At 50.1% G+C, this 72,089-nt stretch overlaps 2 protein-coding genes across 3 annotated transcripts; both read left to right on the top strand.

Annotated features, from left to right (window-relative positions):
• Window positions 1-25,431: 25,431 nt before the first annotated feature.
• On the top strand, window positions 25,432-30,722 carry LOC141073429 (uncharacterized). Its single transcript, XM_073560624.1, has 4 exons — window positions 25,432-25,822; window positions 29,136-29,262; window positions 29,609-29,682; window positions 30,213-30,722. Exons 1-4 carry the CDS (start codon window positions 25,507-25,509, stop codon window positions 30,485-30,487), a joined length of 792 nt encoding a protein of 263 aa, XP_073416725.1. The 5' UTR covers window positions 25,432-25,506; the 3' UTR covers window positions 30,488-30,722.
• An 11,979-nt stretch (window positions 30,723-42,701) lies between these two features.
• On the top strand, window positions 42,702-67,271 carry ABCB10 (ATP binding cassette subfamily B member 10). Of its 2 annotated transcripts, XM_073560621.1 has the most exons (13): window positions 42,702-44,116; window positions 49,200-49,400; window positions 51,359-51,561; window positions 55,243-55,377; window positions 60,172-60,318; window positions 60,421-60,556; window positions 60,788-60,883; window positions 62,796-63,005; window positions 63,280-63,359; window positions 64,516-64,696; window positions 65,205-65,248; window positions 65,717-65,751; window positions 66,732-67,271. In XM_073560621.1, the coding sequence occupies exons 1-13, from the start codon at window positions 43,756-43,758 to the stop codon at window positions 66,988-66,990; spliced, it is 2,088 nt and encodes a 695-aa protein (XP_073416722.1). In that variant the 5' UTR covers window positions 42,702-43,755; the 3' UTR covers window positions 66,991-67,271. The 2 variants fall into 2 exon arrangements, with proteins under 2 accessions (XP_073416722.1, XP_073416724.1); XM_073560623.1 differs by lacking the exon at window positions 55,243-55,377.
• Window positions 67,272-72,089: the final 4,818 nt, after the last annotated feature.

Raw genomic sequence — 72,089 nt, 5'->3', positions numbered from 1 at the left:
AGTGTTGGTTGTTGTGTAGGATGGTATGTATGTTTCCTGATGTATCGCTGTAGTGTTGGTTGTTGTGTAGGATGGTATGTATTTTTCCTAATGTAAGGCTGTAGTGTAGGTGGTTGTGTAGTATGGTATGTATGTTTCCTGATGTATGGTTGTAGTGTTGGTTGTTGTGTAGAATGGTATGTATGTTTCCTGATGTATGGCTGTAGTGTTGGTTGTTGTGTAGAATGGTATGTATGTTTCCTAATGTAAGGCTGTAGTGTTGGTTGTTGTGTAGGATCGTATGTATGTTTCCTAATGTAAGGCTGTAGTGTTGGTTGTTGTGTAGGATGGTATGTATGTTTCCTGATGTATGGCTGTAGTGTTGGTTGTTGTGTAGGATGGTATATATGTTTCCTGTTGTAAGGGCTGTAGTGTTCGTTGTTGTGTTGGATGTTATATGTTTTCTGATGTATGGCTGTCGTGTTGGCTGTTGTGAAGGATGATATGCATGTTTCCTGATGTATGGCTGTAGTGTTGGTTGTTGTGAAGGATGATATGTATGTTTCCTGATGTACGGCTGTTGTGTTGGTTGTTGTGTAGGATGGTATGTATGTTTTCTGATGTAAAGCTGTAGTGTTGGCTGTTGTGTTGGATGTTATATGTTTTCTGATATACGGCTGTAGTGTTGGTTGTTGTGTAAAATGGTATGTATGTTTCCTAATGTAAGGCTGTAGTGTTGGTTGTTGTGTAGGATGGTATGTATGTTTCCTGATGTATCGCTGTAGTGCTGGTTGTTGTGTAGAATGGTATGTGTTTCCTAATGTAAGGCTGTAGTGTTGGTTGTTGTGTAGGATGGTATGTATGTTTCCTAATGTAAGGCTGTAGTGTTGGTTGTTGTGTAGGATGGTATGTATGTTTCCTGATGTATCGCTGTAGTGTTGGTTGTTGTGTAGGATGGTATGTATTTTTCCTAATGTAAGGCTGTAGTGTAGGTGGTTGTGTAGTATGGTATGTATGTTTCCTGATGTATGGTTGTAGTGTTGGTTGTTGTGTAGAATGGTATGTATGTTTCCTGATGTATGGCTGTAGTGTTGGTTGTTGTGTAGAATGGTATGTATGTTTCCTAATGTAAGGCTGTAGTGTTGGTTGTTGTGTAGGATCGTATGTATGTTTCCTAATGTAAGGCTGTAGTGTTGGTTGTTGTGTAGGATGGTATGTATGTTTCCTGATGTATGGCTGTAGTGTTGGTTGTTGTGTAGGATGGTATATATGTTTCCTGTTGTAAGGGCTGTAGTGTTGGTTATTTTGTAGTATGGTATGTATGTTTTCTTATGTATGGCTGTCGTGTTGGTTGTTGTGTAGGATGGTATATATGTTTCCTGTTGTAAGGGCTGTAGTGTTGGTTATTTTGTAGGATGGTATGTATGTTTTCTTATGTATGGCTGTCGTGTTGGTTGTTGTTTAGGATGGTATGTATGTTTCCTGATGCATGGCTGTAGTGTTGGTTGTTGTTTAGGATGGTATGTATGTTTTCTGATGTACAGCTGTGGTGTTGGTTGCTGTGTTGGATGTTATATGTTTTCTGATATATGGCTGTCGTGTTGGTTGTTGTGAAGGATGATATGTAGGTTTCCTGATGTATGGCTGTAGTGTTGGTTGTTGTGAAGGATATGTATTTTTCCTGATGTACGGCTGTAGTTTTGGTTGTTGTGTAGGATGGTATGTATGTTTCCTGATGTATGGCTGTAGTGTTGGTTGCTGTGTTGGATGTTATATGTTTTCTGATGTATGGCTGTCGTGTTGGTTGTTGTGAAGGATGATATGTAGGTTTCCTGATGTATGGCTGTAGTGTTGGTTGTTGTGAAGGATATGTATTTTTCCTGATGTACGGCAGTAGTGTTGGTTGTTGTGTAGGATGGTATGTTTCCTAATGTAAGGCTGTAGTGTTGGTTGTTGTGTAGGATGGTATATATGTTTCCTGATGTACGGCTGTAGTGTTGATTCTTGTGTAGGATGGTATGTACAGTTGTGGCCAAAAGTATTGACACCCCTGCAATTCTGTCAGATAATACTCAGCTTCTTCCTGAAAATGATTGCAAACACAAATTCTTTGTTATTATTATCTTCATTTAATTTGTCTTAAATGAAAAAACAAAAAAAGAATTGTCCTAAAGCCAAATTGGATATAGTTCCACACCAAACATAAAAAAGAGGGTGGACAAAAGTATTGGCACTGTTCGAAAAATCATGTGATGCTTCTCTAATTTGTGTAATTAGCAGCACCTGTAACTTACATGTGGCACCTAACAGGTGTTGGCAATAACTAAATCACACTTGCAGCCAGTTAACATGGATTAAAGTTGACTCAACCTCTGTCCTGTGTCCTTGTGTGTACCACATTGAGCATGGAGAAAAGAAAGAAGACCAAAGAACTGTCTGAGGACTTGAGAAACCAAATTGTGAGAAAGCATGAGCAATCTCAAGGCTACAAGTCCATCTCCAAAGACCTGAATGTTCCTGTGTCTACCGTGCGCAGTGTCATCAAGAAGTTTAAAGCCCATGGCACTGTGGCTAACCTCCCTAGATGTGGACGGAAAAGAAAAATTGACAAGAGATTTCAACGCAAGATTGTGCGGATGTTGGATAAAGAACCTCGACTAACATCCAAACAAGTTCAAGCTGCCCTGCAGTCCGAGGGTACAACAGTGTCAACCCGTACTATCCATCGGCGTCTGAATGAAAAGGGACTGTATGGTAGGAGACCCAGGAAGACCCCACTTCTTACACTGAGACATAAAAAAGCCAGGCTGGAGTTTGCCAAAACTTACCTGAAAAAGCCTAAAACGTTTTGGAAGAATGTTCTCTGGTCAGATGAGACAAAAGTAGAGCTTTTTGGGCAAAGGCATAAACATAGAGTTTACAGGAGAAAAAAAGAGGCATTCAAAGAAAAAAAACACGGTCCCTACAGTCAAACATGGTGGAGGTTCCCTGATGTTTTGTGGTTGCTTTGCTGCCTCTGCCACTGGACTGCTTGACCGTGTGCATGGCATTATGAAGTCAGAAGACTACCAACAAATTTTGAAGCATAATGTAGGGCCCAGTGTGAGAAAGCTGGGTCTCCCTCAGAGGTCATGGGTCTTCCAGCAGGACAATGATCCAAAACACACTTCAAAAAGCACTAGAAAATGGTTTGAGAGAAAGCACTGGAGACTTCTAAGGTGGCCAGCAAAGAGTCCAGACCTGAATCCCATAGAACACCTGTGGAGAAGGCACCCTTCTAATATCAGGGACCTGGAGCAATTTGCCAAAGAATGGTCTAAAATTCCAGCAGAGCATTGTAAGAAACTCATTGATGGTTACCGGAAGCGGTTGGTCGCAGTTATTTTGGCTAAAGGTTGTGCAACCAAGTATTAGGCTGAGGGTGCCAATACTTTTGTCTTGCCCATTTTTGGAGTTTTGTGTGAAATGATCAATGTTTTGCTTTTTGCTTCATTCTCTTTTGTGATTTTTCATTTAAGACAAATTAAATGAAGATAATAATACCAAAGAATTTGTGTTTGCAATCATTTTCAGGAAGAAACTGAGTATTATCTGACAGAATTGCAGGGGTGTCAATACTTTTGGCCACAACTGTATGTTTCATGTGTACGGCTGTAGTGTTGGTTGTTTTGTAGGATGGTATGTATGTTTCCTAATGTAAGTGTAGGAGGGAGAGTCCCCGCTGTGTAACCAGACCAAAACCAAGGAGACTGTCACCAAAATTCCTAGAGAGACTGTTTCCATGGGACATAATTAGGGGACGGACCAGAGACAGTTCTAGAAGGAGAGGGGGCAGAGCAGGTATAAAAGGGGCTGAGAATGCCAGCAGGGGGCACTCGGCAGAGGAGGAGAGAAGGAGCAGGAAGACTAGGGGGCGCCAGAGACCCAGAAGGAGTGAGCAACGACTAGAGGGATTGGAGAGAGACTCACCACGGTCAGGGAGGAGACAGCACCGAGCCACCCAGCAGAGGGACACCGACCCCACGATCGCGCACCTGCGCCCGTCACTCCAGCCCACCGTTGGGGCCTGTCTGCCGCCACCCGTGGCCGCCACTGCCCGACTCCAGCCCGCGGCTGTGGCCTGCCCGCCGCCGCCCGACTCCATTCCGCAGCTGTGGCCTGCCCGCCGCCGCCCGACTCCATCCCGCGGCTACAGCCTGCCCGCCGCCACCCGCGGCCGCCAGTGCCCGACTCCAGACCGTGGTTGAAGTCTGCCCACTACCAACCGCGGCCAGCGCTGCCAGGCCCCAGCCTGCGGCTGGGGCCTATACGCCCCGGCTATCACATCCCATCTCTGCCGGGAGGCGTAACGCAGAGGAACTCTTCAGGCGCCTGTTGTGCCCACTCCACCGGGGCGTAGGAACGTCAGAAGCTTGCGCCAACTCCTCGTCCTCTGGGCCCAGCGGCTGATTCCTCGAAGAGACACCGACCACCACTCTGCCGGACATCAGAGGAGGATAAGTGACACGTTATAATTGATAACTCGTATTTCCTGGACCCGTAGTTGGCCGTACCGCGGCCTCGTAGTTACCGATTCCGACCGGGTAGTCGTTATCGTGTTACCTGTGTATTATTGTTCTGATCCCTGTGAGGATAACTGTTGTTAGCTTAACGGTTACTCGAGATAGCCCTTATCGATACAAATATATATATAAATGTTACAGTCTAAGTTTATTCCGACTCCAGTCTCGTCACTGCATTCCACGTACCTGCAATTACTACATAAGGCTGTAGTGTTGGTTGCTGTGTAGGATGGTATGTATGTTTCCTGATGTACGGCTATAGTGTTGGTTGTTGTGTAGGTGGTATGTATGTTTCCTGTTGTACGGCTGTAGTGTTGGTTGTTGTGTGGGATGGTATGTATGTTTCCTGATGTACGGCTGTAGTGTTGGTTGTTGTGTAGGATGGTATATATGTTTCCAGTTGTATGGCTGTCGTGTTGGTTGTTGTGTAGGATGGTATGTATGTTTCCTGATGTACGGCTGTAGTGTTGGTTGTTGTGTAGGATGGTATGTATGTTTCCTGATGTACGGCTGTCGTGTTGGCTGTTGTGTAGGATGGTATGTATGTTTCCTGATGTACGGCTGTTTTGTTGGCTGTTGTGTAGGATGGTATGTATGTTTCCTGTTGTATGGCTGTAGTGTTCGTTATTGTGTAGGATGGTATGTATGTTTCCTGATGTACAGCTGTAGTATTGGTTGTTGTGTAGGATGGTATGTATGTTTCCTGATGTATGGCTGTAGTGTTGGTTGTTGTGTAGGATGGTATGTATGTTTCCTGATGTATGGCTGTAGTGTTCGTTATTGTGTAGGATGCTATGTGTTTCCTGATGTATGGCTGTAGTGTTGGTTGTTGTGTAGGATGGTATGTATGTTTCCTGATGTATGGCTGTAGTATTGGTTGTTGTGTAGGATGGTATATATGTTTCCTGATGTATGGTTGTAGTGTTGGTTGTTGTGTAGGATGGTATGTATGTTTCCTGCTGTACGGCTGTAGTGTTGGTTGTTGTGTAGGATGGTATATACGTTTTCTGATGTACGGCTATAGTGTTGGTTGTTGTGTAGCATGGTATGTGTTTACTGATGTACGGCTGTCGTGTTGATTGTTGTGTGGGATGGTATGTATGTTTCCTGATGTAAAGCTGTAGTGTTGGTTGTTGTGTAGCATGGTATTTATGTTTCCTGATATACGGCTGTCATGTTGGTTGTTGTGTAGGATGGTGTTTGTTTTCTGATGTATGACTGTAGTGTTGGTGGTTGTGTATAATGGTATGTATGTTTCCTGATGTATGGCTATAGTGTTGGCTGTTGTGTAGGATGGTATGTTTCCTGTTGTACGGCTATAGTGTTGGTTGTTGTGTAGGATGGTATATGTTTCCTGATGTACGGCTGTAGTGCTGGTTGTTGTGTAGGATGGTATGTATGTTTCCTGATGTACGACTGTAGTTGGCTGTGTAGAATGGTATGTTTCCTGATGTACGGCTGTTGTGTTGGTTGCTGTGTAGGATGGTATAGTATGTATGTTTCCTGATGTATGGCTGTAGTGTTGGTTGTGTAGAATGGTATGTATGTTTCCTGTTGTATGGCTGTAGTGTGGGTTGTTTTGTAGAATGGTATGTATGTTTCCTCTTGTATGGCTGTAGTGTGGGTTGTTGTGTAGGATGGTATATATGTTTCCTGATGTACGGCTGTAGTGCTGGTTGTTGTGTAGGATGGTATGTATGTTTCCTGATGTACGACTGTTGTGTTGGTTGTTGTGTAGGATGGTATATGTTTTCTGATGTACGGCTGTAGTGTTGATTGTTGTGTAGGATGGTATATATGTTTCCTGATGTACGGCTGTAGTGCTGGTTGTTGTGTAGGATGGTATGTATGTTTCCTGATGTACGGCTGTTGTGTTGGTTGTTGTGTAGGATGGTACAGTATGTATGTTTCCTGATGTATGGCTGTAGTGTTGGTTGTTGTGTAGAATGGTATGTATGTTTCCTGTTGTATGGCTGTAGTGTGGGCTGTTATGTAGGATGGTATATATGTTTCCTGATGTATGGTTGTAGTGTTGGTTGTTGTGTAGGTGGTATGTATGTTTCCTGTTGTACGGCTGTAGTGTTGGTTGTTGTGTAGGATGGTATATGTTTTCTGATGTACGGCTGTAGTGTTGATTGTTGTGTAGGATGGTATATATGTTTCCTGATGTACGGCTGTAGTGCTGGTTGTTGTGTAGGATGGTATGTATGTTTCCTGATGTACGGCTGTTGTGTTGGTTGTTGTGTAGGATGGTACAGTATGTATGTTTCCTGATGTATGGCTGTAGTGTTGGTTGTTGTGTAGAATGGTATGTATGTTTCCTGTTGTATGGCTGTAGTGTGGGTTGTTTTGTAGGATGGTATGTATGTTTCGTGATGTACGGCTGTAATTCTGGTTGTTGTATAGGATGGTATGTATGTTTCCTGATGTATGGCTGTAGCGTTGGTTGTTGTGTAGGATGGTATGTATGTTTCCTGATGTATGGTTGTAGTTTTGGTTGTTGTATAGGATGGTATGTATGTTTCCTGATGTATGGCTGTAGTGTTGGTTGTTGTGTAGGATGGTATGTATGTTTCCTGATGTATGATTGTAGTGTTGGTTGTTGTGTAGGATGGTATATATTTTTCCTGATGTATGGTTGTAGTGTTGGTTGTTGTGTAGGATGGTATGCATGTTTCCTGATGTACGGCTGTAGTGTTGGTTGTTGTGTAGGATGGTATTTATGTTTCCTGATGTATGGTTGTAGTGTTGGTTGTTGTGTAGGATAGCATGTATGTTTCCTGATATACGGCTGTCGTGTTGGTTGTTGTGTAGGATGGTATGTATGTTTCCTGTGAACGGCTGTAGTGTTGGTTGTTTTGTAGGATGGTATGTATGTTTCCTGATGTATGGTTGTAATGTTGGTTGTTGTGTAGGATGGTATGCATGTTTCCTGATGTATGGTTGTAGTGTTGGTTGTTATGTAGGATGGTATATATATTTCCTGATGTATGGTTGTAGTGTTGGTTGTTGTGTAGGATGGTATGCGTTTCCTGATGTATGGTTGTAATGTTGGTTGTTGTGTAGGATGGTATGCATGTTTCATGATGTACGGCTGTAGTCTTGGTTGTTGTGTAGGATGGTATATATGTTTCCTGATGTATGGTTGTAATGTTGGTTGTTGTGTAGGATGGTATGCATGTTTCATGATGTACGGCTGTAGTCTTGGTTGTTGTGTAGGATGGTATGTATGTTTCCTGATGTATGGTTGTAGTGTTGGTTGTTGTGTAGGATGGTAGGTATGTTTCCTGATGTATGGTTGTAGTGTTGGTTGTTGTGTAGGATGGTATGCATGTTTCATGATGTACGGCTGTAGTCTTGGTTGTTGTGTAGGATGGTATGTATGTTTCCTGATGTATGGTTGTAGTGTTGGTTGTTGTGTAGGATGGTAGGTATGTTTCCTGATATACGGCTGTAGTGTTGGTTGTTGTGTAGGATGGTATGTATGTTTCCTGTGAACGGCTGTAGTGTTGGTTGTTTTGTAGGATGGTATGTATGTTTCTTGGCGTATAGCTGTTGTATCTGATGATTACCTCTCCTTCCTCACTTTAGTGTTATATGATATTCTCCGGCGCTTCGTGCTCAGAGATCTTCTACCTGACTCCACCATTCATTGTTCCCTCTCGGATAAAAACCATATGAGATCTGACTCCTAGTTACACAGGAAACCGTGATAAACCTCCGGACACCGTGGTTTCCTCCCCATCAAGGTTCACGACAGGCGTAATGATTGTACATACCGTCCTCCTCATGCTTCACTCGTCAGGTTCAGGCGAAAATGCTAGAAGACGTGCTCAGGGGGGTCAGACCTGAGTCAGGTGCCGGGGTCGGCTGGTAATCCGGCAGGGCCTGGGTGTAGTGTCCCACCTGCACTGTTGCTTTCTGGTATCAGACTCCAGTTTCTCTTTCAGTTTGCAGATTTCCTCTGATGTAATGTCTCCCTGCATTTGCTGGTTGTTTTGCAGTCGGGGTCCTGGGATCAGATCTGACCAGGGGAACATCTGCATGGAGTTTGTATCTTCTCCCAGAGTTCATTGAAGAGTCTACAGACTGTATTGTGGAGATTAGTACCCCCCTACCTAGTGACAATATCTGCAGGGTGTGAACACTTCTCTGCAGCGAGACCCACAATCAGTCCAGAAGCTGCGCTGTGACTTCATGCTCCATTTCCTGTAGTATTATCTGCATTATTCACTATTGGGCAAAGATAATGAGAAATAACTAAAAAAACAGAAAAGAGGCAGGCGGGGTTCTCAGTTACATCTCACAACTGCAGGTGGCGCCAACAGACAAGTAGAGTTTTCTCAGCAGCTTAGAGTCATCCACCTATTGTCTTCCTATATAGCGCCAACTTATGCTGCAGAGCCGTACAGAGATCACTGTCACCGCTGGAGCTCAGATCTACATTCCCTATCAATTTGTCTCTGGAATTTAGGAGTAAACTTGATGAAACCCACAATCTCCTTGCAGTTGTTTCCTTGGAATTTGAATACAGGGCCCCAGCGTTGCAAAGCACCAGTGCTAACCACTGACCCACCATACCATGCTAACCACTGAGCCACCATACCATGCTAACCACTGAGCCACCATATAGTGCTAACCACTCAGCCACCATATAGTGCTATCCACTGAGCCACCATATAGCGCCTATGATTTAAACACCATATAGTGCTAACCACTCAGATATCATATAGTGCTAACCACTGAGCCACCATATCATGCTAACCACTGAGTCACCATATCGTGCTATCCACTGAGCCACCATATTGTGTTAACCAGCCAGAGCCCTGACCTATACCCAATGGAGCATCTCTGGAGAGACCTGAAAATGGCTGTCCACCAACATTCACCATCCAACCTGACGGAACTGGAGAGGATCTGCAAGGAAGAATGGCCAAGGATCCCCAAATCCAGGGGTGAAAAACTTGTGGCATCATTCCCAAGAAGACTCATGGCTGTACTGGCTCAAAAGGTGCTTCTACTCATGACCCTGGAGAGGTCGATTCCTCATGATTACCTTCCCTGACCACACACCTACCTCCCCAGGAGGTTCCTTCCCCCTTTTCGCCCCAGAAAGCAATGACAAGCAGCAACCGATTTCTTTGGATGTAAACGGCCACAGCAACCAATTTATTGATATTTATTGATAATTAAAAGACACTTGTTGAGGTCCTCGAAGCTACAAAAGTCTGGTGATTTTCCATGGCATTGCCCCTTCCCTCCCCTTACTCCCAGCCGCTTTTTCTTTAACAGTTCGGAAGCACCATGGGACCGAGGGAGAGGTTGCCTCCACACCGTAACCGTGAACCCCGACGTTCCATCGCCGGGTATCACCCAATACTCATGACCATGTGATACCGACATACCATCGCTGAGTATCACCCACATATCTTGTTAATGTGACCCCGACATTCCATCGCCGGGTGTCACCCCAATATCACCAGACCACCACCACATAAACCATCCAATGAAGGGGATTCCTGCCTTTCAAGAATACCCACACCCAATCTTTTACCAACTTCGAGGATCCACCAACGCCTCGATATTAATGGCTCAGAGTAGCAAGACCCTTCGACTCACAAGAAGTCATCCGACAGCACTAAGGAGACGAAAAAAAACCCTGTGGGGGAAAACATCCAGGGAACCATGGCTGATGGATTGCCCTTCCCCTGGGCCTAAAAGGTAAAATGCCAATATAAACTGCCAAATTAATTCTTCACGTCGATAGTATTGTTGACATGGTAACGTCCTGATGATCGCCGCTGTGACCCGGAATTCCTTCTTCTGTTAGGGCGGGTGAGTGGGTCCAGTTGACCGCCGTGAAAGAGGACCCCTCACCCCTCTGTCCGTCCTCGCTGTCCTGCTGCTAGAAGTCAAAGAGGGTCGATCGCCCCCCCCCCCAGACAGCCTTTTGTGTCTCTTCCTAACCCCATTTCTACCTATGTCATTTAACCTTAGGCCACTACCCGTCCCCCCACCCCTCCTCCCAGCTTCACCCATATCATCACTCCCTCCCAGTGTCATGCCAGCCTCCACCTACCACTGTGTTTTCGTGTCTGACTGATACTTGACCCTGGAGAGGTCGATTCCTCATGATTACCTTCCCTGACCACACACCTACCTCCCCAGGAGGTTCCTTCCCCCTTTTCGCCCCAGAAAGCAATGACAAGCGACAACCGATTTCTTTGGATGTAAATGGCCACAGCAGCCAATTTATTGATAATTAAAAAAACTTGGTGAGGTCCTTGAAGCTACAAAAGTCTAGTGATTTTCCATGGCATTGCCCCTTCCCTCCCCTTACTCCCAGCCGCTTTTTCTTTACCAGCTCGGAAGCACCATGGGACTGAGGGAGAGGTTGCCTCCACACCGTAAACGTGAACCCGATGTTCCATCACCGGGTATCACCCAATACTCATGACCATGTGATACTGACATACCATCGCCGAGTATCACCCACATATCTTGTTAATGTGACCCCGACATTCCATCGCCGGGTGTCACCCCAATATCACCAGACCACCACCACATAAACCATCCAATGCAGGGGATTCCTGCCTTTGAAGAATCCCCACACCCAATTTTTTACCAACTTTGAGGACCCACCAACGCCACACTGAGAGCACCTTGACCGCTCAGGTGCTCGAGCCCCACGAACTAGCAATCCTGTGGCCGTCCGTATGCCTTTTTGTAACCCTGTAATCCACAGATCCGATCCTGCTGCATTCAAGTGAACCCCATCTGCCAACCTGAAATCCTTTACAACAATATCCATATGGGGTACCGCCACACCCCCGCTCCACACTACGAACTTGGATATTGTTTTATTGACCTTTATGCGTGCTTTGCTAATCCTTGGCACCGACTGCGTCCCACGCCAAAATCTCCTGGGTACAATGTCAGACCACACAACTTTCAATCCTGTGAACGGCACCCATATGCGCCTCAGGTCCTTTTTAATGTTGCTAGCCAATGCCTTCCCAGAGCGAGCTCCCAAGCCATTCCCCCCCATATGCCAGACTAAAATATCTGGGGCTCTGTGAAGATGAACTGCTCGTTGAAACTCGTAAATTACCCGACTCCATGCCAACCCTCTAAAACGCAGCCATCTAATCACCGCCCTATCCCTTGTGTAACCCAGGTGTCTCCCGTCAGTCCGTCTGTCTGCTTGCAGCGCTCCCCAGTAAACGTATGGGTGGCCCAGAATCCAAACGAGAAGTGGAAATTGCCCTGTAACAAAGCAAACACAAGATAGTGACACATTTAGTTACCCGAAGACTTAGCTCCCTCGCACCCATACGGCCGTACGTAAGACTGGTACCGTTGTGACTGCCACCGGTCAATCCTCCTTACAACTTCAGAGCTCAAGCCTCCTATTGCCGCCCCTGGTGTGGCCCAATCCAAAATAAATGGCCGCAATAGCTCCGTGACTCCACACCGGCAGTGAAACACCTTCATGAACTGATATTTCGATAAGAATGACCCGTCCTCATGACATAACAATGGTCCACCCTGCCGAGGCCTGGCAGCTATAAATATCTCCAAGCATTGTGACGGGCACATAAAGGACTTCCTCACCCTTCCTAACAGGACCCTTTTTCCCTTAAATAATTGATCTGCTTTTGACTTCCTGATCCAGAATTCTACCCCCTTTTCCGTTACCATGATGTCCTCGGCTAAAAGGCCCCAACCTTGTCTCTACTAGGTGCTACTAATTCCCCTATTCTCACCGCCGCGAAAAAAGCCAATGAAAACGCCAACCTAAATAACCCAATTTCCAAAACGCGACCTGCAGACTACACCCAATTGTAAGCCTAACTATTCTAGTAATCCGAATGACACTGGTCGCCTGTTATCCATTTGGCTTCTTCCTTTTTGGAAACCTCTTAAGCCTCTGTCTGACGAAAAGTTCTTTGTCAAATCAGCTCTATTCCGAGGGGAGGTACAAACAGAACGCATACCTGTATAATGACATAATGACAGGTGTCAAGCTTGAAAACTATTATCCTGCCCGTACTGTAGCCAGCTCTCCAATCTCCAGGTTTTGGTTCTAGAAACCCCCATATGCACCATAGCTGAGCAGTAATAATGTTTAAATCCGCTTACTACTATTCCTGGAAAAGGGATGAGTATATATAAAGAGGCAGATATCATAAATAGAGAGTAATTAAAAGCTGTACCCAATGTAATATAAACCTTATAACCGACTATTGAATAACCTTCACAATACCTGGACATAGTAATTGAAATAAACCTATGTCACTTGTTTTTCGTGCACTTGATGACATTCACCGTTATCTGCGCTTGCCGGGCCAAGTCATCGGGGATAGGCATATCGCCCTTCATGTTGATATATATAATTACTCTTAGCTGCTCCCCCTGGCTGACGGGCACTGGGAAGAGGCATATTGCCCTTTGTGTTAATGCACTTGATCACTTCTTTCTTTAGTTGCTCCCCCTGACTGACGGTCCCCCCGATTAGGTTTGCTGCTATTCAGGTTATTGCACCGGATTACTGCTTGTCCAGAGGTCGGCCTTAAAGAAACAAGAGTTGGTCAATATAGCAGTCAATATCCATGCCGCGGCATTCCCAACTCACAACTCACATGAACAACAAGATGGGGTCCACCTTTCTCTGACCATTGGGCCCACCCATAGGGACCACGATAATTATTATGATTTTTTATCCAGGACAAAGCACATTGCCATGTAATAGGAAAAATTACGCCGAGCCCACCACAACATCGGACTATACCCATTAGTCACCAAGCTCTGTGTTGCCTCATTCCTCACCCACCAAATTACTTAAATTCCTGGAATTCATATAGGATAAAGTTGACTGCAGTAAAAGAGGACCCTCACCCCTCTGTCCGTCCTTGCTGTCCTGCTGCTAGGAGTCAAAGAGGGTAAATCGCCCCCCCCCCCCCCCAGCCAGCCCTTTGTGTCTCTTCCTAACTCCACCTCTACCTATGTCATTTAACCTTTACCACCTCTATATAGTCTCTATACCTCTCCCTATAGATATCAGCTCTCCATATAGTCTCTATACCTCTCCCTATAGATATCAGCTCTCCATAGTCTCTATACCTCTCCCTATAGATATCAGCTCTCCATATAGTCTCTATACCTCTCCCTATAGATATCAGCTCTCCATACAGTCTCTATACCTCTCCCTCTAGATATCAGCTCTCCATATAATCTCTACACCTCTCTATAGATATCAGCTCTCCATGTAGTCTCTATACCTCTCCCTCTAGATATCAGCTCTCCATATAGTCTCTATACCTCTCCTAGATATCAGCTCTCCATATAGTCTCTATACCTCTCCCTATAGAAATCAGCTCTCCATACAGTCTCTATACCTCTCCATCTAGATATCAGCTCTCCATATAGTCTCTATGTACCTCTCCCTCTAGATATCAGCTCTCCATATAGTCTCTTTACCTCTCCCTATAGATATCAGCTCTCCATATAGTCTCTATACCTCTCCATCTAGATATCAGCTCTCCATATAGTCTCTATACCTCTCCCTATAGATATCAGCTCTCCATACAGTCTCTACACCTCTCCCTATAGATATCAGCTCTCCATATAGTCTCTATACCTCTCCATCTAGATATCAGCTCTCCATATAGTCTCTATACCTCTCCCTATAGATATCAGCTCTCCATACAGTCTCTACACCTCTCCCTATAGATATCAGCTCTCCATGTAGTCTCTATACCTCTCCTAGATATCAGCTCTCCATATAGTCTCTATACCTCTCCCTATAGATATCAGCTCTCCATACAGTCTCTATACCTCTCCATCTAGATATCAGCTCTCCATATAGTCTCTATACCTCTCCCTCTAGATATCAGCTCTCCATAAAGTCTCTATACCTCTTTATAGATATCAGCTCTCCATATAGTCTCTATACCTCTCCCTATAGATATCAGCTCTTCATGTAGTTTCTATACCTCTCCCTATAGATATCAGCTCTCCATATAGTCTCTATACCTCTCCATCTAGATATCAGCTCTCCATGTAGTCTCTTTACCTCTCGCTATAGATATCAGCTCTCCATATAGTCTCTATACCTCTCCCTATAGATATCAGCTCTCCATATAGTCTCTTTACCTCTCCCTATAGATATCAGCTCTCCATATAGTCTCTATACCTCTCCCTGTAGATATCAGCTCTCCATATAGTCTCTATACCTCTCACTATAGATATCAGCTCTCCATATAGTCTCTATACCTCTCCCTATAGATATCAGCTCTCCATATTGTCTCTATACCTCTCCCTATAGATATTAGCTCTCCATGTAGTCTCTATACCGCTCCCTATAGATATCAAATCTCCCTATAGTCTCTATACCTCTCCTATAGTTATCAGTTCTCCATATAGTCTCTATACCTCTCTATAGATATCAGCTCTCCATATAGTCTCTATACCTCTCCCTATAGATATCAGCTCTCCATATAGTGTCTAAACCTCTCCCTATAGTTATCAGCTCTCCATATAGTCTCTATACCTCTCCCTCTAGATATCAGCTCTCCTTATAGTCTATATACCTCTCCCTATAGATATCAGCTCTCCATATATTTTCTATACCTCCCTCTAGATATCAGCTCTCCATATAGTCTCTATACCTCTCTATAGATATCAGCTCTCCATATAGTCTCTATACCTCTCCCTATAGATATCAGCTCTCCATATAGTGTCTAAACCTGTCCCTATAGATATCAGCTCTCCACATAGTCTCTATGCCCCTCCCCCTATAGATATCAGCTCTCCAGTCTCTATACCTCTCCATATAGATATCAGCTCTCCATGTAGTCTCTATACCGCTCCCTATAGTTATCAGCTCTCCATATAGTCTCTATACCTCTCCCTATAGTTATCAGCTTTCCATATAGTTTATATACCTCTCCCTCTAGATATCAGCTCTCCATAGTCTCTATGCCTCTCGCTATAGATATCAGCTCTCCATGTAGTCTCTATACCTCTCCCTATAGTTATCAGCTCTCCATATAGTCTCTATACCTCTCCCTCTAGATATCAGCTCTTCATATAGTCTCTATACCTCTTCCTATAGTTATCAGCTCTCCATATAGTCTATATACCTCTCACTATAGATATCAGCTCTCCATATAGTTTCTATACCTCTCCTATAGATATCAGCTCTCCATATAGTCTCTATACCTCTCCATCTAGATATCAGCTCTCCATATAGTCTCTATACCTCTCCCTATAGATATCAGCTCTCCATACAGTCTCTACACCTCTCCCTATAGATATCAGCTCTCCATGTAGTCTCTATACCTCTCCTAGATATCAGCTCTCCATATAGTCTCTATACCTCTCCCTATAGATATCAGCTCTCCATACAGTCTCTATACCTCTCCATCTAGATATCAGCTCTCCATATAGTCTCTATACCTCTCACTCTAGATATCAGCTCTCCATAAAGTCTCTATACCTCTTTATAGATATCAGCTCTCCATATAGTCTCTATACCTCTCCCTATAGATATCAGCTCTTCATGTAGTTTCTATACCTCTCCCTATAGATATCAGCTCTCCATATAGTCTCTATACCTCTCCATCTAGATATCAGCTCTCCATATAGTCTCTATACCTCTCCCTGTAGATATCAGCTCTCCATATAGTCTCTATACCTCTCACTATAGATATCAGCTCTCCATATAGTCTCTATACCTCTCCCTATAGATATCAGCTCTCCGTATAGTCTCTATACCTCTCCCGATAGATATCAGCTCTCCATATTGTCTCTATACCTCTCCCTATAGATATTAGCTCTCCATGTAGTCTCTATACCGCTCCCTATAGATATCAAATATCCCTATAGTCTCTATACCTCTCCTATAGTTATCAGTTCTCCATATAGTCTCTATACCTCTCTATAGATATCAGCTCTCCATATAGTCTCTATACCTCTCTATAGATATCAGCTCTCCATATAGTCTCTATACCTCTCCCTATAGATATCAGCTCTCCATATAGTGTCTAAACCTCTCCCTATAGTTATCAGCTCTCCATATAGTCTCTATACCTCTCCCTCTAGATATCAGCTCTCCTTATAGTCTATATACCTCTCCCTATAGATATCAGCTCTCCATATATTTCCTATACCTCCCTCTAGATATCAGCTCTCCATATAGTCTCTATACCTCTCTATAGATATCAGCTCTCCATATAGTCTCTATACCTCTCCCTATAGATATCAGCTCTCCATATAGTGTCTAAACCTGTCCCTATAGATATCAGCTCTCCACATAGTCTCTATGCCCCTCCCCCTATAGATATCAGCTCTCCAGTCTCTATACCTCTCATTATAGATATCAGCTCTCCAGTCTCTATACCTCTCCCTATAGATATCAGCTCTCCATGTAGTCTCTATACCGCTCCCTATAGTTATCAGCTCTCCATATAGTCTCTATACCTCTCCCTATAGTTATCAGCATTCCATATAGTTTATATACCTCTCCCTATAGATATCAGCTCTCCATATAGTGTCTATACCTGTCCCTATAGATATCAGCTTTCTATATAGTCTCTATGCCCCTCCCCCTATAGATATCAGCTCTCCTGTCTCTATACCTCTACTTATAGATATCACCTCTCCATAGTCTCTATACCTCTCCCTCTAGATATCAGCTCTCCATAGTCTCTATGCCTCTCCCTATAGATATCAGCTCTCCATGTAGTCTCTATACCTCTCCCTCTAGATATCAGCTCTCCTTATAGTCTATATACCTCTCCCTATAGATATCAGCTCTCCATATATTTTCTATACCTCCCTCTAGATATCAGCTCTCCATATAGTCTCTATACCTCTTCCTATAGTTATCAGCTCTCCATATAGTCTCTATACCTCTCACTATAGATATCAGCTCTCCATATAGTTTCTATACCTCTCCTATAGATATCAGCTCTCCATATAGTCTCTATACCTGTCCCTATAGATATCAGCTCTCCATATAGTCTCTATGCCCCTCCCCCTATAGAGATCAGCTCTCCAGTCTCTATACCTCTCCTTATAGATATCAGCTCTCCATACAGTCTCTATACCTCTCCCTATAGATATCAGCTCTCCATACAGTCTCTATACCTCTCCCTATAGATATCAGCTCTCCAGTCTCTATACCTCTCCTTATAGATATCAGCTCTCCATATAGTCTCCATAACTCTCCATATAGATATCAGCTCTCCATACAGTATCTATACCTCTCCCTATAGATATCAGCTCTCCATATAGTCTCTATACCTCTCCCTATAGATATTAGCTCTCCATATATTCTCTATACCTCCCTCTAGATACCAGCTCTCCATATAGTCTCTATACCTCTTCCTATAGTTATCAGCTCTCCATATAGTCTCTATACCTCTCTCTATAGATATCAGCTCTCCATATAGTTTCTATACCTCTCCTATAGTTATCAGCTCTCCATATAGTCTATATACCTCTCTATAGATATCAGCTCTCCATATAGTCTATATACCTCTCCCTATAGATATCAGCTCTCCATATAGTGTCTATACCTGTCCCTATAGATATCAGCTCTCCATATAGTCTCTATGCCCCTCACCCTATAGAGATCAGCTCTCCAGTCTCTATACCTCTCCTTATAGATATCAGCTCTCCATAGTCTCTATACCTCTCCCTATAGATATCAGCTCTCCATATAGTCTCTATGCCCCTCACCTTATAGAGATCAGCTCTCCAGTCTCTATAACTCTCCCTATAGATATCAGCTCTCCATACAGTCTCTATACCTCTCCCTATAGATATCAGCTCTCCATATAGTCTCTATACCTCTCTATAGATATCAGCTCTCCAGTCTCTATACCTCTCCTTATAGATATAAGCTCTCCATATAGTCTCTATACCTCTCCCTATAGATATTAGCTCTCCATAGTTTCTATACCTCTCCCTATAGATATCAGCTCTCCATAGTCTCTATACCTCTCCCTATAGATATCAGCTCTCCATAGTCTCTATACCGCTCCCTATAGATATCATCTCTCCAGTCTCTAAACCTCTCCCTATAGATATCAGCTCTCTATATAGTCTCTATACCTCTCCCTATAGATATCAGCTCTCCATACAGTCTCTACACCTCTCCCTATAGATATCAGCTCTCCATGTAGTCTCTATACCTCTCCTATAGTTATCAGCTCTCCATATAGTCTCTATACCTGTCCCTATAGATATCAGCTCTCCATAGTCTCTATGCCCCTCCCCCTATAGCGATCAGCTCTCCAGTCTCTATACCTCTCCTTATAGATATCAGCTCTCCATATGGTCTCCATAACTCTCCATATAGATATCAGCTCTCCATACAGTATCTATACCTCTCCCTATAGATATCAGCTCTCCATATAGTCTCTATACCTCTCCCTATAGATATTAGCTCTCCATATATTCTCTATACCTCCCTCTAGATACCAGCTCTCCATATAGTCTCTATACCTCTTCCTATAGTTATCAGCTCTCCATATAGTCTCTATACCTCTCTCTATAGATATCAGCTCTCCATATAGTTTCTATACCTCTCCTAAAGTTATCAGCTCTCCATATAGTCTCTATACCTCTCTATAGATATCAGCTCTCCATATAGTCTCTATACCTCTCCCTATAGATATCAGCTCTCCATATAGTGTCTATACCTGTCCCTATAGATATCAGCTCTCCATATAGTCTCTATGCCCCTCACCCTATAGAGATCAGCTCTCCAGTCTCTATACCTCTCCTTATAGATATCAGCTCTCCATACAGTCTCTATACCTCTCCCTATAGATATCAGCTCTCCATATAGTCTCTATGCCCCTCACCCTATAGAGATCAGCTCTCCAGTCTCTATAACTCTCCCTATAGATATCAGCTCTCCATACAGTCTCTATACCTCTCCCTATAGATATCAGCTCTCTATATAGTCTCTATACCTCTCCCTATAGATATCAGCTCTCCATACAGTCTCTACACCTCTCCCTATAGATATCAGCTCTCCATGTAGTCTCTATACCTCTCCTAGATATCAGCTCTCCAAATAGTCTCTATACCTCTCCCTATAGATATCAGCTCTCCATAGTCTCTATACCTCTCCATCTAGATATCAGCTCTCCATATAGTCTCTATACCTCTCCCTCTAGATATCAGCTCTCCATATAGTCTCTATACCTCTCTATAGATATTAGCTCTCCATGTAGTCTCTATACCGCTCCCTATAGATATCAACTCTCCCTATAGTCTCTTTACCTCTCCATATAGTCTCTATTCCTCTCTCTATAGATATCAGCTCTCCATAGTTTCTATACCTCTCCTATAGTTATCAGCTCTCCATATAGTCTCTATACCTCTCTATAGATATCAGCTCTCCATGTAGTCTCTATACCTCTCCCTATAGATATCAGCTCTCCATATAGTGTCTATACCTGTCCCTATAGATATCAGCTCTCCATATAGTCTCTATGCCCCTCACCCTATAGAGATCAGCTCTCCAGTCTCTATACCTCTCCTTATAGATATCAGCTCTCCATACAGTCTCTATACCTCTCCCTATAGATATCAGCTCTCCATATAGTCTCTATGCCCCTCACCCTATAGAGATCAGCTCTCCAGTCTCTATAACTCTCCCTATAGATATCAGCTCTCCATACAGTCTCTATACCTCTCCCTATAGATATCAGCTCTCCATATAGTCTCTATACCTCTCTCTATAGATATCAGCTCTCCAGTCTCTATACCTCTCCTTATAGATATCAGCTCTCCATATAGTCTCTATACCTCTCCCTATAGATATTAGCTCTCCATAGTTTCTATACCTCTCCCTATAGATATCAGCTCTCCATAGTCTCTATACCTCTCCCTATAGATATCAGCTCTCCATAGTCTCTATACCGCTCCCTATAGATATCATCTCTCCAGTCTCTAAACCTCTCCCTATAGATATCAGCTCTCTATATAGTCTCTATACCTCTCCCTATAGATATAAGCTCTCCATACAGTCTCTACACCTCTCCCTATAGATATCAGCTCTCCATGTAGTCTCTATACCTCTCCTATAGTTATCAGCTCTCCATATAGTCTCTATACCTGTCCCTATAGATATCAGCTCTCCATATAGTCTCTATGCCCCTCCCCCTATAGAGATCAGCTCTCCAGTCTCTATACCTCTCCTTATAGATATCAGCTCTCCATATGGTCTCCATAACTCTCCATATAGATATCAGCTCTCCATACAGTATCTATACCTCTCCCTATAGATATCAGCTCTCCATATAGTCTCTATACCTCTCCCTATAGATATTAGCTCTCCATATATTCTCTATACCTCCCTCTAGATACCAGCTCTCCATATAGTCTCTATACCTCTTCCTATAGTTATCAGCTCTCCATATAGTCTCTATACCTCTCTCTATAGATATCAGCTCTCCATATAGTTTCTATACCTCTCCTATAGTTATCAGCTCTCCATATAGTCTCTATACCTCTCTATAGATATCAGCTCTCCATATAGTCTCTATACCTCTCCCTATAGATATCAGCTCTCCATATAGTGTCTATACCTGTCCCTATAGATATCAGCTCTCCATATAGTCTCTATGCCCCTCACCCTATAGAGATCAGCTCTCCAGTCTCTATACCTCTCCTTATAGATATCAGCTCTCCATACAGTCTCTATACCTCTCCCTATAGATATCAGCTCTCCATATAGTCTCTATGCCCCTCACCCTATAGAGATCAGCTCTCCAGTCTCTATAACTCTCCCTATAGATATCAGCTCTCCATACAGTCTCTATACCTCTCCCTATAGATATCAGCTCTCCATATAGTCTCTATACCTCTCTCTATAGATATCAGCTCTCCAGTCTCTATACCTCTCCTTATAGATATCAGCTCTCCATATAGTCTCTATACCTCTCCCTATAGATATTAGCTCTCCATAGTCTCTATACCTCTCCCTATAGATATCAGCTCTCCATACAGTCTCTACACCTCTCCCTATAGATATCAGCTCTCCATGTAGTCTCTATACCTCTCCTAGATATCAGCTCTCCAAATAGTCTCTATACCTCTCCCTATAGATATCAGCTCTCCATAGTCTCTATACCTCTCCATCTAGATATCAGCTCTCCATATAGTCTCTATACCTCTCCCTCTAGATATCAGCTCTCCATATAGTCTCTATACCTCTCCCTATAGATATTAGCTCTCCATAGTTTCTATACCTCTCCCTATAGTTATCAGCTTTCCATATAGTCTCTATACCTCTCCCTATAGATATCAGCTCTCCATATAGTCTCTATACCTCTCCCTATAGATATCAGCTCTCCATAGTCTTTATACCGCTCCCTATAGATATCAGCTCTCCATAGTCTCTATACCTCTCCCTATAGATATCATCTCTCCATATAGTGTCTATACCTGTCCCTATAGATATCAGCTCTCCATATAGTCTCTATGCCCCTCCCCTATAGAGATCAGCTCTCCAGTCTCTATACCGCTCCCTATAGATATCAGCTCTCCATAGTCTCTATACCTCTCCCTATAGATATCAGCTCTCCATATAGTCTCTAAACCTCTCCCTATAGATATCAGCTCTCTATATAGTCACTATACCTCTCCCTGTAAATATCAGCTCTCCACACAGTCTCTACACTTCTCCCTATAGATATCAGCTCTCCATGTAGTCTCTATACCTCTCCTAGATATCAGCTCTCCATATAGTCTCTATACCTCTCCCTATAGATATCAGCTCTCCATACAGTCTCTATACCTCTCCATCTAGATATCAGCTCTCCATATAGTCTCTATACCTCTCCGTCTAGATAACAGCTCTCCATATAGTCTCTATACCTCTCTATAGATATCAGCTCTCCATATAGTCTCTATACCTCTCTCTATAGATATCAGCTCTTCATGTAGTTTCCATACCTCTCCCTATAGATATCAGCTCTCCATATAGTCTCTATACCTCTCCCTCTAGATATCAGCTCTCCATGTAGTCTCTATACCTCTCGCTATAGATATCAGCTCTCCATATAGTCTCTATACCTCTCCCTATAGATATCAGCTCTCCATATAGTCTCTTTACTCTCCCTATAGATATCAGCTGTCCATATAGTCTCTATACCTCTCCCAATAGATATCAGCTCTCCATATAGTCTCTATACCTCTCCCTGTAGATATCAGCTCTCCATATAGTCTCTATACCTCTCACTATAGATATCAGCTCTCCATATAGTCTCTTTACCTCTCCCTATAGATATCAGCTCTCCATATAGTCTCTATACCTCTCCCGATAGATATCAGCTCTCCATATAGTCTCTATACCTCTCCCTATAGATATTAGCTATCCATGTAGTCTCTATACCGCTCCCTATAGATATCAACTCTCCCTATAGTCTCTTTACCTCTCCATATAGATATCAGCTCTCCATATAGTCTCTATACCTCTCACTATAGATATCAGCTCTCCATAGTCTCTTTACCTCTCCCTATAGATATCAGCTCTCCATATAGTCTCTATACCTCTCCCTATAGATATTAGCTCTCCATGTAGTCTCTTTACCTCTCCATATAGATATCAGCTCTCCATATAGTCTCTATACGTTTCCCTATAGTTATCAGCTCTCCATATAGTCTCTATACCTCTCCCTATAGATATCAGCTCTCCATAGTCTCTATACCTCTCCCTATAGATATCAGCTCTCCATAGTCTCTATACCTCTCCCTATAGATATCAGCTCTCCATATAGTCTCTATACCTCTCCCTATAGATATTAGCTCTCCATAGTTTCTATACCTCTCCCTATAGTTATCAGCTTTCCATACAGTCTCTATACCTCTCCCTATAGATATCAGCTCTCCATATAGTCTCTATACCTCTCCCTATAGATATCAGCTCTCCATAGTCTCTATACCTCTCCCTATAGATATCAGCTCTCCATAGTCTTTATACCGCTCCCTATAGATATCAGCTCTCCATAGTCTCTATACCTCTCCCTATAGATATCAGCTCTCCATATAGTCTCTAAACCTCTCCCTATAGATATCAGCTCTCTATATAGTCACTATACCTCTCCCTGTAAATATCAGCTCTCCACACAGTCTCTACACTTCTCCCTATAGATATCAGCTCTCCATGTAGTCTCTATACCTCTCCTAGATATCAGCTCTCCATATAGTCTCTATACCTCTCCCTATAGATATCAGCTCTCCATACAGTCTCTATACCTCTCCATCTAGATATCAGCTCTCCATATAGTCTCTATACCTCTCCGTCTAGATAACAGCTCTCCATATAGTCTCTATACCTCTCTATAGATATCAGCTCTCCATATAGTCTCTATACCTCTCTCCATAGATATCAGCTCTTCATGTAGTTTCCATACCTCTCCCTATAGATATCAGCTCTCCATATAGTCTCTATACCTCTCCCTCTAGATATCAGCTCTCCATGTAGTCTCTATACCTCTCGCTATAGATATCAGCTCTCCATATAGTCTCTATACCTCTCCCTATAGATATCAGCTCTCCATATAGTCTCTTTACTCTCCCTATAGATATCAGCTGTCCATATAGTCTCTATACTTCTCCCAATAGATATCAGCTCTCCATATAGTCTCTATACCTCTCCCTGTAGATATCAGCTCTCCATATAGTCTCTATACCTCTCACTATAGATATCAGCTCTCCATATAGTCTCTTTACCTCTCCCTATAGATATCAGCTCTCCATATAGTCTCTATACCTCTCCCGATAGATATCAGCTCTCCATATAGTCTCTATACCTCTCCCTATAGATATTAGCTATCCATGTAGTCTCTATACCGCTCCCTATAGATATCAACTCTCCCTATAGTCTCTTTACCTCTCCATATAGATATCAGCTCTCCATATAGTCTCTATACCTCTCACTATAGATATCAGCTCTCCATAGTCTCTTTACCTCTCCCTATAGATATCAGCTCTCCATATAGTCTCTATACCTCTCCCTATAGATATCAGCTCTCCATATAGTCTCTATACCTCTCCCTATAGATATTAGCTCTCCATGTAGTCTCTATACCTCTCCCTATAGATATAAGCTCTCCATATAGTCTCTTTACCTCTCCATATAGATATCAGCTCTCCATATAGTCTCTATACGTTTCCCTATAGTTATCAGCTCTCCATATAGTCTCTATACCTCTCCCTATAGATATCAGATCTCCATACAGTCTCTATACCTCTCCCTATAGATATCAGCTATCCATATAGTCTCTATACCACTCCTATAGTTATCAGCTCTCCATACAGTCTCTAAACCTCTCCCTATAGATATCAGATCTCCATACAGTCTCTATACCACTCCTATAGTTATCAGCTCTCCATACAGTCTCTAAACCTCTCCCTATAGATATCAGATCTCCATACAGTCTCTATACCTCTCCCTATAGATATCAGCTCTCCATATAGTCTCTTTACCTCTCCATATAGTTATCAGCTCTCCATATAGTCTCTATACCTCACCCTATAGATATCAGATCTCCATACAGTCTCTATACCTCTCCCTATAGATATCAGCTGTGGGGGATACACATGGACCCCGTGTTCTCTGTCATCCTGCCTGAGCTGATAATGAGATGACGGTGGAGATGTGATCACTACAGAGCACCACGTACCAGCCCAATGTTCTTCTTAGTGACCAGACCTCAAACTAATATTTCTACTACAGATGGAGACACCGAAAAAATAATAATGAAAAAAAATCAAGTGTCGGATTTTTCCAGCAGGACAAGTCAGACGGTGTCATTACTACATTCCCCCTCTCCTTCCTGTCCTCACATTGAGCCTCCTCCTCCTCTTCTTGGAAATTCATTTACTTTCACTTCTGCTATTGTTTTGCCTCTTGTGATCGCTCGGACCTAGGTCAGACATGGATATTGGCCTGCTGAAGGAATATATTGTATCTTACACCCTGAATACCTGCCCTCTGGGAAACCAGGGCTACAATCAGGTCCTCATCCAGCTGATGGGCTTCCTGGGACATGGGAAATCCTCCCTGATCAACTCCTGTAAATATGCCCTCCATGATAAGGAGTTCACAGCCCACGCGGAGTCCGGCTCGGCCGACGGCGGCCTCACCACGGTCAGGAGGACCTACCCACTCACCAACATGATCACCATGGTGGACAACCGAGGCTGCGCCACGCTGAACCCCTTTGAGGCCGGGGAGTTTTACACCCAACTGGGTAAGTCCCATTCATTAGGGGGATAAATACAGAAAACCCAAATTTAGTATCAGGCCAAAGTCCGGTACGGGAAAAACGGGACCCACGTCAGACCCTAATGGATACGTCTCCTGATTATCCCCTCCGTCCCCCTAGAAGTTCCTATAAATATAGTTCCGTCATATGAAAGCTAAACATGTGACAGAAGGATGATCCTGAAGAGGATTTGCCGAGCGATCCCAACACCCGTGACTGGCAGAACCGTTCACCCCTTCCTGTCTCTGACAATTTCACATTGATTTTTCCTCCTCTTCCCGAAAGAGACATCACTTTTCTATTTTCCCCTCTCTATAGCCGGATGGGGCCTGATTTTTGTAGGAAGATTAATTTTACCTTATAATGTCGGGGAAAACAGGGAAGAAAAATACAAAGTAGAAAACAATGCAATTCTACCATTGTCTCTGGAAATTGTACTTTCAGGGTTCATTGCTCATCGAGACCCATAACTTTATTTTTCCTCGGAGCCGTATGAGGGAAGTTTTTTTTCATGGGGGGAATGGAATTTGTATTAACACTATTTTGCAGTAGATTTTAAATTTAATAGATTGGACTTTTATGGACACAAAAATTCCAAATAAGTTTATTTTGTATTTATTTTCTGTATTTTTTTAAATTGGGAGCAAGAGTGTGAACTTTTATTTTATATTTTTAATTGATAAAACTTTTTTTTAACTTTCATAATATAAAGTTTATCTCATGATGAATGATGGAATAAGAAGAGTACATAACCTTAAATGACAAAGATCACAGAGAAGGCGTCACGTCCATGTAACAATAATAAAAGGACCATAAACCCAAAGTATCAAAGGTCACTGCTGGTTCTCCACCACAAGTTTCGCAATGCTTCCTCAGGGAGTGGTATTCATTTATGTTATCTCCTCTGTTTTATCCTTTATTCTTTTAGTTAATGTGTCTTGTCCCCTGGAGTCTAAAACCTGTGACCATTTGATTACTTGTACTTTACACTGATGTACTTGGCAATAGAGTTTGGCCTTTGCTAGGCCGCTGGCTGCCTCCAGGATCTCAATGGGCGCACAGAAAGATTGCAGCAATCTAAATTCTGATGTCAGAGATTAGCAACTACATCTAAATGGTTGAATAACTGCTCAGTCGCTGCTGTTAGAGGCAGGTGATGGCGGTATAATGAAGCCTGCACCCACTCGAGAGCGGGCTCAGATCCTCCGTGCACCTGCGCCCAATAAATATCATGTGCTAGTACATCCTATGTCACGAAAGGGTTCACATATAATTCAGTCATGATCAACTAAAACCTTACTAAAAACACAGCCTTAATAATTGATAAGTGTCCGAACGTCAAAAAGACGAAATCACCGAGAACCAGAATCCCACCGGGCAGACAGCAAGAGCTAAACATGTGTGTTGTGTGAATGAGGAATTTCGCATAAATAATATCGTGGTCAGTATCCAATGCTCCTCTTGTTTTCATACATACTGTACCCTCATGCTCCCAAACTTATCAGAGGACTCCTTGTTCCTCCACTTTCTTTACAGGTTATCCCCATGTCGCTCTTGTCCTCACGCAGTCTGTTCCCTGCGCCACCATCTTATCCACACAGATTTCTCCCCATGCGGCCACTTTCTCACACAATTTTCCTTTGCTGTCTGCTTTGTCAGGTTCACTGCTCCCTGTGTTACACTTTCTTCGTCCATGCTGCCCCCTTTAGTACACATATTGCTCCTCCATGCCCCCCAGGGCCCACTTTATCATACCAATTACTCCTTATGGCCCAAGTTTGTCCGTCATCCCGTCCTTTTCTCACACAGACTTCTCCTGATGCTCCTTTTCGCAAACACACTTCTTGTGTCTCCTTCACACACAAACTGCTTATTGTGTCCTTCTTTGCCTGGCAGACTTCTCCCCATGCTTGCCTTTTCTTAGACTTCGCCGTGCTCTTTTAACCCCCGTAGACTTCTTCCCTTTTCTCAGACTTCTGTGTCCTTCTTTGCCATGCAGACTTCTCCGTGTCCTCTCTCACACAGACGTCTCCATATGTTGGCCTTTTCTCAGCCTTCTCCGTGTCCTTCTTTCCTCCACTGACTTCTCCGTGTCCTTCTTTGCCCCACAGAATTCTCCCCATGCTGGTCTTTTCTCAGCCTTCTCCGTGTCCTTCTTTGCCCCACAGACGTCTCCCCATGCTGGTCTTTTCTCAGTCTTCTCCGTTTCCTTCTTTGCACCGCAGACTTCTTCCCATGCTGCCCTTTTCTCAGACTTCTCCATGTCCTTCTTTGACCTGCAAACTTCTCCCCATGCTTCTTTTTTCTCAGCTTTCTACGTCTCCTTCTTTGTCCCACAGACTTCTCCCCATGCTTCCGTTTTCTTAGGCCTTCTCCGTGTCCTTCTTTGCCCCACAGACTTCTCCACATGCTGGTCTTTTCTCAGCTTTCTCTGTGTCCTTCTTTGCTCCACAGACTTCTCCCCATGCTGCCGTTTTCTCAGCCTTCTCCGTCTCCTTCTTTGTCCCACAGACTTCTCCCCATGCTTCCCTTTTCTTAGGCCTTCTCCGTGTCCTTCTTTGCCCCACAGACGTCTCCCCATGCTGGTCTTTTCTCAGCTTTCTCCGTGTCCTTCTTTGCTCCACAGACTTCTCCCCATGCTGCCCTTTTCTCATCCTTCTCCGTGTCCTTCTTTGCCCCACAGACGTCTCCCCATGCTGGTCTTTTCTCAGCTTTCTCCGTGTCCTTCTTTGCCCCACAGACTTCTCCCCATGCTGGTCTTTTCTCAGCTTTCTCCGTGTCCTTCTTTGCTCCACAGACTTCTCCCCATGCTGCCCTTTTCTCATCCTTCTCCGTCTCCTTCTTTGTCCCGCAGACTTCTCCCCATGCTTCCCTTTTCTTAGTCCTTCTCCGTCTCCTTCTTTGTCCCACAGACTTCTCCCCATGCTTCCCTTTTCTTAGTCCTTCTCCGTGTCCTTCTTTGCCCCACAGACGTCTCCCCATGCTGGTCTTTTCTCAGCTTTCTCCATGTCCTTCTTTGCTCCACAGACTTCTCCCCATGCTGCCCTTTTCTCAGACTTCTCCATGCTCTTTTTTCCCCCTGCAGACTTCTCCCCATGCTTCCCTTTTCTCAGCCTTCTCCGTGTCCTTCTTTGTCCCGCAGACTTCTCCTCATCCTGCCCCTTTCTCACATGGATTGCTTCTAGTGCCCCTCTCTTCCCCATTGTCTAGATTATTTTGGGATGTGATATTTTCTTTTCAGCATCACAGTTATCTGTATGAATCTATTTTCTTCTGTTTCTATTTTCTAATTCTCCAGCGAATTTTGTCCCACTGAACGAAGGAGTGGAATGGACAAAGGAGTTTGATGAAGTGTTGAATCGCTTGGAAGATGCCGAAATCGAGCCAAACTTCAGCAATGTTATTGTGCCAGTGTTCGTTTACAGGTAGGAGAATGTCTGGGGATTGTGTTGGGTGCAGGGCCACCTGAATGGGGTCAATGGCACCATGATGAATCTTCATCTTAGTGAAGGCCAAGCACGAGACCTCTCATGTACAGTGCCCATTACTATCGGGTTCTGCTATCTCCAGCAGATCTAGTCTATAGATGAGGGAATGTATACTGTAAATGTCAGTAATAACCAGGGCATCGAAGACTCGGTCAGATGGCGACCGCATGCACCATCATCAAACATGGACGCTATGAGGATGGAGGGGCAAACACTGCTGAACAGCAGACATATCAGGGTGACCAGAGACACATGGGAAACCATAAAATTACTGTTGTTACAGCGTGAAGAGGGACATTGCCGCTAATGAGCTGGAAGAAATCAAGACGTTCCTTAAAATCTGTCGAGACCTAACAGGTAAGAAGTGGGCGCAGCATTATATTTGACTGACACATATATAATAATGGCCCCCCAGTATCGAGAGAGGCTGAAGGTCCTTATAGATCCCAGTATAGAGGCAGAAGCTACATAGACCCCCAATATAAAGAGAAGCTACACAGAGACCCCCAATGTAGAGGTAGAGGGTTCATAGAGACCCCATTATAGAGAGATACCAGGTACATAGAGGCCCCCAATATAGAGAGATACAAGGTACATATAGATACCAGTATAGAGGCCCCCAATATAGATACAAGGTACATATAGACCCCATTATAGAGAGGAATATTGTGTAAATAAGCCCCCACTATAGAAAGGTTGAAGATGCCCTTAGGCCCCTCGTATAGAGAAGTGTATGGCCAATATTGGGCCCCCGTAGGTCCAGGCAGTACATGGCCGCTGGGCAGGTAGATCTCCCGTCTTGGCTTGTGTCGCTGGTTGGCTGCACTACGGTTATTGTGGGGTCGTTCACTTCTCATTATTGTAATGGTTTTTCGTCCACCACACAGGAATCTTTCCCATCATCGTCCTCACCCACAAGACCAGCGGCCCCTTCTCCAAATTCCGTGACCTGTTCGAAGGCATGGGGGCTGAAGACATCTTCTCGGTAGAGAACTACACAAGTGAGGACAATCTGAAGACCCTGGGGAGACATCTGCAGTTCCTGAACCTGATCCACAAAGTCTTACTGAACGTCAACTTCAGGATGTCGGAGGAACGCAATCCCCGGAAAGAGAGAGTGGAGCGCAAGAAGTTTCTACACAAGTTCTTCCATAAGAGATAATGTCAGAAAAGAAAGACGAGGGAGGTGATGGAGTGTGGACGGGGCAGAAAAGCTTCATGTGGAGGAACATCTTATCACAGAGGAACCAAAAACACAAAATATTATTCACTGGACCAAAAATATTTGGTTATGACTCAATAGGTCAAATATAGGGAGGTCGGAAGATCTGCGGTGGGAAAAGTCATTAATATCGCGGACATCTGTAGGCACAATAAATGTGACTTTGCTGATTTTACGCCTTTGTCAACATTTTTGTAAAATGTATTTGGGGCTTCATGTAGATATATTGTAACCAAATTAATGAAGCGGCTCGTAACAATGGCACAGACACAATAAGGGTCAGACCTAGGGACCAGGATCCGACCAGCTCCCCTAACACGGGAACCATGGAGAATGAGCGCTCAGGAACCATCGCTGGCAGAAAAAGTACCAGAGTCAAAGCTCCGTGAGTCCCTGCAGTGATGCTGGAGGGGACTGTACTGTATAGAAAGCATCCAGAAACAGATGTAACAGGGAGGTCATACACTCCACACAGAGGATACAATGTATACAGTGGCATGGAAAAGTTTGTGCACCCCTGGTCAAAATTACGTTATTGTGAACAGTTAACTCGCAGATGAAATGATCTCTAAAAGGCCTAAAGTTACAGATGACACATTTCTTTTGTATTTTATCTATATCTATAATTTTTTTTCATTTGAAAAATTACAAAATGGAAAATGGACCAATACAAGAGTTTTGGGCACCCTTGGAGATTCGTGTGGTCAGATATCTTTGATCAAGGTTTCAGACCATATTTAGCCTGTTAGGGTTGGGGTTTGTTCACTATCATCATTAGGAAAGGCCACGTGATGTAAATGTCCTAGCTCTATAAAAACTCCACCTCCTCTAACCTTGTGCCAAAACCCAGCAGCAGCCATGGGCTCTTCTAAGCAGCTGCCGAGCACTCTGAAAATGAAAATGGTGGTGGCCACAAAGCAGGAGAAGGCTATGAGAAGAAAGCAAAGCGTTTTCAAGTTGCCATTTCCTCAGTTCCAAACATAATTAAGAAATATCCATTACCAGTAACAGTGGAGGTCAAGATAAGGTCTGGAAGAACAAGCAAAATTTCAATGAGAGCTGCTTGTAAGATTGCTAGAGGGGCAAATCAGAACTGTCGCTGACTGCAAAAGACCTTCAGACTTAGTAGACCCTGGAGTTGTGATACATTGTTTTACTGTTCAGAGACACCTGCAAAAATATGGCCTTCATAGAAGAGTCATCAGAAGAAAAACTCTCCTGCACCCTCTCCATAAAATTCAGAGTCAGAAGTCTGCAGAAGAACATCTAAACAAGCCTGATGCATTTTGGAAACAAGTCCTGTGGACTGATGAGGTAAAATAGAACTATGGCCACAATGATCAAAGGTATGTGTGGAGCACAGAATTTCAGAAAAAGAACATCTCGCCAACCATTAAAGGGGTTGTCTACTACTAGGACAAGCCCTTCTTGAACTAAATATTTTGTCCTGATAAAATAACAAAACTTATACTCGCCTCCCATGCTGGCGCCTTTTCCACAGTGTCAGCATTTGCGGTCCTGGAGCTTTCGTGCGGTGTTGTGACAAGTGGTGCCCGGTGCCCAATCAGTGCTGGCGTCACTGTCTCCACCTTTGTACAGATTGAACATGAAGAATTCAGAGCGGCAGCTGCTCTCTGACATTTCATCTTCAACTTGCTTAGCTGTTCATAGTTAATAGTAATTACAACCCCTTTCCGACCTTAGAAGTTACGTCATAAGTCGCATTCCCGTTTGCTGCTGGCTCTGGCGATAAACCCACAATTTTTCCGGCACATGTCAGCTGATTTCATCAGCTGACATGTGCCCCTAACAGCGGCTGATGGAATTGTGATCCACCCGTGGCTATTAACATGTTAAATGCCGCTGTCAATCTCAGACAGCGGCATTTAACACGCTCACGCCGGAAGTGCGTCACTAATCCCGCCCAATGGCACCACATGAAATGACTGTGGGTAGGTCACCGATGGGTTGTCATGACAACCCGGGGTCTGCAGCAGACCCTTGTGGTTGTCATTTCCGGATAGCTATGAGTGCCGCCCGGTGGTCAACGCTCATAGCAAGTATTTCTGCTAAACATAGCAAAACTATTGAAGCAGGTAAAAAGTAAAAAAATATGCAGAGCATTCCAGAGGATTGGCGCAGCGCGGGAGAAGTCTTGGAGTCGGGATTCTGATAAAAAAAAAAAAATGAATTATGTTTTTTTTGTCACCGCAACATTACATTAAAATGCAATAACGGGCGATCAAAAGATTGTTTGTACACCAAAATGGTATCGATAAAAAAAAAAGCCTTCACCCAACCCCAGAACATGAAAAATGGAGACGCAACGGGAATCAGAAAATGGCGACTTTTTTATTTTTTTTAGAAACTTTGGATTTTTTTCACCGAGATAAATGAGAACCTAGCCATGTTTGGTGTCTATGAACTCGTAATGACCGGGAGAACGGTATATACTGTGCAGGAGACAGGATACAATGCATACGTCTTGCAGAAGTCTTCACACCCCGTTAAATTTTCCACATTGCTTCCTGTTCCTCCCACAAATGTGACGCAAGTTTTGAAGGAGAGAAAAGGAGACGTGCCAGTACGAAACGGTGGTTGTCCGCCATGTCGGCCGTTTCCTTCTGAAATCCCGGCACCTGTCAGCGTTACCGCACTATATGAGGTGACAACGGGCTGACCCTCCTTCAGATCGGGGAGTGCCGGCATTTCTCCTTTCTTCTCCTTGAAGGTTTGACACGTCTTTGATTTCGCACCACAGGGAAGAGGTTTGTGTAGGAGGCTGAGAATTCGCAATTCGGGGCAACTGACAGCGAGAAAAGGCTCCAGAATTGGTGCCGGACACTCTCATGATACAGCAACGAGGATCTGATGCTGGGATTGTCCTTATCTTACTACTGAAAACCATAAATCTGCCAGTTGTGACATTGTGCATTAGTATTCAGCCCCCTGTAGTCTGATGACCCAAAATAAAACCCTGAGTGACCGATCGCCCGCAGAAGTCACATAATTGGTACACGGCGTCCCCCTGGGTGTGCTCTCTCCTCCGTATAACTACTGCTGCTCTGTGGAGGCCTCAGAGGTTTGTGTGAGAACATCAGGGATCAAACAGCGTCATGGAAACCAAGGAGCCCACCAGACAGGTCAGGGATAAAGGTGTAGAGAAGAGGAAAGCAGGGTTAGGTTATAGAAAATAGCCCAAGCTCTGAACATCTCATGGAGCACTAATCAATGCATCACCCAAACATGGAAGAAGTACAAAACCTTCAAACCTACCAAGACATGGCCGTCCACCTAACCTGACAGCCCAAGGATGAAGAACAATAATTACAGAAGCAGCAGAGAGGCCCATGGTCACAGAAGGAGCCGCAGATGCACAGGTCAAGGGGAGAACCTACTGTCCACAGGACGACTGTCAGGGCTCACACCGGCGAGGAGCCAGCGTATAACTCATGCTGATTAATGATGAGCGAGCGTGCTCAAGTCTCTGAGGGTGCACGACAGCTACAACGCAAGCAGGGACGGTCTAACAAACAGGCAATCACCACATGTGGTGTCTGTCTATAGGCTGCGAATCACGCAGCAGCAAATCAAATATGCAGCCGCAGAGACTCACACTTATACTACGAGCACACCCGAGACACTCTGATGACACCGCAGACACTCCGATCACACCGCACACGCTCCGATCACACCGCACACGCTCCGATCACACCGCACACGCTCCGATCACACCGCAGACGCTCCGATCACACCGCAGACGCTCCGATCACACCGCAGACGCTTCGATCACACCGCAGACGCTTCGATCACACCGCAGACGCTTCCATCACACCGCAGACGCTCCCATCACACCGCAGACGCTCCCATCACACCGCAGACACTCCGATCACACCGTACACGCTCCGATCACACCGCAGACGCTCCGATCACACCGCAGACGCTCCGATCACACCGCAGACGCTCCGATCACACCGCACACGATCCGATCACACCGCCGACGCTCCGATCACACCGCAGACGCTCCGATCACACCGCAGACGCTCCCATCACACCGCAGACGCTCCCATCACACCGTACACGCTCCCATCACACCGCAGACGCTCCCATCACACCGCAGACGCTCCGATCACACCGCAGACGCTCCAATCACATCGCAGACGCTCCAATCACACCGCAGACGCTCCGATCACACCGCAGATGCTCCGATCACACCGCAGACGCTTCGATCACACCGCAGACGCTCCCATCACACCGCAGACACTCCGATCACACCGCGGACGCTCCGATCACACCGCGGACGCTCCGATCACACCCAGGATACTCTGATAACACCGCAGACGCCCCGATCGCACCGCAGACACTCCGATCACACCGTACACGCCCCGATCACACCGCGGACGCTCCGATCACACCGCAGACGCTCCGATCACACCGCAGACGCTCCGATCACACCGCAGACGCTCCTATCACACCGCAGACGCTCCTATCACACCGCAGACGCTCCAATCACACCGCAGACGCTCCGATCACACTGCAGACGCTTCGATCACACCGCAGACGCTCCCATCATACCGCAGACGCTCCGATCACACCGCGGACGCTCACACCGCAGACGCTCCAATCACACCGCAGACGCTCCCATCATACCGCAGACGCTCCGATCACACTGCGGACGCTCACACCGCAGACGCTCCAATCACACCGCAGACGCTTCGATCACACCGCAGACGCTCCCATCATACCGCAGACGCTCCAATCACACCGCAGACGCTCCAATCACACCGCAGACGCTTTGATCACACCGCAGACGCTTTGATCACACCGCAGACGCTCCCATCGCACCGCAGACGCTCCCATCGCACCGCAGACGCTCCCATCGCACTGCGGACGCTCCGATCACACGGCAGACGCTCCGATCACACCCAGGATACTCTGATAACACCGCGGACGCTCCGATCACACCACAGACGCCCCAATCACACCGCGAACGCTCCGATCACACCGCAGACGCTCCCATCGCACCGCGGACGCTCCCATCGCACTGCGGACGCTCGGATCACACCCAGGATACTCTGATAACACCGCGGACGCTCCGATCACACCGCAGACGCCCCGATCACACCGCGGACGCTCCGATCGCACCGCAGACGCCCCGATCACACCGCGGACGCTCCGATCACACCGCAGGCGCTCCGATCACACCGCAGACGCTCCGATCACACCGCGGACGCTCCGATCACACCGCGGACGCCCCGATCACACCGCGGACGCTCCGATCACACCCAGGATACTCTGATGACACCGCGGACGCTCCGATCTCACCGCAGACACTCCGATCACACCGCAGACGCTCCGATCACACCGCGAACGCTCAGATCACACCGCGGACGCTCCGATCACACCGCGGACGCTCCGATCACACCGCGGACGCTCCGATCACACCGCGGACGCTCCCATCACACCGCGGACGCCCCGATCACACCGCAGACGCTCCGATCACACCGCAGACGCTCCCATCGCACAGCGGACGCTCCGATCACACCGCAGACACTCCGATCACACCGTACACGCCCCGATCACACCGCGGACGCTCCGATCACACCGCAGACGCTCCGATCACACCGCGGACGCTCCCATCACACCGCGGACGCTCCCATCACACCGCAGACGCTCCCATCACACCGCAGACGCTCCCATCACACCGCAGACGCTTCCATCACACCGCAGACGCTCCCATCACACCGCAGACGCCCCGTTCACACCGCGGACGCCCCGATCACACCGCGGACGCCCCGATCACACCGCGGACGCCCCGATCACACCCAGGATACTCTGATAACACCGCGGACGCTCCGATCTCACCGCAGACGCTCCCATCACACCGCACACGCTCCCATCACACCGCAGACGCTCCCATCACACCGCAGACGCTACCATCACACCGCGGACGCTCCAATCACACCGCGGACGCTCCCATCACACCGCGGACGCTCCCATCACACCGCGGACGCTCCCATCACACCGCAGACGCTCCCATCACACCGCAGACGCTCCCATCACACCGCAGACGCCCCGATCACACCGCGGACGCCCCGATCACACCGCGGACGCCCCGATCACACCGCAGACGCTCCGATCACACCCAGGATACTCTGATGACACCGCGGACGCTCCGATCTCACCGCAGACGCTCCCATCACACCGCAGACGCTCCCATCACACCGCAGACGCTACCATCACACCGCGGACGCTCCAATCACACCGCGGACGCTCCAATCACACCGCGGACGCTCCCATCACACCGCGGACGCTCCCATCACACCGCGGACGCTCCCATCACACCGCGGACGCTCCCATCACACCACAGACGCTCCCATCACACCGCAGACGCTCCCATCACACCGCAGACGCTCCCATCAAACCGCAGACGCTCCCATCACACCGCAGACGCCCCGATCACACCGCAGACGCCCCGATCACACCGCAGATGCTCCGATCACACCCAGGATACTCTGATGACACCGCGGACGCTCCGATCTCACCGCAGACGCTCCCATCACACCGCAGATGCTCCCATCACACCGCAGACGCTCCCATCACACCGCAGACGCTACCATCACACCGCGGACGCTACCATCACACCACGGACGCTACCATCACACCGCGGACGCTACCATCACACCGCGGACGCTCCCATCACACCGCGGACGCTCCCATCACACCGCGGACGCTCCCATCACACCGCAGACGCTCCCATCACACCGCAGACGCTCCCATCACACCGCGGATGCCCCGATCACACCGCTGACGCTCCGATCACACCGCAGACGCTCCCATCACACCGCGGACGCTCCCATCACACCGCGGACGCTCCCATCACACCCAGGATACTCTGATGACACCGCAGACACTCCGATCACAACGTGGACTCCCCGATCACACCGCAGATGCCCCGATCACACCGCAGACGCTCCGATCACACCCAGGATACTCTGATGACACCGCGGACGCTCCGATCTCACCGCAGACGCTCCCATCACACCGCAGACGCTCCCATCACACCGCAGACGCTACCATCACACCGCGGACGCTCCAATCACACCGCGGACGCTCCCATCACACCGTGGACGCTCCCATCACACCGCGGACGCTCCCATCACACCGCGGACGCTCCCATCACACCGCGGACGCTCCCATCACACCGCGGACGCTCCCATCACACCGCGGACGCTCCCATCACACCGCAGACGCTCCCATCACACCGCAGACGCTCCGATCACACCGCGGACGCCCCGATCACACCGCGGACGCCCCGATCACACCGCGGACGCCCCGATCACACCGCAGATGCTCCGATCACACCCAGGATACTCTGATGACACCGCGGACGCTCCGATCTCACCGCGGACGCTCCCATCACACCGCGGACGCTCCCATCACACCGCGGACGCTCCCATCACACCGCGGACGCTCCCATCACACCGCAGACGCTCCCATCACACCGCGGATGCCCCTGATCACACCGCTGACGCTCCGATCACACCGCAGACGCTCCCATCACACCGCGGACGCTCCCATCACACCGCGGACGCTCCGATCACACCCAGGATACTCTGATGACACCGCAGACACTCCGATCACACCGTGGACTCCCCGATCACACCGCAGATGCCCCGATCACACCGCGGACGCTCCGATCACACCGCGGACTCCCCGATCACACCGCGGACTCCCCGATCACACCGCAGACTCCCCGATCACACGGCAGACGCTCCCATCACACCGCGGACGCTCCCATCACACCGCGGACACCCCGATCACACCCAGGATACTCTGATCACACCGCAGACGCCCCGATCACACCGCGGACTCCCCGATCACACCGCGGACTCCCCGATCACACCGCGGACTCCCCGATCACACCGCAGACGCTCCCATCACACCGCGGACGCTCCCATCACACCGCAGACGCTCCCATCACACCCAGGATACTCTGATGACACCGCAGACACTCCGATCACACCGTGGACTCCCCGATCACACCGCAGATGCCCCGATCACACCGCGGACGCCCTGATCACACCGCGGACGCTCCGATCACACCGCGGACTCCCCGATCACACGGCAGACGCTCCCATCACACCGCGGACACCCTGATCACACCCAGGATACTCTGATCACACCGCAGACGCCCCGATCACACAGCGGACTCCTCGATCACACCGCGGACTCCCCGATCACACCGCGGACTCCCCGATCACACCGCAGACGCCCCGATCACACCGCAGACGCCCCGATCACACCGCAGACGCCCCGATCACACCGCAGACGCCCCGATCACACCGCAAACGCCCCGATCACACCGCGGACGCTCCGATCACACCGCGGACGCCCCGATCACACCGCAGACGCCCCGATCACACCGCGGATGCCCCGATCACACCGCGGACGCTCCGATCACACCGCGGACACCCCGATCACACCGCGGACACCCCGATCACACCGCGGACGCCCCGATCACACCGCGGACGCTCTGATCACACCGCGGACGCTCTGATGACACCGCGGACGCCCCGATCACACCGCGGACGCTCTGATCACACCGCGGACGCTCTGATCACACCGCAGACACTCTGATCACACCGCGGACACTCTGATCACACCGCGGACACTCTGATCACACCGCAGACGCCCCGATCACACCGCAGACGCCCCGATCACACCGCGGACACTCTGATCACACCGCAGACGCCCCGATCACACCGCAGACGCCCCGATCACACCGCAGACGCCCCGATCACACCGCAGACGCCCCGATCACACCGCAGACGCCCCGATCACACCGCAGACGCCCCGATCACACCGCAGATGCCCCGATCACACCGCGGATGCCCCGATCACACCGCGGACGCTCCGATCACACCGCAGACGCCCCGATCACACCGCGGACGCTCTGATGACACCGCGGACGCCCCGATCACACCGCGGACGCTCTGATCACACCGCGGACGCTCTGATCACACCGCAGACGCTCCGATCACACCGCAGACGCTCTGATCACACCGCGGACACTCTGATCACACCGCGGACACTCTGATCACACCGCAGACGCCCCGATCACACCGCAGACGCCCCGATCACACCGCGGACACTCTGATCACACCGCAGACGCCCCGATCACACCGCAGACGCCCCGATCACACCGCGGACGCCCCGATCACACCGCGGACGCCCCGATCACACCGCGGACGCCCCGATCACACCGCGGACGCTCTGATCACACCGCGGACGCTCCGATCACACCGCAGACGCTCCGATCACACCGCGGACACTCTGATCACACCGCAGACGCCCCGATCACACCGCAGATGCCCCGATCACACCGCGGACACTCTGATCACACCGCAGACGCCCCGATCACACCGCAGATGCCCCGATCACACCGCGGACACTCTGATCACACCGCAGACGCCCCGATCACACCGCAGATGCCCCGATCACACCGCGGACACTCTGATCACACCGCAGACGCCCCAATCACACCGCAGACGCCCCGATCACACCGCAGATGCCCCGATCACACCGCGGACACTCTGATCACACCGCAGACGCCCCGATCACACCGCAGATGCCCCGATCACACCGCGGACACTCTGATCACACCGCAGATGCCCCGATCACACCGCGGACACTCTGATCACACCGCAGATGCCCCGATCACACCGCGGACACTCTGATCACACCGCGGACGCTCTGATCACACCGCGGACACTCTGATCACACCGCGGACACTCTGATCACACCGCAGACGCCCCGATCACACCGCGGACACTCTGATCACACCGCGGACGCCCCGATCACACCGCGGACACTCTGATCACACCGCGGACGCTCTGATCACACCGCGGACACTCTGATCACACCGCGGACACTCTGATCACACCGCAGACGCCCCGATCACACCGCGGACACTCTGATCACACCGCGGACGCCCCGATCACACCGCGGACACTCTGATCACACCGCGGACTCCCCGATCACACCGCGGACTCCCCGATCACACCGCAGACGCCCCGATCACACCGCAGACGCCCCGATCACACCGCAGACGCCCCGATCACACCGCAGACGCCCCGATCACACCGCAAACGCCCCGATCACACCGCGGACGCTCCGATCACACCGCGGACGCCCCGATCACACCGCAGACGCCCCGATCACACCGCGGATGCCCCGATCACACCGCGGACGCTCCGATCACACCGCGGACACCCCGATCACACCGCGGACACCCCGATCACACCGCGGACGCCCCGATCACACCGCGGACGCTCTGATCACACCGCGGACGCTCTGATGACACCGCGGACGCCCCGATCACACCGCGGACGCTCTGATCACACCGCGGACGCTCTGATCACACCGCAGACACTCTGATCACACCGCGGACACTCTGATCACACCGCGGACACTCTGATCACACCGCAGACGCCCCGATCACACCGCAGACGCCCCGATCACACCGCGGACACTCTGATCACACCGCAGACGCCCCGATCACACCGCAGACGCCCCGATCACACCGCAGACGCCCCGATCACACCGCAGACGCCCCGATCACACCGCAGACGCCCCGATCACACCGCAGACGCCCCGATCACACCGCAGACGCCCCGATCACACCGCAGATGCCCCGATCACACCGCGGATGCCCCGATCACACCGCGGACGCTCCGATCACACCGCAGACGCCCCGATCACACCGCGGACGCTCTGATGACACCGCGGACGCCCCGATCACACCGCGGACGCTCTGATCACACCGCGGACGCTCTGATCACACCGCAGACGCTCCGATCACACCGCAGACGCTCTGATCACACCGCGGACACTCTGATCACACCGCGGACACTCTGATCACACCGCAGACGCCCCGATCACACCGCAGACGCCCCGATCACACCGCGGACACTCTGATCACACCGCAGACGCCCCGATCACACCGCAGACGCCCCGATCACACCGCGGACGCCCCGATCACACCGCGGACGCCCCGATCACACCGCGGACGCCCCGATCACACCGCGGACGCTCTGATCACACCGCGGACGCTCCGATCACACCGCAGACGCTCCGATCACACCGCGGACACTCTGATCACACCGCAGACGCCCCGATCACACCGCAGATGCCCCGATCACACCGCGGACACTCTGATCACACCGCAGACGCCCCGATCACACCGCAGATGCCCCGATCACACCGCGGACACTCTGATCACACCGCAGACGCCCCGATCACACCGCAGATGCCCCGATCACACCGCGGACACTCTGATCACACCGCAGACGCCCCGATCACACCGCAGATGCCCCGATCACACCGCGGACACTCTGATCACACCGCAGACGCCCCGATCACACCGCAGATGCCCCGATCACACCGCGGACACTCTGATCACACCGCAGACGCCCCAATCACACCGCAGACGCCCCGATCACACCGCAGATGCCCCGATCACACCGCGGACACTCTGATCACACCGCAGACGCCCCGATCACACCGCAGATGCCCCGATCACACCGCGGACACTCTGATCACACCGCAGATGCCCCGATCACACCGCGGACACTCTGATCACACCGCAGATGCCCCGATCACACCGCGGACACTCTGATCACACCGCAGATGCCCCGATCACACCGCGGACACTCTGATCACACCGCGGACGCTCTGATCACACCGCGGACACTCTGATCACACCGCGGACACTCTGATCACACCGCAGACGCCCCGATCACACCGCGGACACTCTGATCACACCGCAGACGCCCCGATCACACCGCGGACACTCTGATCGTACACTGTCCGGCGCTCTGTGCTGTGACTGGCAGTGGAGACATCGGTGGTCCTCTCTCTCTGGTGAAGATCAGGACTCCAGACTGCACTCAGTGTCTCCACAGCCCGGGACACAGGACGGAGACACCGGCTTCTCCTCACCTCCTCTGCTCCTGTGCAGGAGGAGACTGAGCGCCATTCACACGGAGCGTCACACTCAGTGCGGGACCGGGCCCTTCCCGGGTGACGTATATACACGGCTGCTCCCCGCACACATCACGTGACTGAGCGCTCTGCTCCGGGGGCGTGGCGTGCGGTGGGGGCGGGGCCGGTTGCGGAAGTCGCTGTGATCCGGCAACAGTGACCTGAGGCTCGGGGGCTCCGATGACGGCGCAGATATGAGGCGCCCCCCCCGGGGAGGAGGAGGAGGAGGCCGCAGCGTTATCGCAGCCGCACACACTGGGCCTGACAGATACCGGCCCCACTGACAACACATGGAGCGCGGCGCCCGGAGGAGACACCAGCACCTGACCGGAGCTGTCCGTGTGCTGCCGCCTACCTGAGGGAGAGCTGCTCTGTACTGTCACCTGCCTGAGGGAGAGCTGTCTGTGTGCTGCCGCCTGCCTGAGGGAGAGCTGTCTGTGTGCTGCCGCCTGCCTGAGGGAGAGCTGTCTGTGTGCTGCCGCCTGCCTGAGGGAGAGCTGTCTGTGTGCTGCCGCCTGCCTGAGGGAGAGCTGCCACCTGCCTGAGAGAGAGCTGCTCTGTACTGTCATCTGCCTGAGGGAGACCTGTCGGTGTGCTGCCACCTGCCTGAGGGAGAGCTGCTCTGTGCTGCCACCTGCCTGAGGGAGAGCTGTCAGTGTGCTGCCACCTGCCTGAGGGAGACCTGTCGGTGTGCTGCCACCTGCCTGAGGGAGAGCTGCTCTGTGCTGCCACCTGCCTGAGGGAGAGCTGCTCTGTGCTGCCGCCTGCCTGAGGGAGAGTTGTCGGTGTGCTGCCGCCTGCCTGAGGGAGAGCTGTCGGTGTGCTGCCGCCTGCCTGAGGGAGAGCTGTCGGTGTGCTGCCGCCTGCCTGAGGGAGAGCTGTCGGTGTGCTGCCGCCTGCCTGAGGGAGAGCTGTCGGTGTGCTGCCGCCTGCCTGAGGGAGAGCTGTCGGTGTGCTGCCGCCTGCCTGAGGGAGAGCTGTCGGTGTGCTGCCGCCTGCCTGAGGGAGAGCTGTCGGTGTGCTGCCGCCTGCCTGAGGGAGAGCTGTCTGTGTGCTGCCGCCTGCCTGAGGGAGAGCTGTCTGTGTGCTGCCGCCTGCCTGAGGGAGAGCTGCTCTGTGCTGCCACCTGCCTGAGGGAGAGCTGCTCTGTGCTGTCACCAGCCATGCTGGGCAGCTGCCTCCCTCTGGTCGGGGGCCGGCTGTGGCTGCTCTCCAGGCTTCCTCTCTATACCACCTCCTGTTCCTATAGAACTTGCTGCAGAGACCTCCAGAGACCCTTCACCAGGACAAGACCCCCGCGCGCTGCCCCCCGTACGACCCCCACAGCCTGCAGCCTGGGCAGCGCATGGTCCTGTCAGTCAGCCGCTGCCACCAGGGGCCACAGCAGTGCGCCCAGCAACCAGGGAGAGGGGGCAGCTGTGCAGGACCCCCGGAGGGAAGAGACCGGACCACAGAAGAGGCCGGCCTCCCAGGACGTCAGGAGGCTGCTGGCCCTGGCCCAACCGGAGAGATGGAGGCTGACAGGTCAGTGACTGATGGCGCCGGCGTATCCGAGGGGGCGGAGACTAAAGGAAATCAACTGATCCCGCAACATAACCAACTCCTCACAGCCTGCCACATACTACCCCGCCGTACGTCCTGCCCCCCCCGCCGTACGTCCTGCCCCCCCCCGCCGTGCGTCCTGCCCCCCCCGCCGTACGTCCTGCCCCCCCCGCCGTACGTCCTGCCCCCCCGCCGTACGTCCTGCCCCCCCCGCCGTACGTCCTGCCCCCCCCTCCGTACGTCCTGCCCCCCCCGCCGTACGTCCTGCCCCCCCGCCGTACGTCCTGCCCCCCCCCGCCGTACGTCCTGCCCCCCCCCGCCGTACGTCCTGCCCCCCCTCCGTACGTCCTGCCCCCCCTCCGTACGTCCTGCCCCCCCTCCGTACGTCCTGCCCCCCCCTCCGTACGTCCTGCCCCCCCCTCCGTACGTCCTGCCCCCCCTCCGTACGTCCTGCCCCCCCTCCGTACGTCCTGCCCCCCCTCCGTACGTCCTGCCCCCCCTCCGTACGTCCTGCCCCCCCCCTCCGTACGTCCTGCCCCCCCTCCGTACGTCCTGCCCCCCTCCGTACGTCCTGCCCCCCCCTCCGTACGTCCTGCCCCCCCCTCCGTACGTCCTGCCCCCCCCTCCGTACGTCCTGCCCCCCCCTCCGTACGTCCTGCCCCCCCCTCCGTACGTCCTGCCCCCCCCTCCGTACGTCCTGCCCCCCCCTCCGTACGTCCTGCCCCCCCCTCCGTACGCCCTGCCCCCCCTCCGTACGCCCTGCCCTGCCCCCCGTACGCCCTGCCTTGCCCCCCCACCGTACACCCTGCCCAGTACCACTCCTGTATATATGCACTGCACAGTACCACTCCTCCTGTATATATGCACTGCACAGTACCACTCCTCCTGTATATATACACTGCACAGCACCACTCCTCCTGTATATAGACACTGCACAGTACCACTCCTCCTGTATATATACACTGCACAGTACCGCTCCTCCTGTATATAGACACTGCACAGTACCGCTTCTCCTGTATATATACACTGCACAGTACCGCTCCTCCTGTATATATATACACTGCACAGTACCGCTCCTCCTGTATATATATACACTGCACAGTACCGCTCCTCCTGTATATATATACACTGCACAGTACCGCTCCTCCTGTATATATATACACTGCACAGTACCGCTCCTCCTGTATATATACACTGCACAGTACCACTCCTCCTGTATATATACACTGCACAGTACCGCTCCTCCTGTATATATATACACTGCACAGTATCGCTCCTCCTGTATATATACACACTGCACAGTATCGCTCCTCCTGTATATATACACACTGCACAGTATCGCTCCTCCTGTATATATACACACTGCACAGTACCGCTCCTCCTGTATATATATACACTGCACAGTACCGCTCCTCCTGTATATATACACTGCACAGTACCGCTCCTCCTGTATATATACACTGCACAGCACCGCTCCTCCTGTATATATACACTGCACAGCACCGCTCCTCCTGTATATACACACTGCACAGTACCACTCCTGTACTGTATATATACCCTGCACAGTACCGCTCCTCCTGTATATATACACTGCACAGTACCGCTCCTCCTGTATATATACACTGCACAGTACCGCTCCTCCTGTATATATACACTGCACAGTACCGCTCCTCCTGTATATATACACTGCACAGTACCGCTCCTCCTGTATATATACACTGCACAGTACCGCTCCTCCTGTATATATACACTGCACAGTACCGCTCCTCCTGTATATATACACTGCACAGTACCGCTCCTCCTGTATATAGACACTGCACAGTACCGCTCCTCCTGTATATAGACACTGCACAGTACCGCTCCTCCTGTATATAGACACTGCACAGTACCGCTCCTCCTGTATATAGACACTGCACAGTACCGCTCCTCCTGTATATATACACTGCACAGTACCGCTCCTCCTGTATATATACACTGCACAGTACCGCTCCTCCTGTATATATACACTGCACAGTACCACTCCTCCTGTATATATACACTGCACAGTACCACTCCTCCTGTATATATACACTGCACAGTACCACTCCTCCTGTATATATACACTGCACAGTACCACTCCTCCTGTATATATACACTGCACAGTACCACTCCTCCTGTATATATACACTGCACAGTACCACTCCTCCTGTATATATACACTGCACAGTACCACTCCTCCTGTATATATACACTGCACAGTACCGCTCCTCCTGTATATATACACTGCACAGTACAGCTCCTCCTGTATATATACACTGCACAGTACCACTCCTCCTGTATATATACACTGCACAGTACCACTCCTCCTGTATATATACACTGCACAGTACCACTCCTCCTGTATATATACACTGCACAGTACCGCTCCTCCTGTATATATACACTGCACAGTACCGCTCCTCCTGTATATATATACTGCACAGTACCGCTCCTCCTGTATATATACACTGCACAGTACCACTCCTCCTGTATATATACACTGCACAGTACCGCTCCTCCTGTATATATACACTGCACAGTACCGCTCCTCCTGTATATATACCCTGCACAGTACCACTCCTCCTGTATATATACACTGCACAGTACCGCTCCTCCTGTATATATACACTGCACAGTACAGCTCCTCCTGTATATATACACTGCACAGTACCGCTGTGGTTGTTATGTATTGTGACATATCTGTTATATCTGAAGCTTCAGATCCCCCCTCCCCCTCCAGTGTATGGTACACGCTCATTCAGGGAGGTGACATGGGTCTGAGCATTGATTTCCTCGTATTGTCAGACCGAGGGAGCTGGGTCCATTACAGCTGCACAGAAGGTTTTGTGACCCATCCATCATTTGTTACACCCAGAGCCTGACCGAGTATCCGGACACAGCACCACCATGGCACACAGGTCCACTCTGGTATTGCACTATTTGAACTAGTAATGAGCTGCAGTACCAGACATAACCTGTGCACAGCAGTGGCGCTGTGTCCATAGTAGTCACCCCCGTATTCACAATCCTGTGTGAAATGCTGTGGATCCGTCTCTCGCTCTCCATCATTTTTTTGCATTTTCCTTCCTCTGTGAAGTGTCTGGAATATTGTACGGACCCCCGGCCTGATGGACGGCGCTGCCCCATGGGGTCCTCCAGTGGAATCTCCGTCCATGGCTGGATGTGCCGTCCCGCAGGGCCTCTGTGTCTGCAGATGGGGGGCAAAAGGAGAAAAGCAGAAATGATGACACAAAACCAAATATTTACTGGTGCAAGAGAGCAAATAACGCAAAGTGTCCAGATGTAAAGGAGGTAAAGCAATGGAGGCTGCCGACACCGCGGAGATCCACCGAGCAATGAGTTTGACCCCCGTACAGCCGGGACAAGACCCCACTCATCGTACAGAGCCGTCATAGACGCCGTGTAATGGCTCGGATCAGAGCGGCCGACCCCGTGTTCTGTGTCCAAGGGGGAACGCAAGGAAATTACACAAATATGGGAAATAGAACCAAGATAATAACCACCGGGGTAATAATAAAGGCTGCATGCAGGATGTAAGTATCGGCCGCACACCGGACCGTGTGATAATAGTGATGTTACATACACTACCGTCAGTGAGCAGTGCTGCCGAAGATGGAGGTGGAAATGTTCCTGCGCGTTTCGCTGGTCATCCTGTCTTCATCAGGGGAGAAAAAACATAAAACCTGCAAAGATAAATTGGTGAAACCGGCCTGAGCAGCGATGTACGTGGGGAATGTTTGTGTCTTTTGGTCTTATGCTTTACTTGCCTTCCCATGTTGCCTCTCTCCCTAGGATTTATATAACGTGGATTACTATTATCCCAGGTCTGTGTCGTAGATCACTGCTTGTTATGTCAGATTTTGCATTTGTCCTATTCTTGATTATTGCCTCATTGGGTGTAATTGTGGTTCCATTTTCCATATTTGTGTATTCTGTATGAATTTCCCCCTTGGACACAATACGGGGTCGGCTCACTCATCCGATCTATATGACCGCTCTGTATGATTAGTGGGGTCTTGTCCCGGCTGTATCCACATGTTTGGGATTCACGCCTTTCTTTACCTGTGGATGTCTATTATAAAAGGTTCTATGAGTTTCCACTGTGTATTGATTACATCTATCGTCTCTGTTGCTTTTTAACCTTTACATTTTGATATTTTTAGATTTTTTTTTTTTTGTCTCTCTGTATTGGTCTACCAGTGAATATTTCTTTTTCTACACTTAAGATGCACATTTTTCCTTCCAGCTTTTTCTTTTTGTCCAGTATTTTTGTCATTTATTAGGCTGTGCATCTGGTTTGTGGGTTTGTGCCTGGCTCTGGCGATAAGGGTGGTCTGATATTCCTGGCTCTGGCGATAAGGGTGGTCTGATATTCCTGGCTCTGGCGATAAGGGTGGTCTGCAGCTTCTGCATGGAGCAGATCTTTGTTCCTCCCTGATAGCTTCAGCTTTGAAAAGAGTTGAAAGAACTTCTGTTTGCTCAGTGTTCACACTCAGTTTTGTGACGAGATCAGCAATAATAAGAAGACCCCCTTAGCCTGATGTCCCCCACAGAGCAGCTTCCCTCACAGTATACAGGCGCCTGTCGTCTTCTGACCTTCACATGGACATCAGATATGGAGCACGGGCAGATCGGATCTCATGGCTGATGACTTTCATGAAGGATCGATCACTGTCCATGTAAATATCATCAGCGATTGACTCCATTATCCCTGATTGTGTCCCAATCTGGGAAAGGGCTGCTGACGGTGTGGGGGCGAGAGCTTGGGTTCCTGTCCTTGAAGTGGAGGGTCCCTGTAGAGGTAGATTTGTAGAAAAGGTTTACAGCATTAAACGTCGGACGATCCACGAAGACGAGACGATCCCCCAATAGTGACAGCCCCCAATGTACAATGCAAAGACAATCCCCCCAGTAGCCACAGTCCACCATGGAAAGACGATCAACGGGTGACGAGATGATCCTCTATGGAGAGTCCCCGATGACTGGAGGTGTCTGATGATCCCATTCTCTGCCTTTCCTCCTGCAGCCGCGGTCGGCTTCCTCACCGTCTCCAGTGTCATCACCATGTCGGCTCCATTTTTCCTGGGTAAAGTGATCGATGTGATCTACTCAAATCCTGCGCAGGACCTGACGTCCAACCTTACATCACTGTGTGCCTTACTGAGCGGGGTGTTCCTGTTAGGAGCAGCGGCCAACAGCACCCGCGTCTACCTCATGCAAATCTCAGGTAGGAAGTACAGCGCCGAGTATATGACCGTACAGTGAGGTGGCGCCCGGTGTGTGACCGTATGATGAGACTGCGCCCAATGTATGACCGTACGATGAGACGGCTCCCGGTGTATGACTGTATGATAAGACTGCACCTGGTGTGTGACCGTACAATGATACGGAGCCCATTGTGTGACCTCATGATGAGAAGGCGCCCGGTGTGTGACTGTATGATGAGACTGCGCCCAATGTGTGACCGTATGATGAGACTGCGCCCAATGTGTGACCGTATGATGAGACTGCGCCCAATGTGTGACTGTATGATGAGACGGCGCCCAGTGTGTGACCGTACAATGATACGGAGCCCGTTGTGTGACCTCATGATGAGAAGGCGCCCAGTGTGTGACCGTACGATGAGACGGCACCCGGTTTGTGACCACGTGATGAGACGGCGGCCCGGTATGTGACCGTACAATGAGACAGCGCCCGATGTGTGACCGTACGATGAGACGGCGCCCGGTGTGTGACCGTACGATGAGACGGCGGCCCAGTATGTGACTACGATGAGACGACGCCCGATGTGTGACCATACGATGAGACGGTGCCCGGTGTGTGACTGTACGATGAGACGGCGCCCGATGTGTGACCGTACGATGAGACAGCGCCCGATGTGTGACCGTACGATGAGATGGCGCCCGGTGTGTGACCGTACGATGAGACGGCGCCCGGTGTGTGACCATACGATGAGACGGCGGCCCGGTATGTGACCGTACGATGAGACAGCGCCCGATGTGTGACCGTACGATGAGACGGCGCCCGGTGTGTGACCGTACGATGAGACGGCGGCCCAGTATGTGACTACGATGAGACGACGCCCGATGTGTGACCATACGATGAGACGGTGCCCGGTGTGTGACCGTACGATGAGACGGCGCCCGATGTGTGACCGTACGATGAGACAGCGCCCGATGTGTGACCGTACGATGAGATGGCGCCCGGTGTGTGACCGTACGATGAGACGGCGCCCGGTGTGTGACCATACGATGAGACGGCGGCCCGGTATGTGACCGTACGATGAGACAGCGCCCGATGTGTGACCGTACGATGAGACGGCGCCCGGTGTGTGACCGTACGATGAGACGGCGGCCCAGTATGTGACTGTACGATGAGACGACGCCCGATGTGTGACCATACGATGAGACGGTGCCCGGTGTGTGACTGTACGATGAGACGGCGCCCGATGTGTGACCGTACGATGAGACAGCGCCCGATGTGTGACCGTACGATGAGACGGCGCCCGGTGTGTGACCATACGATGAGACGGCGGCCCAGTATGTGACTACGATGAGACGACGCCCGATGTGTGACCATACGATGAGACGGTGCCCGGTGTGTGACCGTACGATGAGACGGCGCCCGATGTGTGACCGTACGATGAGACAGCGCCCGATGTGTGACCGTACGATGAGATGGCGCCCGGTGTGTGACCGTACGATGAGACGGCGCCCGGTGTGTGACCATACGATGAGACGGCGGCCCGGTATGTGACCGTACGATGAGACAGCGCCCGATGTGTGACCGTACGATGAGACGGCGCCCGGTGTGTGACCGTACGATGAGACGGCGGCCCAGTATGTGACTGTACGATGAGACGACGCCCGATGTGTGACCATACGATGAGACGGTGCCCGGTGTGTGACCGTACGATGAGACGGCGCCCGATGTGTGACCGTACGATGAGACAGCGCCCGATGTGTGACCGTACGATGAGACGGCGCCCGGTGTGTGACCATACGATGAGACGGCGGCCCGGTATGTGACCGTACGATGAGACGACGCCCGATGTGTGACCGTACGATGAGACAGTGCCCGGTGTGTGACCATACGATGAGACAGCCCTCGGTGTGTGACTATACGATGAATCACGTATCATAATTTGTTACATTGTCTCCATAATGGACACGTTTCTGCCCCCAGGACAGCGGATCGTCCGCAGACTGCGCTCCTCGCTCTTCTCCTCACTTCTCAGGCAGGAGGTCGGATTCTTTGATAAGACCCGTACTGGAGAGCTGATCAATCGATTGTCTGCAGACACAGTTTTAATTGGCAGATCGATCACAGAGAATCTATCGGATGGGCTGAGAGCCGTGGCGCAGGCTTCTGTCGGAGTGGGGATGATGGTAATGGCCGCACGTAGTGCATGTGTATAATATGTGTATAGTGTGCAGTATATGTATCACCGCTCACCATAGACCTCACTCCTGCCCCTTATCCTCCACACTCCTGCCCCTTATCCTCCACACTCCTGCCCCTTATCCTCCACACTCCTGCCCCTTATTCTTCACACTCCTGCCCCTTATTCTTCACACTCCTGCCCCTTATCCTCCACACTCCTGCCCCTTATCCTCCACACTCCTGCCCCTTATCCTCCACACTCCTGCCCCTTATTCTTCACACTCCTGCCCCTTATTCTTCACACTCCTGCCCCTTATTCTCCACACTCCTGCCTCTTATCCTCCACACTCCTGCCCCTTATCCTCCACACTCCTGCCCCTTATCCTCCACACTCCTGCCCCTTATTCTCCACACTCCTGCTCCTTATTCTCCACACTCCTGCCCCTTATCCTCCACACTCCTGCCCCTTATTCTCCACACTCCTGCCCCTTATTCTCCACACTCCTGCCCCTTATTCTCCACACTCCTGCCCCTTATTCTCCACACTCCTGCCCCTTATTCTCCACACTCCTGCCTCTTATCCTCCACACTCCTGCCCCTTATCCTCCACACTCCTGCCCCTTATCCTCCACACTCCTGCCCCTTATTCTCCACACTCCTGCTCCTTATTCTCCACACTCCTGCCCCTTATCCTCCACACTCCTGCCCCTTATTCTCCACACTCCTGCCCCTTATTCTCCACACTCCTGCCCCTTATTCTCCACACTCCTGCCCCTTATTCTCCACACTCCTGCCCCTTATCCTCCACACTCCTGCCCCTTATTCTCCACACTCCTGCCCCTTATTCTCCACACTCCTGCCCCTTATTCTCCACACTCCTGCCCCTTATTCTCCACACTCCTGCCTCTTATCCTCCACACTCCTGCCCCTTATTCTCCACACTCCTGCCCCTTATCCTCCACACTCCTGCCCCTTATCCTCCACACTCCTGCCCCTTATCTTCCACACTCCTGCCCCTTATCCTCCACACTCCTGCCCCTCCCCTGGCAACTGGATATCAACGCAGGTCCTGATTGATGGCCGCCCTTTCTCTCATCAGAGCCCGGAGATATCACAAGTTCTCTGACTATTGACTGCAGGTTCTCAATGGAACAGAGATTTCTTGTTTCCCTGCCTCGGACTCAAAATAATAATGCTTGTTCCCCAAGTCACTTAGTTTTCGGTGAAGAAGCATCATCACCACATTGTCTTAGATGTAATAGTGACCCCCTCCATGGATGAGAAGCCCCCACACATTGTGAGTGACCCCCTCCATGGCTGAGAAGCCCCCCACACATTGTGAGTCATCCCCTCCATGGACGAGAAGCCCCCACACATTGTGAGTGACCCCTCCATGGATGAGAAGCCCCCACACATTGTGAGTGATCCCCTCCATGGATGAGAAGCCCCCACACATTCTGAGTGATCCCCTCCATGGCTGAGAAGCCCCCACACATTGTGAGTGATTCCCTCCATGGATGAGAAGCCCCCACACATTGTGAGTGATCCCCTCCATGGATGAGAAGCCCCCACACATTGTGAGTGATCCCCTCCATGGATGAGAAGCCCCCGCACATTGTGAGTGACCCCCTCCATGGATGAGAAGCCCCCACACATTGTGAGTGATCCCCTCCATGGATGAGAAGCCCCCACACATTGTGAGTGATCCCCTCCATGGATGAGAAGCCCCCGCACATTGTGAGTGACCCCCTCCATGGATGAGAAGCCTCCGCACATTGTGAGTGATCCCCTCCATGGCTGAGAAGCCCCCACACATTGTGAGCGATCCCCTCCATGGATGAGAAGCCCCCGCACATTGTGAGTGATCCCCTCCATGGATGAGAAGCCCCCACACATTGTGAGTGATCCCCTCCATGGCTGAGAAGCCCCCACACATTGTGAGCGATCCCCTCCATGGATGAGAAGCCCCCGCACATTGTGAGTGATCCCCTCCATGGATGAGAAGCCCCCACACATTGTGAGTGATCCCCTCCATGGCTGAGAAGCCCCCACACATTGTGAGTGATCCCCTCCATGGATGAGAAGCCTCCACACATTGTGAGTGATCCCCTCCATGGCTGAGAAGCCCCCGCACATTGTGAGTGATCCCCTCCATGGATGAGAAGCCCCCGCACATTGTGAGTGATCCCCTCCATGGATGAGAAGCCCCCGCACATTGTGAGTGATCCCCTCCATGGATTAGAAGCCCCCACACATTGTGAATGACCCCCTCCATGGATTAGAAGCCCCCACACATTGTGAGTGACCCCCTCCATGGATGAGAAGCCTCCACACATTGTGAGTGACCCCCTCCATGGGTGACAAGCCCCCGCACATTGTGAGTGACCCCCTCCATGGGTGAGAAACCCTCACACATTGTGAGTGACCCCCTCCATGGGTGACAAGCCCCCGCACATTGTGAGTGACCCCCTCCATGGATGAAAAGCCCCCACACATTGTGAGTGACCCCCTCCATGGATGAGAAGCCCCCACACATTGTGAGTGAGCCCCTCCATGGATGAGAAGCCCCCGCACATTGTGAGTGATCCCCTCCATGGATGAGAAGCCCCCGCACATTGTGAGTGATCCCCTCCATGGATGAGAAGCCCCCACACATTGTGAGTGATCCCCTCCATGGGTGAGAAGCCCCCGCACATTGTGAGTGACCCCATCCATGGATGAGAAGCCCCCGTACATTGTGTGTGACCCCCTTCATGATGAGAAGCCCCCGTACATTGTGTGTGACCCCCTCCATGGATGAGAAGCCCCCACACATTGTGAGTGACCCCCTCCATGGATGAGAAGCCTCCACACATTGTGAGTGAGCCCCTCCATGGATGAGAAGCCCCCGTACATTGTGTGTGACCCCCTCCATGGATGAGAAGCCCCCGTACATTGTGTGTGACCCCCTCCATGGATGAGAAGCCCCCACACATTGTGAGTGACCCCCTCCATGGGTGAGAAGCCCCCACACATTGTGAGTGACCCCCTCCATGGATGAGAAGCCCCCGCACATTGTGTGTGACCCCCTCCATGGATGAGAAGCCCCCGCACATTGTGAGTGACCCCCTCCATGGATGAGAAGCCCCCGTACATTGTGTGTGACCCCCTCCATGGATGAGAAGCCCCCGCACATTGTGAGTGACCCCTTTCATGATGAGAAGCCCCCACACATTGTGAGTGACCCCCTCCATGGGTGAGAAGCCCCCGCACATTGTGAGTGACCCCCTCCATGGGTGAGAAGCCCCCGTACATTGTGTGTGACCCCCTTCATGATGTGAAGCCCCTTATCCATATTTAAAACACTCAGTCTACACTTAATAGTTCAAGTTGGCCTGACTGTGATATCAGCTGCCTTGTCCCTGTTCACACTTCCTCCTGAGCAGTCACAGGTCACAGAAATGGTATCATCAGGTCATTTTGTGGCAGGGCTGAAATTCATCAGATCGCTCTTGATAACAAATTAGAGTTCATGCAAAATTGTCGCTATAAAAGGCGGCAAATAGTGAAAATCAAATTTTGCCATTTTCAAATCTTTTGGATACAACTTTAGATGATTCCTCTCCTGTCACTCCTCACAGGTTCACAGTCAGACACTGATATTGCACCTTTGTTCCTCCTCATGATTTTCTTTTCCTCCTGTGCAGTTTTTCGTCTCTCCACAATTGGCCATGTTTGTCCTGAGCATCGTCCCTCCGCTCGCTGTTGTCGCTGTGATTTATGGGAGATATTTACGGAAAGTTTCTATGCTGACCCAGGACTCGCTTGCTGCAGCCACTCAGGTAATCTCCGCTGTGTACGTGGCTCCACCGCTCGCCTCTGACTGGTCCCACTAGTGACCTTTTGATAAAGGAGTTGTCTGGTGCCACTCTTGTCAGCTGATGACGTAGTGTCGACACCTTCCCGGTACTGCCGCGCGGGTCTGGTGCCACTCATGTCAGCTGATGACGTAGTGTCGACACGTTCCCGGTACTGCCTTGTGGGTCTGGTGCCACTCATGTCAGCTGATGACGTAGTGTCAGCACGTTCCTGGTGGTGTTGCGCGGGTCTGGTGCCGCTCATGTCAGCTGGTGACGTAGTGTCAGCACGTTCCTGGTGGTGCTGCGCAGGTCTGGTGCCGCTTATGTCAGCTGGTGACGTAGTGTCAGCACGTTCCTGGAGGTGCTGCGCAGGTCTGGTGCCGCTCATGTCAGCTGGTGACGTAGTGTCAGCACGTTCCTGGTGGTGCTGCGTGGGTCTGGTGCTGCTTATGTCAGCTGGTGACGTTGTGTCAGCACGTTCCTGGTGGTGCTGCGCGGGTCTGGTGCCACTTATGTCAGCTGGTGACGTAGTGTCAGCATGTTCCTGGTACTGCCTTGCGGGTCTGGTGCCACTCATGTCAGCTGATGACGTAGTGTCAACACGTTCCCGGTACTGCCTTGCGGGTCTGGTGCCACTCATGTCAGCTGATGACGTAGTGTCGACACGTTCTCGGTGCTGCCGCGCGGGTCTGGTGCCGCTCATGTCAGCTGGTGACATAGTGTCAGCACGTTCCTGGTGGTGGTGCGCAGGTCTGGTGCCGCTTATGTCAGCTGGTGACGTAGTGTCAGCACGTTCCTGGTACTGCCGCGCGGGTCTGGTGCCGCTCATGTCAGCTGATGACGTAGTGTCGACACGTTCCCGGTACTGCCGCGCGGGTCTGGTGCCGCTCATGTCAGCTGGTGACGTAGTGTCAGCACGTTCCTGGTGGTGCTGCGCAGGTCTGGTGCCGCTTATGTCAGCTGGTGATGTAGTGTCAGCACGTTCCTGGTACTGCCGCGCGGGTCTGGTGCCACTCATGTCAGCTGATGACGTAGTGTCGACACGTTCCCGGTACTGCCTTGCGGGTCTGGTGCCGCTCATGTCAGCGGATGACGTAGTGTCAGCACGTTCCTGGTGGTGCTGCGCGGGTCTGGTGCCGCTCATGTCAGCTGGTGACGTAGTGTCAGCACGTTCCTGGTGGTGCTGCTTGGGTCTGGTGCCGCTCATGTCAGCTGATGACGTAGTGTCGACACGTTCCCGGTACTGCCGCGCGGGTCTGGTGCCGCTCATGTCAGCTGGTGACGTAGTGTCAGCACGTTCCTGGTGGTGCTGCGCGGGTCTGGTGCCGCTCATGTCAGCTGGTGACGTAGTGTCAGCACGTTCCTGGTGGTGCTGCGCGGGTCTGGTGCCGCTCATGTCAGCTGATGACGTAGTGTCGCCACGTTCCCGGTACTGCCGTACGGGTCTGGTGCCGCTCATGTCAGCTGGTGACGTAGTGTCAGCACGTTCCTGGTGGTGCTGCGCGGGTCTGGTGCCGCTCATGTCAGCTGATGATGTAGTGTCGCCACGTTCCCGGTACTGCCGCGCGGGTCTGGTGCCGCTCATGTCAGCTGATGACGTAGTGTCAGCACGTTCCTGGTGATGCTGCGCAGGTCTGGTGCCGCTTATGTCAGCTGGTGACGTAGTGTCAGCACGTTCCTGGTGGTGCTGTTTGGGTCTGGTGCCGCTCATGTCAGCTGGTGACGGTAGTGTCAGCACGTTCTTGGTGGTGCTGCGCGGGTCTGGTGCCACTCATGTCAGCTGGTGACGTAGTGTCAGCACGTTCCTGGTGGTGCTGCGCGGGTCTGGTGCCGCTCATGTCAGCTGGTGACGTAGTGTCAGCACGTTCCTGGTGGTGCTGCGCGGGTCTGGTGCCGCTCATGTCAGCTGATGACGTAGTGTCGCCACGTTCCCGGTACTGCCGTGCGGGTCTGGTGCCGCTCATGTCAGCTGGTGACGTAGTGTCAGCACGTTCCTGGTGGTGCTGCTTGGGTCTGGTGCCGCTCATGTCAGCTGATGACGTAGTGTCGACACGTTCCCGGTACTGCCGCGCGGGTCTGGTGCCGCTCATGTCAGCTGGTGACGTAGTGTCAGCACGTTCCTGGTGGTGCTGCGCAGGTCTGGTGCCGCTTATGTCAGCTGGTGACGTAGTGTCAGCACGTTCCTGGTGGTGCTGCGCGGGTCTGGTGCCACTCATGTCAGCTGATGATGTAGTGTCGCCACGTTCCCGGTACTGCCGCGCGGGTCTGGTGCCACTCATGTCAGCTGATGACGTAGTGTCGACACGTTCCCGGTACTGCCTTGCGGGTCTGGTGCCGCTCATGTCAGCGGATGACGTAGTGTCAGCACGTTCCTGGTGGTGCTGCGCGGGTCTGGTGCCGCTCATGTCAGCTGAGTATTTGTTATTTTCTACGTCAGTCTTAGTAACGGGAGTCCTGCAGTAAGAGGCGCCAAGTTCAGGGGCCGGCACACGTTTGTCGCCATTTATGACACGTAAGTCACATGGTAGCAGTAAAACTCGGTGGGACACGTGGCAATAGATCTGACATTTACTTACAACTTAACCGGTCCAGAGCTCTCTGCCTCTCTTCTCATAAAATCCTAAGTGGGAGGAGAAGTAGGGAGCTGTAGAGAGCAGAGCGCAGGCTTTGTCTTCAGTCACTGCCTATGCAGAGTGCTGCAGCCGATGAAAAATCATGTGACTGCTACGCTTTACATAGAAACTTGCAGCACAGTAGCACCAACCAAGATGTCAATTCAGTTTCTGTCTTCGCCACTCATCTATCTCACCGGCAGCTGAGTGACGCCTCACTGCGCCCCCATCACCGCTCCAGAAAGAAAAGAGCAAAATATTGCCCCAATAGAGTTTGGTGCATCGGGTATTCGCTTCTATGTTATCACCTACTCACTACAGCACTAGCTCATGAGCATGCGTGCTCAATCATGCATGCGTCCTAGCGGCTCAACGTCATCACCTCCTTTTTATGCTCTAATTTATATAATCCCATTGGCTGAGGAATTTATTTTTTCTAGACAATATGTTGGTGACCTTTGTGCTGACGATCTATCCTTCACCCTTCATTGTTGACCCTTGTGCTGTTTTTTATTCCTTTATTGGTGACTCTTTCTTGGTGACCCTCGTCCTGTCCTTCTATCGCTGTCCCTTTCTTGGTGACCCTTATCCTGTCCTTCTATCGCTGTCCCTTTCTTAGTGACCCTCGTCCTGTCCTTCTATCGCTGTCCCTTTCTTGGTGACCCTCGTCCTGTCCTATTGCTGTCCCTTTCTTGGTGACCCTTGTCCTGTCCTTCTATCGCTGTCCCTTTCTTGGTGACCCTTGTCCTGTCCTTCTATCGCTGTCCCTTTCTTGGTGACCCTCGTCCTGTCCTTTTATCGCTGTCCCTCTCTTGGTGACCCTTGTCCTGTCCTTTTATCGCTGTCCCTTTCTTGGTGACCCTTGTCCTGTCCTTTTATCGCTGTCCCTTTCTTGGTGACCCTTGTCCTGTCCTGTCCTATCGCTGTCCCTTTCTTGGTGACCCTTGTCCTGTCCTTCTATCTTTGTCCCTTTCTTGATGACCCTTGTCCTGTCCTTCTATCGCTGTCCCTTTCTTGGTGACCCTTGTCCTGTCCTTCTATCGCTGTCCCTTTCTTAGTGACCCTCGTCCTGTCCTTTTATCGCTGTCCCTTTCTTGATGACCCTTGTCCTGTCCTTCTATCGCTGTCCCTTTCTTGGTGACCCTTGTCCTGTCCTTCTATCGCTGTCCCTTTCTTGGTGACCCTCGTCCTGTCCTTTTATCACTGTCCCTTTCTTAGTGACCCTTGTCCTGTCCTTCTATCGCTGTCCCTTTCTTGGTGACCCTTGTGCAATCCTTCTATCGCTGTCCCTTTCTTAGTGACCCTTGTGCAATCCTTCTATCGCTGTCCCTTTCTTGATGACCCTCATCCTGTCGTATCGCTGTCCTTTTCTTGGTGACCCTTGTCCTGTCCTTCTATCGCTGTCCCTTTCTTGGTGACCCTTGTCCTGTCCTATCGCTGTCCCTTTCTTAGTGACCTTTGTGCAATCGTTCTATCGCTGTCCCTTTCTTGGTGACCCTTGTCCTGTCCTTCTATCGCTGTCCCTTTCTTGGTGACCCTTGTCCTGTCCTATCGCTGTCCCTTTCTTAGTGACCTTTGTGCAATCGTTCTATCGCTGTCCCTTTCTTGGTGACCCTTGTCCTGTCCTGCTATCGCTGTCCCTTTCTTGGTGACCCTTGTCCTGTCCTTCTATCGCTGTCCCTTTCTTGGTGACCCTTGTCCTGTCCTTCTATCGCTGTCCCTTTCTTGGTGACCCTTGTCCTGTCCTTCTATCGCTGTCCCTTTCTTAGTGACCCTTGTGCAATCCTTCTATCGCTGTCCCTTTCTTGGTGACCCTCTTCCTGTCATTCTATCGCTGTCCCTTTCTTGGTGACCCTCGTCCTGTCCTATCGCTGTCCCTTTCTTGGTGACCCTTGTTCTGTCCTTCTATCGCTGTCCCTTTCTTAGTGACCTTTGTGCAATCCTTCTATCGCTGTCCCTTTCTTGGTGACCCTTGTCCTGTCCTTCTATCGCTGTCCCTTTCTTGGTGACCCTTGTCTTGTCCTTCTATCGCTGTCCTTTTATTGATGACTCTTTTTTGCTGCCCTCTGTGCCTGTCTCCCATTAGTGAGCCTTTTGTGCTGACCTTTCGTCCGTGACCCTAGTTTTGCACCCTCTCCTCTGATCTTTGCTCTCCCGTCCTCAGCTGTCAGAGGAACGTATTGGGAACATCCGGACCGTGCGAGCCTTTGGAAAAGAGATGCTGGAGATGGAGAAATATGATGGTAAAGTGGACTACGTGCTGGACTTGGCCTATAAGGAGGCCTTTGCCCGAGCTGGATTCTTTGGCCTTGTGAGTAGTGACCCGATGTCCACACTGTGCCCCGTTTTCTTTTGTGACCCATGAGTGTGACATCTCTGGTTGTCTTCCATCTCCTCTTCTTCTATTCTGCAGACCGGCCTGTCAGGAAACCTGATTGTGTTGGCGGTGTTGTATAAAGGCGGCCTCCTGACCGGGGCGGCACACATGACCGTGGGCGAGCTGTCCTCCTTCCTGATGTACGCCTTTTGGGTGGGGATCAGCATTGGAGGTACTCACAACATTGGACATTACCCCTTTTGTTCGGCGTCTTGCTGCCCTCATGGTCCAGGTTGTCCTCGGAGACTCCATATTTGATGAGCGCAGTGTTAACTACCTTCATTAGAACGATCTCCCTGGAGATTAATCTGACCCATAGATACAGAACATACCGTGGTCACATATCTCCAGCGCCCGTAATTACCTGAACATCCTGTATTTATGGCCGCACTTTATGTTCCAGGGCTCAGCTCTTTCTATTCGGAACTGATGAAGGGATTCGGTGCCGGGTCTCGTATCTGGGAACTGCTGGACCGGAAACCTCTGATGCCTTTTGATGGTGAGAACAAAGTACAGAAGATAAGAAGGAGACAGTAATATGGTGGCAGCCGTGTGTGAGGAGCCGGGAGGACGAGGCAGATGAGGGCTGAACCCTCAGATACCACTACCTGAGGGATGGATGATCACGGGCTGGATGATGGGGGACGATTTATGGATCATGGATGATAACTGACTTGTGATTAATGTGGATCAGTCTCCAGATTTCATAATGCAGAATGGCTGGATAGCGCTTTATGGAATTTTAACTTGATCTCCGCACCCCTGGCCTGAGTGACAGCTCCTCAGTGTCCCTCCTCCCTGCTGCTGAATCTCTGCCCACCTAGCCTGAGTGACATCTCCTCAGTGTCCCTCCTCACTGCTGCCGAATCTCTGCCCACCTAGCCTGAGTGACAGCTTCTCAGTGTCCCTCTTCTATGCTGCTGAATCTCCACCCACCTACCGAAGTAACAGCTCCTCAGTGTCCCTCTCCCTGCTGCTGAATCTCTGCCCACCTAGCCTGAGTTACAGCTCCTCAGTGTCCCTCTTCTATGCTGCTGAATCTCCACCCACCTACCGAAGTGACTTCTCCTCAGTGTCCCCCTCCCTGTTGCTGACTCTCCCCACCTAGTCTGATTGACAGCTTCTCAGTGTCCCTCCTCCCTGCTGCTGAATCTCTGCTCACCTAGCCTGAGTGACAGCTCCTCAGTGTCCCTCCTCCCTGCTGCCGAATCTCTGCCCACTTAGCCTGAGTGACAGCTTCTCAGTGTCCCTCTTCTATGCTGCTGAATCTCCACCCACCTACCGAAATGACAGCTGCTCAGTGTCCCCCTCCCTGCTGCTGAATCTCTGCCCACCTAGCCTGAGTTACAGCTCCTCAGTGTCCATCTTCTATGCTGCTGAATCTCCACCCACCTACCGAAGTGACAGCTCCTCAGTGTCCCCCTCCCTGCTGCTGAATCTGCCCACCTAGCCTGAGTGACAGCTCTTCAGTGCCCCTCCTCCCTGCTGCCGAATCTCTGCCCACCTAGCCTGAGTGACAGCTTCTCAGTGTCCCTCCTCCCTGCTGCTGAATCTCTGCTCACCTAGCCTGAGTGACAGCTCCTCAGTGTCCCTCCTCCCTGCTGCCGAATCTGTGCCCACCTAGCCTGAGTGACAGCTTCTCAGTGTCCCTCTTCTATGCTGCTGAATCTCCACCCACCTACCAAAGTGACAGCTCCTCAGTGTCCCCCTCTCTGCTGCTGAATCTCTGCCCACCTATCCTGAGTTACAGCTCCTCAGTGTCCCTCCTCCCTGCTGTTGACGCTCCACCCACTTAACCTAAGTGACAGCTCCTCAGTGCCCTTCCTCTCTGCTGTTAAATCTCTACCCACCTTGCCTGAGTGACAGCTTCCCAGTGTCGCTCCTCCCTGCTACTGCTGCTGAGATCTTATACTGCTCAGTACAAGCTGCAGCTGTCAGTGAGGTTGGATGGGTGGATATTGAATTGCTGTCAGTCAGACTGGGCGGACAGAGAATACCTCCTCAGACTTGTGAGTTCTCTCATTTTCTGACTGGACTCATAAAATGCTTGTCTTCATATCTGGATTTTACAACCATTCAAATATGGATTTTCACACAGGTAAGTACAGCAGCCTCCTCAGGTCTGTGTTGTAAAAACAATGGCGTCTGATGGTGAATAATGAACAATCATGATTGTGGGAGATGATTCATGCAGGATGACAACTGGATGAAGGTGATGATGAAGGCATGAAGATCACCCGAGTGCAGGGATGATGAGTCGGATGTCATTGAGGATGATGATGCACAGATGATTCTGGATGAGGAGTGATGGAAGATGATGGATGAAGATGGTTGTATAATGATCTGTGACTGGTGATGATGACTGATGTGTGACAATCCTGGTGATGAGTCATGTTTCTCTTTTATTCCAGAGGGATTAGTGATTCCACCAGAAAAGTTTAGAGGTGCCCTGGAGTTCCGAGATGTTGGCTTCATGTACCCCAGCCGGCCCGATGCTCCTATTTTCCAAGGACTGAACCTCTCTGTGCCGTCTGGGTCTGTGATGGCCGTGGTGGGACCAAGTGGTTCGGGAAAATCCACTCTGGTTTCGCTGCTGCTGAGGCTGTATGATCCCAGTTCAGGTAAGATGTTGGACACGTCACGAATCACGACCTGCTGGGGCTGGTAATGGTCCATCCAGGAATGGTCATCCTGTAATAACTGACTGCAAAACTGACAGGACCGGATGGCTGGGTAGTGCCTGGGTGAGCAGTCACTATGGGTCTAGTTGTGTTATTCCACCAAACCGGGATGGACGCAATGTCCGGTATAGTTGTCGTCTTTCACTACACGCGCTTCACGGCTGTACCATAATCTCCTGCAAGCAGTGATATTATCCACCATCTGTTTTCCCAGGATCCATCCACATTGATGACCACAACATGCAAAACCTCAACCCGCTCTGGTTACGGTCGAAGATCGGCACCGTCAGTCAGGTAACCCGTCTGTCCTTTATTTTGACGCTTCTCAGCCATTGTCCTTTCCATGAGTTTCTATATGTCACTCTAAGAACAGAAGTAGAGCATGGAAATGCTGATAATACTGAGGATAACCCACCCACACACAGCTGAATCTCCACTGACCTCCTGCCGAAAGATGAGCGAAAGGATTCGTAACAAATCAAATCTGTATTGACCAGTATCCCATGACTGGTTAGGTGCTGTAGCTGTGTATGGCTGGTTTGGTTCTGTAGCTGTGTATGACTGGTTAGGTTCTGTAGCTGTGTATGGCTGGTTAGGTTCTGTAGCTGTGTATGGCTGGTTAGGTTCTGTAGCTGTGTATGGATGGTTTGGTTCTGTAGCTGTGTATGGATGGTTAGGTTCTGTAGCTGTGTATGACTGGTTAGGTTCTGTAACTGTGTATGGCTGGTTTGGTTCTGTAGCTGTGTATGGCTGGTTAGGTTCTGTAGCTGTATATGGCTGGTTAGGTTCTGTAGCTGTGTCTGGCTGGTTAGGTTCTGTAGCTGTGTATGGCTGGTTAGGTTCTGTAGCTGTGTATGGCTGGTTAGGTTCCGTAGCTGTGTATGCCTGTATGGCTGGTTAGGTTCTGTAGCTGTATATGGCTGGTTAGGTTCCGTAGCTGTGTATGCCTGGTTAGGTTCTGTAGCTGTGTATGCCTGGTTAGGTTCTGTAGCTGTGTATGGCTGGTTAGGTTCTGTAGCTGTATATGGCTGGTTAGGTTCTGTAGCTGTGTATGGCTGGTTAGGTTCTGTAGCTGTGTATGGATGGTTAGGTCCTGTAACTGTGTATGGATGGTTAGGTCTTGTAGCTGTGTATGACTGGCTAGGTTCTGTAGCTGTGTATGGATGGTTAGGTCCTGTAGCTGTGTATGGATGGTTAGGTTCTGTAGCTGTCTATGGCTGGATAGGTTCTGTAGCTGTGTATGGCTGGTTAGGTTCTGTAGCTGTGTATGGCTGGTTAGGTTCTGTAGCTGTGTATGGATGGTTGGCTCCCGTAGCTGTGCGTGGCTGGCTGGCTCCTGAAGCCGTGAGCGGCTTTTGACTTTCCATCTTTTATTCAAAATATTACAAGAGGTCACGTAGAAGTTTTCCTAGACTCATCGCCTTTGCCTTTCCCTTTCCTCTGGCTGCAGGAACCAGTGTTGTTCTCCTGCACAATCTCTGAGAACATCGCCTACGGTGCAGAAGACCCCTCCGCTGTCACCCAAGGGCAGATCCGGAGGGTGGCCGAGATCGCCAACACAATAGGATTTATTGAAAGTTTTCCGGAGGGATTTAATACTGTGGTTGGGGAGAAAGGCGTCCTTCTGTCAGGTATGGCCGCCCTCCAGGAACCGACCAATACGGATTTACTTGTAACCAGTGCGTCCGGGGAGGACACATTATCTTATTGGGAGCTCAGGGTTGTCCAGGGAGGTTTTTTTTTTGTCTCTGTCATGAACATTACTCTATCTCCTACATTTTTATTTTATATTTTTTAACATTAGTTAATTTGAAATGTTCTTTTTTCCGATACTTTATTCCCAATGCTCCCTTGATTGGCTCACAGGATCCTCAGGGGTGTGTCTTCAGGCGAATTTACCTGTGTGCCACACCCACTATAAATTAATAATATAAAAAGTCCTATAGTTCTATAACCGAATGGCAAATCATAACAAAAATAAAATAAATGTGAAATACTCGAGCAGCGGGAATAAAATAGAAGGAAAAACGGGACAATTTAATTTGGTGAGAGGTTCCCTCTTTCAAAGCCAATTAAGGGACATGTTCCCCCTTTTTACCTTCATCCATTGAGATAAAGTACACGTCTATTTTTCTTCAGGTGGACAGAAACAAAGAATTGCCATTGCCCGGGCGTTGCTTAAGGTGAGTCTTCAGATAACACCCGTTCCTGTAGGTTTCAGGACTGGTCACAATCTGATTACTAAAAGGTTGTTGGGGTTGGAGTTTCATTAATTAGGGAGATCATCTTGGTGGAGGAGCTCGCGAAGAGGATTATTAATGTTGTCAGTGGCGCTGAGCTGCAATACCAGACACAACCAGTGGTCAGGTAGGGGCGCTGTTCTTACAAGAAATCGGCCACGTGTTTTTGATCCTGTTCTGCCCTAAAACATTCACGATGTGTCGGCCATGTCTGTGATGTGTATGAGATTAGAAGCAAAGATTTGCTTTTATTACAAAAACAGCGCCCCTGCAGTTGGAGGTTGTGTTTGGTACTGCTGTCCGTCTCATTCACTTTATTATCTGGCAGCTGCATAACATTACTTAGTATCTTAGCCTTCATATTTCAGAGTCTGAACTGATACATTTGTTTCATATTTTTCTCTTCTTCAGAACCCACGAATCCTTCTCCTGGATGAAGCAACAAGGTAAGATTCGTCATCGACACAGTCCTGCACACGGTTTCCATAATTTCTGGTCTTCTACCAGTTAAGGGTTAAAGTCGTGGACATTATTGATCTCTGCCCGCAGTACTGGATTCGTCTTTACGACAGTACAGCACACTGACCATTGAGCCGCCTCGCTGCAGTACAGCAGAGGACTAACTGGGCCGCCTCGCTGCAGTACAGCTGAGCACTAGCTGAGCCGCCTCGCTGCAGTACGGCTGAGCACTAGCTGAGCCGCCTCGCGGCAGTACGGCTGAGCACTAACTGGGCCGCCTCGCGGCAGTACGGCTGAGCACTAGCTGGGCCGCCTCGCGGCAGTACGGCTGAGCACTAGCTGGGCCGCCTCGCGGCAGCACAGCTGAGCACTAGCTGGGCCGCCTCGCGGCAGTACGGCTGAGCACTAGCTGGGCCGCCTCGCGGCAGCACGGCTGAGCACTAGCTGGGCCGCCTCGCGGCAGTACGGCTGAGCACTAGCTGGGCCGCCTCGCGGCAGTACGGCTGAGCACTAGCTGGGCCGCCTCGCGGCAGTACGGCTGAGCACTAGCTGGGCCGCCTCGCGGCAGTACGGCTGAGCACTAGCTGGGCCGCCTCGCGGCAGTACGGCTGAGCACTAGCTGGGCCGCCTCGCGGCAGCATGGCTAAGCACTAGCTGGGCCGCCTCGCGGCAGCACGGCTGGGCACTAGCTGGGCCACCTCGCGGCAGCACAGCTGGGCACTAGCTGAGCCGCCTCGCGGCAGTACAGCTGAGCACTAGCTGGGCCGCCTCGCGGCAGCACAGCTGAGCACTAGCTGGGCCGCCTTGTGGCAGTACGGCTGAGCACTAGCTGGGCCGCCTCGCGGCAGTACGGCTGAGCACTAGCTGGGCCGCCTCGTGGCAGTACGGCAATATGGATCCTGTACTTCCAATATTTTTCCTTCTCTGTGATTCCATATTTTTCATTTTTGATTTTCTTTCCGCCCAGCGCTCTGGATGCAGAAAACGAGTATCTTGTTCAGGAGGCGCTGGACCGTCTGATGGAGGGACGCACGGTTCTCATTATCGCCCATCGCCTGTCCACCATCCAGAACGCAGACGCGGTGGCCGTTCTGGACCAGGGGCGAGTGGTGGAGTGCGGGAAACATGCGCAACTTCTGCAGAACCCAAACGGACTGTTCAGTAAACTGATGGAGAAGCAGTCCAGCCTCCTGCGCAGTAAAGACTCTGCCCAGAGCGCCCCCTGATGGCTGCACGCTGGTTTTATAGTATTATTTTTTTGCTATTTATATATGAGATGTATTTTTCAAGTTTTTGTAATCGTTTTTCATAATTTTAAAAATTTTTTAACCACATTCTTTTAAGCACTGGTAAAACGTGACGTCCCCCTGGGTGGTCTCTGTGATGCTGCTGTCTGACGTTCCAGCCACGACTCGATGTGGATGGATGAATCTCCAGGAACATGAATTAAATATTATATTATTACAAGAAATATGGAAAAATTATTAAAAACTTATTTTTGAAAACATTTATGGGATCATAATTTTTTTCATTTCATGTTTCGCTAAAACGGCAGAAAATGAAAATGTGCATGAATGCGGTCAGATAGGTCCACCGGCTCATTCAGGGGCTATGAATGCATCTCAATCGTCATCCACATCAGGAGCGTCCGAGGCGTCGCAGAGTCCCGATAGGCAACATCAGGCGCACAGCAAACGCCAAAATTCAGGGGTTAATTTGGAGGCTATCAGCCGGGGATACCCATCCTCCAGGGCTTACAGCCATTATGACCACCAAGTCATTGCACAACACGGAGCTAGAGTTCCGCCATCACTTGGCTTCACTCAGGCTCCAGTGCACGACATTCAGTCACACGCTCCAAATATGGCTCTCAGCCGGGAAGACGCCTCTCAATCCCCCGGCCCTTCCAGCCACTGCACTAGCCAGCCTATCGCCCTAGCGGGAGCCGGAGTTCCTCCATCCTTGGCTATCACCCCTCCTGCGCCTGCGGGAGCCGGGGTTCCACCAGCATCGGTCACCACTCCTCCTGCATCACACGGAGGTGAGTGTTCCAGGGTAAATGATGAATTAACAGTTAACGGGGTGATCACAAGGGAGAATGAGCTAGCCTCAGCGATTAAGGAGCTCATTAAACACTTAATGCTACCGTGCGGTACAGCTGGAAACAACACAACTTTTCAGCGAGTTTGCACAAGGACGCCTTTTTCTGCGGAATCAGCCCGCTAGGCGCACACACAGACCAAGAGACTAGACAAAAAATATGGAATAATGACTACGTCGATATATGGTCTCTATTGTCAGTCGACCAACGAGACAGTGGACAGAGAAAGGAGGACAAGCGAACGGGTATACGATAGAAATAGATCGAGACTAGCACAAACCATGAGTAATTAGCTACAAGCTTTCGCTGTACTGGGCTGTATTATGGGCCAGAAGCATTCGGAACATTGCTCCGAATTATTTATATGTCAAGGATCTGATATATAATTCGTTTAAATCCCATGGCGGTTCCGCTTGGCGTCGGTATGATGAGGAGATCTGCAGGCGTCTGGCCCTACAGCCCGATCTAGTATGGGGGGTCAAAGCAACAGATATGTGGCTGCAACTGATGCTGTCGCAGAAGCAGCCCCCCTTTTCATCTGCAACCACTAACTACTCCGCAGGTCAACACTCAGTGGTCGTACAAAAACCCGGGAAGCTGCCGCTTCCAAGCACTATGTAGGTTTACACAAGACTGCTCAGCTTGCGGAGGAGGACACCCAGCAGCAATGTGTACTCGTCAAGCAAACAGAGCGCCTACAAGGCTAAACCCCGGTGAGCGTAACCGCGATGGCCCCCTGGCTAGACCTCTACCCCAATAAGGAAGCGGCACGGATATTACACTCCGGCTTTCCAAACGGTTTCTTTATCCCTTTCAAGTTTACTAGAGCCCCAGTACTGGCCAATAACCTAAAATCAGCTTGTGAATTCCCCGAAATGCTAAACCAAAAAATAGAAAAGTAAGTGGTGCTAGGCAGAATGGCCTGCCCCTTTCAGTCGCTGCCCTTCCAAAATATCAAAATATCTCCTCTAGGCATTATACCGAAAAAGGAGCCCGGTAAATATCATTTAATCCATCATCTGTCTCACCCAAAGGGCGAATCGGTTAATGGCGCTATCCCCCAAAGGAAGCTTCTGTCACATACGCGTCTTTTGACAAGGCCGTAGAATTTGTCCGGGCAGCCGGGCCCGCCAGACATAGACTCAGCATTTCGCCTTTTACCAGTACATCCCGAATGTTACCACCTATTAGGATGCAAGGTGGACCAGTACTATTATTTTGATATGTGCCTGCCGATGGGATGCTCCACTTCGTGTCACTATTTTGAGTTATTCAGTACGTTTCTAGATCGGGTAGTCCGTTATGAGACAGGCAGCAATTCTCTAATTCACTACCTTGAAGATTTTTTGTTCGTCGGTCCCAAAAATTCTAAACTCTGCTCCCTCCTACTAGCCAAATTTAAATTTATTTCACGTCATTTCGGTGTCCCGCTATCACCCGAAAAAACTGTCGAACCGTGTAACGTACTGCCTTTCTTGGGCATCGAAATAAACACCAATGCGATGGTTTTTCGATTACCTACAGAGAAAATTCAGAAAACTACAGATGCTGGAAAGTTTCTGTAAAGTTAAAAAAGTCACCCTCCAGCAGATGCAGTCCTTGCTGGGCCTTCTGACATTCGCCAGCCGCGTAATGCCGGTCAGCAGAGCATTCTATCGCAGATTATCTTTAGCAACAAAGGGCGTTTACTAGCCTGGCCATAGAATTAGGCGTACTCGCTCGTTAAAAGCAGACTCGGTTGTGTGGAAAACTTTCCTGCAGTCATACAACAGTCACACATGCGTCATGGCTAGCGAAATGTCAAGCAAAGACATAAGGCTCGCAGTTGGGTGGAAGAAAAATCATGGTTTTGCAGCAATCTACAATGACCAATGGTGCAAATTTACTGGCCGGAGTTATGGACCACATCAAGCTGGGGGCGCGATCCAGCCCTGTTGGAAATTTTCTCAATAGTTGCATCTGTCGAGATATGGGCCAAGCAGTTGAGAAACTCGAACATTCGCTTTCAAACAAAAAAATATAACAACCGCTAAGAGCTAGAACCATATGTCATCTGCATCTTTGCCCATACTTGCTCTTTTACGCCGGTTACCACTGCTATGCTTGGAAAACAATATCTGGTGCTGAGCCACAGTAGTGGCGGAGGTAAATAATCTCATCAACCCACTTTTATCTTCTGAATGGCAGGCCTTCAGAATCCAGCTTCCCAACACGCAACCTTTGGGCATTCAGTGTCCGCCATCCCTATGGGACACAGTGGCCAATCACTGATGCCCTTAATCCGCGCCTCGGTTTCACCGGCTACCTGGCAGGTTTATGGGAAGGCTTGGGAGGAACGGTGCTCATTAATTCAGGGTAGGCCAGTAGACAAATGCGACCGAGCAAGAGGTGTAGTGATGACAGAATTTTTGGTTCGGCTAAGGGAGAGCCGTCGGGTACGGCGGCACAATGGAATTATCGGGATTAGCTTTCTTCTTTCAACTAATGGGGTGGGCCGATGTAACAAAACTCTTTTTTTATCAAGCAAGCCATCAAAGGGTGAAAAAGGCTTCAACCAAGCCAAGAATGTCGCCGCTCCATTTCAATGAGTTTATTGCATGACATTATTTCAATAGCCCCATCGGTCTGCAAATCGCAATACAAGGCGGCCCTCATATCAGCAGCCTTCGCCATCGCCTTTTTCAGTGCACTGCGGATTACTGAATTGTTACCTCGATCAAAAAGCGCTTCGGAAGGTGGTTTAATTAATTAATGAGGACATAGTCATGTCCGCGATCGACAAGCGATTTGGCCAACGAGCGGTCACGAACCTTTGCCCTCCTACTTCCACCACAGAGGATCCTGTGTATGACCTAGACAGGACTCCGACCCCCACCCATCAACATCAGGGCATGTTCAACCCCATCCTGAAAGCCGGACAAAAATATATCAAGGCCGATGTCTGTAAGGTGAACGCCGTTTGGTCTTAATAATCCCGTGTCGTTTCCTTCCAGCTGGTGATGCTGGTTAAATCAGCAAATGGCCCAGTATGCCCACTTAAAATAGTTAAAGGTTATGCGGTAATAAGACACGACAGCAATTTTTTTCTCTCTCATACAGATGGGTCCCCTCTTACCAAGTATCAATTTCAGGCAATTTTCACGTTATACTTAGAAAAATCCGGCACTAATCTGAAGGAATATGGGACGCATTCTTTCCGAATCGGGGCAGCCACAGAAGCAGCTAGGGCAGGAGTATCGGAGGCCGAGGTGCAGAGAATGGGTCAATGGAAATCCGCATGCTTCGCTAGATACATAAGACCAGATTTGCTGAAATAACACATTTTATCTCTTACAGGAGTGGAAGTTTGGGTTTTAGGACATTCATCTCTATTGGGTGGCAAAGAGGGCCGAGGTACAGCCTGGAGGAAAGAGTCTAGGCTTCCCAGGTCTAGAAGTCACCTGGAGAGGGATAAGAGGCCTCCAATGGCAACAGGTGTTCCAAGAGATAGTTGACATCTCCAGGAGAGCAAAACACCCGGTGATAATTGTGTTACACGTTGGGGGCAATGATCTTGGCAAGCGAAAAATCGCTGATCTTTACAAATGGATGGCAACAGACATCGAATGTTTTACCTGTTTATTCAAGAATATGGTACTGGAGTGGTCACAAATGATGCCACGAGCCATCTGGCGGGGTGCAAGGAATGAAAAACCCATTGAACGAGTAAGAAAAAAGTTCAACGCGCAGATGGCAAAATTCGTGAGGGGAAAATGTGGTATTGTTCGTCACCACCAGCTGGAAGGAAGCGACACGGGATTATTAAGACCGGACGGCGTTCACCTTACGGACATTGGCCTTGATATAATTTTTTCCGGCTTGCAGGATGGGGTTGAACAGGCCCAGATGTTGATGGGTGGGGGTCGGAGTCCTGTGTAGGTCATACACAGGATCCTCCGTGGCGGAAGTACTAGAGGAGGGCAAAGGTTCGTGACCGCTCGTTGGCCAAATGGCCTGTCGATCGCGGACAGGCTCTCGGCTCTGAGCCTCCCGTTACGAAATGTAATTGCCCTTCTCTGCTTAGGTAACTAATAAACTGTGACCGACCACTTCAACCCATCTATGTCTGGCTGTGTTTTCTTTTCGGGATTGGTGGGAAGGGGGTGTGAAAGCACTGCTTAGGACAAATAGGTTTCCACAGTCTGGCAGGCACAGTACTGCATAAGGAATGTGCCTCTGACTGTG

The sequence above is a fragment of the Dendrobates tinctorius genome, unplaced genomic scaffold (genome assembly GCF_039654945.1).
Source record: "Dendrobates tinctorius isolate UK_male_01 unplaced genomic scaffold, ASM3965494v1 ptg000301l, whole genome shotgun sequence".
NCBI lineage: Eukaryota > Metazoa > Chordata > Amphibia > Anura > Dendrobatidae > Dendrobates > Dendrobates tinctorius.
This window is presented reverse-complemented; position numbering and strand designations above follow the sequence as displayed.

Bases quoted from the DNA above. Each gene is read 5' to 3' on its own strand.
- LOC141073429 (XM_073560624.1), top strand. From the start codon at position 25,507: ATGGATATTGGCCTGCTGAAGGAATATATTGTATCTTACACCCTGAAT. The intron at 25,823-29,135 runs GTAAGTCCCATT...CTAATTCTCCAG, and splicing joins GGAGTTTTACACCCAACTGG to CGAATTTTGTCCCACTGAAC. The intron at 29,263-29,608 runs GTAGGAGAATGT...CTGTTGTTACAG, and splicing joins GTGCCAGTGTTCGTTTACAG to CGTGAAGAGGGACATTGCCG.
- ABCB10 (XM_073560621.1), top strand. From the start codon at position 43,756: ATGCTGGGCAGCTGCCTCCCTCTGGTCGGGGGCCGGCTGTGGCTGCTC. The intron at 60,884-62,795 runs GTGAGAACAAAG...CTTTTATTCCAG, and splicing joins ACCTCTGATGCCTTTTGATG to AGGGATTAGTGATTCCACCA. The intron at 65,752-66,731 runs GTAAGATTCGTC...CTTTCCGCCCAG, and splicing joins CTCCTGGATGAAGCAACAAG to CGCTCTGGATGCAGAAAACG.